The 72,089-nt window shown below is 34.6% G+C and overlaps 4 protein-coding genes across 11 annotated transcripts in view; 3 read left to right on the top strand and 1 right to left on the bottom strand.

Annotated features, from left to right (window-relative positions):
• Positions 1 to 18,395: 18,395 nt before the first annotated feature.
• LOC135610220 (WEB family protein At5g55860-like) lies at positions 18,396 to 24,647 on the top strand. Of its 2 annotated transcripts, XM_065104448.1 has the most exons (4): positions 18,396 to 18,649; positions 19,974 to 20,044; positions 21,782 to 21,976; positions 22,681 to 24,647. In XM_065104448.1, the coding sequence occupies exons 3-4, from the start codon at positions 21,806 to 21,808 to the stop codon at positions 24,457 to 24,459; spliced, it is 1,950 nt and encodes a 649-aa protein (XP_064960520.1). In that variant the 5' UTR covers positions 18,396 to 18,649; positions 19,974 to 20,044; positions 21,782 to 21,805; the 3' UTR covers positions 24,460 to 24,647. The 2 variants fall into 2 exon arrangements, with proteins under 2 accessions (XP_064960520.1, XP_064960519.1); XM_065104447.1 differs by lacking the exon at positions 19,974 to 20,044.
• Positions 24,648 to 42,031: 17,384 nt separating this feature from the next.
• On the top strand, positions 42,032 to 55,863 carry LOC135610219 (urea-proton symporter DUR3-like). Its single transcript, XM_065104446.1, has 9 exons — positions 42,032 to 42,456; positions 45,354 to 45,461; positions 45,534 to 45,629; positions 45,722 to 45,804; positions 45,897 to 46,117; positions 49,054 to 49,316; positions 50,881 to 51,119; positions 54,081 to 54,730; positions 55,297 to 55,863. Exons 1-9 carry the CDS (start codon positions 42,286 to 42,288, stop codon positions 55,560 to 55,562), a joined length of 2,097 nt encoding a protein of 698 aa, XP_064960518.1. The 5' UTR covers positions 42,032 to 42,285; the 3' UTR covers positions 55,563 to 55,863.
• Positions 55,864 to 56,022: 159 nt separating this feature from the next.
• LOC103982003 (acyl-CoA-binding protein) lies at positions 56,023 to 59,393 on the bottom strand. Its single transcript, XM_009398790.3, has 4 exons — positions 59,242 to 59,393; positions 58,555 to 58,672; positions 56,304 to 56,366; positions 56,023 to 56,225 (listed from the first exon to the last, which is right to left on the bottom strand). Exons 1-4 carry the CDS (start codon positions 59,251 to 59,253, stop codon positions 56,146 to 56,148), a joined length of 273 nt encoding a protein of 90 aa, XP_009397065.2. The 5' UTR covers positions 59,254 to 59,393; the 3' UTR covers positions 56,023 to 56,145.
• A 10,208-nt stretch (positions 59,394 to 69,601) lies between these two features.
• LOC135584368 (probable methyltransferase PMT20) overlaps positions 69,602 to 72,089 on the top strand; it is a 9,943-nt gene continuing 7,455 nt past the window's right edge. The window contains exons 1-3 of one of the 7 annotated variants that reach the window (XM_065104444.1): positions 69,602 to 69,721; positions 69,868 to 69,981; positions 71,870 to 72,089. The exon at positions 71,870 to 72,089 is cut by the window's right edge and continues 71 nt beyond it. In XM_065104444.1, the coding sequence (XP_064960516.1) occupies positions 71,891 to 72,089 (199 nt within the window). In that variant the 5' untranslated portion in view covers positions 69,602 to 69,721; positions 69,868 to 69,981; positions 71,870 to 71,890. The other 6 variants (XM_065104441.1, XM_065104443.1, XM_065104442.1 and 3 more) reach the window with 6 other exon arrangements.

The following is a 72,089-nucleotide window of genomic DNA, read 5'->3' as shown; positions in this document are numbered from 1 at the left end:
CTTTTTATAATTGTTGATGATTATAGTAGATATACTTGGACATATTTCTTGGCACATAAAAATAAGTTTTAAATATTTTATCATATTTTATAAACTAGTTTAAAATAAAAAATTTTATTATTTCATAGTGATCATAGTGGTAAATTTAAAAATTATGATTTTTATAAATTTTGTGATTTGAATGGGTATGACCATAATTTCTTCACTCTAAGAAATTTGTAACAAAATGAAGTTATTGAGAGAAAGAATATGAGCTTAGAAGAGATGGTAAGGACCATGGTTAATAAACATAGTCTACTCAAATACTTTTAGGTCGAAGTATGACATAAATATGGTAAGAAATTAATATGATATGCTACGTCATGAACATGGTTCTTATAAGACCTCATCTATCTAAAACTCCTTTTGAATTATGAAATAATAAAGGACCTAACATCTCGTATTTGAAAGTTTTTTATTGTAAAGATTTTATTTAAATGACAAGAAAGCCTTAGAAAATTTTAATATAAAATCTGATAAAGATATTTTTTTGGATATTCTTTTATCTTTAATATTTATCGAGTTTTCAATAAAAGATCCTTACTCATTGAAGAAGCTATTCACATTATTTTTGATAAATCTCTCCAAACTAAAAATAATAATTTTGATGATGATTTTGAATGTAACAAATTAAGTTTGAATGAATACTCTACTCTCCATAGCAACTCGGATACATCTACTTCAAAAAAATATTATCTAAGAAATAGAAATATATAAATGCACATCCTAAGGAACTAATTATTGAAGATATATCAAAAGGTATTTAAATCCGTTCGTCATTAAAAAATATTTATAGAAATGCTACCTTTTTATTGAGTTTAAATACATTGTTGATACTCTTAAAGATGACTCATGAGCCTCGGCAATACATGAAGAGCTAAATCAATTTGAAAAAAACAAAGTTTTGATGTTTATTCTAGACCTAGTGATCATTTTATAGTTGGCACTAAATGAGTCTTTAGGAATAAGAAAAATGAACAAAATATTATAGTTTAAAACAAGACTAGATTAGTGATCACAGGTTTGAACCAAGAAGAATATATAAACTATGAAGAAATCTTCTCTCTTATAGCTAAACTTAAAGCTATAATGATACTTCTTTTTTTTGATAAGTTATAATGATTCTTCTTTCTTATTCATATTTTAAAAATTTTAAATTATTTCAAATAGATGTCAAAAATACTTTTCTTAATAGTTTTACTTTCGTAGAAGTTTATGTTGTGCAACCTCTCGGATTTGAAAATGATCTTTTTCTAAACCATGTTTATAAATTATCTAAGGCTTTTTATAGGTTGAAGCAAGCCCTAGGGTTTGGTATAAGAGACTTAGCTCCTTTCATATTTAAAATAATTTTTCAAAAGATAAGATCAACACCACATTATTTATTACATATTTTAATAATAATTTTTTATATATAAATTTATGTTGATGATATTATTTTTTGTTTACTAATGAATCTTTATGTGAATCATTTGCTAAAAGTATGAGCCAAATTTTTAAAATGAGTTTAATGGGTGAATTGATATTTTTTCTATGATTATAAATTAACTAAATAATGAGATTTTCATTAGTCAAATCAAGTACGTTCTTGATCTATTAAAATAATTTTACACTGACAATGCTAAGGCTATCAAAACACCAACAAATATCTCTACTAAACTAGACTTGGACAATGAAGGAGAATGCTTTGATTAAAAAATATATAGAGGCATGATAAATAGTTTACTATACCTTATTGCAACTAGGCCTAATATAATATTTAGTATTGGGCTTTGTATAAGATTTTAGTCTAATCCTAAATAATCTTACTATAAAATAGTAAAAAAATTTATATTTTAAAAAAATACCTAATCTAGGATTATAATATCCTAAATCTAAAAAATTTGACTTGATTGCCTATGTTAAGGTTGACTTTACAAGATTTAAAATCAATAGAAAAAATACATCTGAAACTTGTTTATTCTTAGGTGATACATTTGTTTGTTGGCCATCCAAGAAAAAAAACTCTATCACACTATCTACGGTTGAAGCCAAATATGTTGTGAAAGGTGAATATTATTTGAATGAAAAATACTTTAGAAGATTATGAAGTTTACTTCAAAAATATTTCTATAAAGTGTGATAATACTAATATAATTTTCTTATCAAAAAATCCTATTCAACATTCTTGAATTAAGCACATTGACATTAGACATCATTTCATTAGAGATTATATAAGCAATCATGATATTTTTTAGATTTTATTGATACAAAATATCAATTAATATATATTTTTACTAAATCACTAAATGAGAAATAATTTTATTTTATTACAAAGGAATTAAGCATGTCAAACTTGAATGGGTAAATTTTGATATCATGTTGTGAAAGCTAAACAAAAAAAAAGATGCTCATGGTAGCACCATTAGACTAGTAGTACTATTGCTAGTGCTTTTTGTCTAGTAGTGATAGCACCGCCCAAGCGAGTGGTACTATCGCTAGCAACCCAACCCATCCTCTTTTAAAATTAGGGCTTGCAGTAGAACTGCCCTAAACCCTTTTCCAAACCCCTCTAGTTTCCTGAGTCGACCGCTCTCTCCTCTAACCTTCTTCTTCCTCCTTCTTCCCCCATAATCCTTTCTCCTCCTCTAAAACACCCTCTAGACCTCCTAATCTCTCTTGAATATTTCTTCTTCGTTTTCACTTACCTAAAGCCTAGGAGTCTCATCCCTCCTCCCTCTACAAGCTAAAGATCAAGTTAAGAACTCAATCGATCTTGTTAGTGATCAAGAAAGAGGCTTAACTTAGTAAAAGGTTAGACTACAAGGATAACTTATAAATCTTCCTTTTATTCTCAATTTATAGTTTGTTCTTATTCTTATTTTTGTAATACATGTTGTAGTCTTCATAGCACCTAAAAGATTCTCAAGCAAAAAGGGAAAAAGAAAATTAGATAAAACCTATGACACTACTCTATTTGATATCTATGAACATATCATAAGATTTTCAAGATTTAAATCTAAAATTATCCATAAAGAAAAATATGTGGACTTAGAAGATTTGGGTGAACTAGAAATAATCCAATGGTTTACTAATTTAAATGTCTTTCCTATTCTTTAATTTAGTGAACTAATTTACCTTAGACTAGTTAAAATATTTTACAAGTAGATAAAAATAATAGAACATCCACTTATCTTCTAAGGCAATATATACCTATCATAGACAGCATAATTTATGACATCTTAGCTATTACTAAAAACAAGACAAGGTTGCTTATTTCTAAGACAATGAGACAGAGTCCTTAGAGTCACCTATCCCGAGAGTTATGAGCATCTTTTACTATTTAATACAAAATTATTGTATCATATCTTAATTTGTTTTTTATTCCTAAACAACATCATCTTGATAAAGTTAATACTCTGAAAATATGTACCATGTATTAGATTATGACAATACTTGATTGCAGCTTTGGTTACCTTATATGTCAAAACATGATTGATATATCTGAGAAAGATATGATGTTTCCATTTGAAGGCCTGATTATTAAATTTTTACATGCACATGACACTCATTTCACCATACGAAGAAATTATGAAACTAGATAGATTTAATATCATTAATAGAAATCTATTAAGAAGATTAAGGTATAATATAATTATTGAAATATGGATTAGATTACCTAGAAGAATTGATCCTCCTTTGTCCGAGCATGTATCAAACATACAGATATATAGGGGCAATCATTCTTCTCCTACTAATCCCTTTAGAATGAGACCTCTAGCGGATCTATCACCTTTTTCATCTTTTGAGTTTATAGCAGCTCAATTGGACTGTCTTGAGCATCGTCAAGATTAGATTTTGCCTGAGATATAGTATATTCATCAATGTCTTGATACTTTTGATGTACACTTTCTTATGTTCTTTAGACATATTAGATTGTCACCACCCGGGTAGATTGTAAATTTTTTTTATTAGTGATAAAGAGGAAGAAATAGTAACAATATCTATCTTTACCTTTTGATTAAGTAATACTATGCATATTTTTATCCTTTGATGTTAAATAGGAAAAATTATGTCATGGTATGTTTAACTTATGATGATGAGTTATGATATTGTTTAACTAAAATGCACACTAAATTTATGATCAAAATTATTTCAACTTAAACTCAAGACTAATATTGAAAGATTATTATTCTGAATTTGAGTTCATTATATTTTAAGATAGTATATAGACGGGAGAGTCTTGTTATGACTCCATCATCAATTGGTTGTCATCATTAAAAGGAGGAGATCATTGAATTCTGAATTTTGATGATGAAATCAATTAATGAGTTTATTGTTAGGATCGAGGTCAGTACTAAGATAGGGGGGTGAATTAGTACAGTGGTAAAAACTACGTCGGTTTGAAAAACTTCATACGATAAAAATCGTTTCCGATGAAAAATCGATTTCGGAAACTTAACTTGAAAGCATACTTAATAAATTGAAGGCAGTAAGCACTTAAGGAGGTTTGCAGTAAGGTAATAGCAAGAATAAAATGCAAACTAGAGAACACAGCAGTTTATAGTGGTTCGGTCGTTGTGACCTACATCCACTCCTCCGATTCCTCTTTCGTCGAGGCCACCGGCATCCACTAACAATCTTTCTTTGATAGGATAAGATCAAACTCCTTCTTATACTCCTCTTCTCCTTTTACCGGGTTTAGGAGATAACCCTTATAAGCACTCACACTCCTCTTACAGAATTCTAACACTTAGAACTTGAGGAGGATTCTCATAAGAGATTTCTATAGTGTTTCTTTACTTTTAAACTCTCTGTGCTTGTGTGCTTTAACCAAAGATGAGAGGGGTATTTATAGGCTTCAAGTTGATTCAAACTTGGAGCCTAAAGCTTTTCCATCTCGGGTTCCCCGGGCACGGGCGGTACCACCGCCTACGTTGGGCGGTACCACCGCCTAGTGTCAGTCTGACCCTGACACTACCCTGGGCAGTACCGCCACCTAGATCTGGCGGTACCATCGCCTGGGGGCAGTGTTGGGCGGTACCACCTCCTAACATAGTCTCGAAGACTGTGCCACGATGGTAAGACTTCTTGGGGCACTGTTTGGGCCTCTTATTGGGCCCAACACAGTTCTTACATGGGCCTAGCTGGCCTCTAATTGGGTTGGCGCAAATCCAAACCCAATCATGTGCTAACTACGAAATCTAAGACATAATCTGAGCTAAACAAGTCTGTAAGTCTATTCTTCCGGCGAGCTTCCGGCGATGTTCCGGCGGACTCCCGGCAAGCTCATGGACTTCACGACAATCTTCTTGGTGAGTTCCGACGAGCTTCTCTGGCAAGCTTCGAGACTTCTCGGCTGGTTCCGCTAGAACTTCCGATGAACGTCCGGACTTCCGACGAACTCTCGAACTCCCAACGAAGTAACGTCCTTGACTTCGGGACTTTATTTTGCTTCATACCTTGCTATCGTAGTTAATCCTGTACATGTAAAACACACTTCGATCTAAACAATTAATATTAAGCATTAATCAAGTTGTCCGGCATGTCATTGGTCCCTCGACGCATCATCCGATTCTTCGGTGCATCGTCCTCTCTTGCGGCCTATTGCCCAATCGACCAGTTGACTCCGCAACTCCTATATCCTTGGCGTAATATCCGCTTTTCTTGGCCTGATGCCCGAATCCATGGCTCGAAGCCTTCTGTCGATATGTCGACCATTCCTCCGGTCCGACGTTCAATCTTCTGATATGTTTTCCTTTGGCACAACATGATTTTTTCTACTTTAATTGTCTCATCCTGATCGAAGCATCCTGCATCACTCAAAATATAGATTAAAATATAAACACATATCGATTGGTTTCATCATCAAAATCTGAGATTCAACAATCTCCTCATTTTTTATGATGATAACCAATCGATGACGGAGTTAACCAAACTCCCCCTATCAATATGCCATATTGATAGAGACTCTTGGATTCAAAAATCCAAGCAACATGTTATCATAAACTTATGCATAACATCAATATACTTCTCCCCCTTTGTCATCAATAAAAAGGAGAAGTCCAACTATTCATGTGTTTGGAATACAAGTTTAATACATTGCATCATAAACATAATCTACATTTTTATAATCATGCAAGCTAGCAAAAATTTAGCAAATACTATATCATATTAGAACATGCAAGCTATCAAGTTTTAGATATGCAAGTTTTACAATATACAAGCTAGAAAATTTAAAGATGTGCAAGTTGACATATTTGTTTTTCTTTGCGATGTGCAAGATAGCATATTTTTGTATCTTCTTGAGATTTCAAGCTAGCAATTCTTGGTGATGTTTAAGATGGCAATTTCTTCTCTTTTGAGAAGTGCGATTATTTTTGCTTCCTTTGCAAAGACGTAAGCTAACAAAATGTTACATTATTTTATAACATGGAAACTAACAATTTGAGATGTTCAAGAAGCAAGTTCTTTCTTCTCTTTTGAGAAGTGCAATTTTACTTTCTTCTTTAATTGAGCGAGCTAGCATTTTTATCTCCCCCTTTGTCATTGTCAAAAATAAGGGAATACCCTTTATATCAATTTTCAGATTATGACAAAGGTAAATTATTAATCATTTTTTAATATGTTTATGCATCATTCTAGTTTTAAATTAAAACATGCACAATTCCAAAACTTTACGTTTGTATCCTTACTTCATGCATTATACAAATCAATCATCATCATAGGCATATCATACATGATATTCAAGCATTCATGATATATCATTTTGGCAACATGATCATAGCTTTTCAAATGATGGTATCTAAATGTTAAAATTCATTACATCGTATCATACATGATCATTAACTTCACATTTGTATTTCATGCATAATTTCATTTCATCACATTCAAAATATCAAGAGAATTTTGATGATGAGATAAACATTTCATGAATACAAAGAATTTTACATAATAAAATTCAAGTCATAAATTAAGTAGCATATCATGGCTAATTTGAATATATCATTTTTAGTGAATACCAAGAAGAATCATAGTATGAAAAAATCTTGATTAATAGAAAATTTTCATGTATCGAATATCGAGAAATCAAGATGATGATTCATAAAAAAAAATCACAAGTTATAATCAAGAGAAAAATCATCATTCATTTTTAATTCATTCAATTTATCAAATCAACATTTCTCGGGTATGCATGATAGGCTTCAAATTTCCAACATATAACATGCATAATTTTAAAAATTGATAGGAGAAGGGAAGAATTCAAAGGTATAAAGATTTCAACAATCTCATAAACAAATGAAAGATCAAGTCATGAATCCAAAATAATCAAAATGATCATCAAAGGTAATCTCATGTTGTTCCAAGAAATCAATATTATGATTTTGATAAAACTCATTTTAAATTCAAATCATCAAAATCTTAACATTACTTTTAAGAGATTCAAAATGGCATAGATAATTTTATTGATCTTTTAGTGAAAAATCGATAAGGTAGGAAAAATAAATTTTTCAAGGAGAAACCTTTTTCTCTTTTTAGTTGTTTCAATTCATGTGATTTATTTTATAGAAGCATGCCTTTTTCATTTATGCCAAATAAAAACATGCATCAACTTTTAAAACCGAAAAAGATCTTTCATTACGGCAAAGATTCATAAATCACAAAAATCTTCATACATAATTTCGAAAAATAAATTTATTAGGCATGATATCACCAAACATGATTTCATAAGGCATTTTTAATCAAAATCATTTTGTTTATCATAAACATGTAATTTTCATGATTGTTTTTAAAATTACTAGAATGATAAGCATGATTCCTAATTTTTGTATTTTCATTATTAAACATTATTAAACATGTAATTTTTAAGAAAAACAACTAAACTAAATTAAAAATAAATAATGAAAAATATTATGTAATTTTAAAATAAACTAAAGGCATTTTGATTACCTCAACGTCGAAAGCCGTTAAGGCATAGTTTGCCATCTTGCCTTTGTTAATTTTCTCCTCGTCTTCGGAGGAGCTTGATTCATCCCAATTTGTGTTCTTCTTCTTGCGTTCAAAGCAAGTAGTTCTGTTCTTTTTGTTCTTAAAATTTTGTTTCATTAACTTTTTAAATTTCATAGTGAGGAGTTCATATTCACTATCACTTAAGCTTATGCTCAAGTGGTCTTTAATTGTTCTAAGTTCAAAATCCTTCCTGTTCTTTGTAAAGTGGTTCTCAAGTTTTTTACGTGCATTGTACGTCATTTCATAGGTCAGCAAAGGACCCTATTAGTTCTTCAATTGAAAATTGGTTCAAGTTTTTTGATTCTTGAATAGCCATTATTTTTTAATCTCAACTCTTATTAAGAGAACGTAAAATCTTATTTACAAGTTCAAAATCTGAAAAACATTTGCCAAGAGCATTTAAACCATTGATGACATCCGTAAAATGGGCATACATGTCAAAAATGGTTTCACTTGGCTTCATTCGAAAAAGCTCAAAATCATGCATTAAAAAATTAATTTTTAAATCTTTAACTTTGCTAGTTCCTTTATGTGCGATTTCAAGAGTGCGCCAAATATCGAAAGCTGTTTCGCAAGTAGAAACATGATTAAACTCATTTCTATCTATGGTACAAAACAAGGCATTCATAGCCTTTGCATTTAGAGAAAACATCTTCTTCTCCAAATCATTCCAATTGTTCATTAGAAGAGAAGACATTTCAAATCCGTTTTCGACTTTGTGCCATAAATTGAGATTCAATGAAAGCAAGAAAACTCTCATTCGAGTTTTCCAATAAATGTAGTCCGTCCCATTGAAAAAGGAAGGACGAATGAGAGAGTGACCCTCTTGAAAGCCGAAAAGAGTCATTTTTATTTGGGTATTAAACCAAATTAGAAAACCGTGGCTCTGATACCAATTGTTATGATCGGGGTCGGCACTAAGGGGGGGGGGGAGGGGGGGGATAGGGGGGGGGGGTAAGTTAGTGCAACGGTAAAAACTATGTCGGTTTAAAAAACTTCGTATGATAAAAATCGTTTCCGACGAAAAATTGATTTCGGAAACTTAACTTGAAGGCGTACATAATAAATTGAAGGCAGTAAGCACTTAAGGAGGTTTGCAGTAAGGTAATAGCAAGAATAAAATGCAAACCAGAGAACATGACAGTTTATAGTGGTTTGGTCATCATGACCTACATCCACTCCTCCGATTCCTCTTCCGTCGAGGCCACTGGTATCCACTAACGATCTTCCTTTGATAGGTGAAGATCAAACTCCTTCTTACACCCCTCTTCTCCTTTTACCGGGTTTAGGAGATAACCCTTACAAGCACTCACACTCCTCTTATAGAATTCGAACACTTAGAACTTGAGGAGGATTCTCATAAGAGATTTCTACAGCGTTTCTTTACTTTTAAACTCTCTGTGCTTATGTGCTTTAACTAGGGATAAGAGGGGTATTTATAGGGTTCAAGTTGATTTAAAATTAGAGCCTAAAACTTTCTCATCCCGAGTTCCCTGGGCACGGGCAGTACCACCGCCTGCGTTGGGCGGTACCACCACTTGTGTTTGGCGGTACCACCGCCTAGTGTCAATCTAACATTGACACTACCCTCGGTAGTACCACCGCCCAGGTCTGGTGGTACCATCGCCTAGGGGGCAGTGCTGGGTGGTACCATCGCCCAGACTAGTGGTACCACTGCCTGGCACCCTGCCAGGAGTGGTACAACCATCTAGACTAGCGGTACCACCGCCTTACATAGTCTTGATGATTGTGCAACGACAGTGAGACTTCTTGGGGCACTGTTTGGGCCTCTTATTGGGCCCAACACATTCCTTACATGGGCCTAGCTGGTCCCTAATTGGGTTGGCCCAAATTCAAACACAATTACGTGCTAACTACGAAATCTAAGACATAATCTGAGCTAAACAAGTCCATAAGTCTATTCTTCCGGTGAGCTTCCGGCGATCTTCCGGCGATGTTCTAGCGGACTCGCAACAAGCTCCTGGACTTCACAACGATCTTCTTGGCGAGTTCCGACGAGCTTCTCTGGCAAGCTTCGAGACTTCTCGGCTGGTTCCACCAAAACTTCCGACGAACGTCCGAACTTCCAATGAAGTCGCATCCTTGACTCCAGGACTTCATTTTGCTTCATGCCTTGCTATCGTAGTTAATCCTGCATATGTAAAACACACTTCAATCTAGACAATTAATACTAAGCATTAATCAAGTTGTCCGGTATATCATTGGTCCCTCGACGCTTCATCCAATTCTTCGGCGCATCGTCCTCTCTTGCGGCCTATTGCCCAATCGGCCAGTTGACTCCACAACTCCGATGTCCTTGGCGCAATATCCGCTCTTCTTGGCCCGATGCTCGAATCTACGACCCGAAGCCTTCTGTCGATATGTCGACCGTTCCTCTAGCCCGATGTCCAATCTTGTGACATGTTTTCCTCTAGCACAACATGATTTTTCCTGCTTTAATTGTCTTATCCTGATCGAAGCATCCTACGTCACTCAAAACGTAAATTAAAACATAAACACATATCGATTGATTTCATCATCAAAATCCGAGATTCAACATTTATTAGACTAATATGCTTTTAAGATAAGTGATATAGGAAATACTTCGATCATAGACTTGGATCACCGAAAGGCCAACTATCGAGTAGGAAAGTCAAACATTATATCAAAAAATTATCACGTCGAAAACTAGACATCAAGCCAAATGATTGATTAATGTGTCGAAGATCGGACTTCATGCTATAAGTTCGAATATCGTGTTGGAAGGATCGAATATTACATTGAAAGATTCAACATTTATTAGACTAATATGCTTTTAAGATAAGTGATATAGGAAATACTTCGATCATTGACTTGGATCACCAAAAGGCCAACTATCGAGTAGGAAAGTCAAATATTGCATCAAAAAATTATCACATCAAAAAATGGACATCAAGCCAAATGATTGATTAATGTGTCGAAGATTAGACTTCGTGCTAAAGTTTTAATATCGTGTTGAAAGGATCGGATATTATACTGAAAGATTAGATGTTATAGGAAAATAGACATACCGATGGAATAGACGATATGATAAAAGAAAGAGCGATATATTAGAGGTTAATACAAAATATCGAAAGATCAGACGTCACAAAGCAAGATTTAGGATGAATAAATATTTTTCCATGCATTTTTAATACATACATATACAGCTTAGGAAACATCGAATTTAGTATAGATTAATATCGTTCATATCAGTCTGACATAGGAGGAAGAAAATAAAAGGTTGGATTATGTCATAGATTATATTAAATCTTATGAACGTGACTCAATAATATGAAGAATTTAATGTAAATAATATTCATAGAAGAAATTAATGATTAATAGAAGTGGGATGAAGACGTCAAGATGGGTGCCATTTAGATTAAAAAATCATGACAGTTGCTAAATTAAGGATGTTTAGTGAATATGATTAGTATTACACAATAAACAAGCAACATATGCAATGAAATATGCATGTCTTATTGAAATGAAAAATGTTATGATTAAGAAATAAAATTAATAATAATTTTTTTTATTCATGAATAATTAAATATTTAGAGAGTATAATAAAGTTGAGTCTTTTATGATAATACATTGTAGTCAAAAGATGTGACGGTCTAGTGGTGCAAAAAAGGCTATTTAAAAAAATGATTAAAGCTAAAAATAAATAATTATATATTTTTAATTTATTTATATGGGATTTGATGGGAAAAAAAAGCAAGGGGAGCCCGCGATGGTCGCCCAGTTCTTTCCGTCAAGCGACCAAGGAGACGCCCGACACAGTGGCGGGCCACACGGTAGTGCCTGGCCGTCACCTCCACTGCTGCCTAGTACTCACTGGGCCGACGTCAAGTTTTGCCACTCGTTTGAGTGGGTGGTGCTTGGGAAGCCAGCGGAGGTGCCGTAACCGGTGAAGAAGAACTTGATGCTCTTGGTGAGGCCATGTTTGCACTGGTAGAGATGGTTGAGCGAAGATCGGACTAGCGAATGGGGAAGCGGGTTCGGCGGGGAAGCTGGTTCACTTCGTTAGTGCATTTTTGTTGGAGGCACTAAGACTGTTGGCTTTGATACCATGTTGAAAGAGGATAGAAGATACAGATTGGAAGAAGTCATTTCCATTAGTATGTTCCCTTTCCTATTTATACAGTTTAGGAGGGAGGATTTTCCTCAACAGATTTTGAATGTGAATTAGTTGTAATGGTCTTAAATAAGATAAGATCAACACCATATTATTTATTAAATATTTTAATAATAATTTTCTTATTATATAAATTTATGTTGATGATATTATTTTTTGTTCTACTAATGAATCTTTATGTGAATCATTTGCTAAGAATATGAGCCAAAATTTTAAAATGAGTTTAATGGGTGAATTGATATTTTTTCTATGATTATAAATTAACTAAATAATGAGATTTTTATTAGTCAAATCAAGTATGCTTTTGATCTATTAAAATAATTTTACATGGACAATGCTAAGGCTATCAAAACATCAACAAACATCTCTACTAAACTAGACTTTGGACAACGAAGGAGAATGCTTTGATCAAAAAATATATAGAGGCATGATAATTAGTTTACTATACCTTACTGCAACTAGGCCTGATATAATATTTAGTATTGGGCTTTGTATAAGATTTTAGTCTAATCCTAAATAATCTTACTATAAAATAGTAAAAAAATTATATTTTTAAAAGGAATACCTAATCTAAGATTATAATATCCTAAATCTAAAAATTTTGACTTGATTGCCTATGCTAAGGTTGACTTTACAAGATTTAAAATTAATAGAAAAAATACCTCTGAAACTTATTTGTTCTTAGGTGTTACATTTGTTTGTTGGCCATCCAAAAAGAAAAACTCTATCACATTATCTATGGTTGAAGCTAAATATGTTGTGAAAGGTGAAAATTGTATGTAGATAATTTGAATGAAAAATACTTTAGAAGATTATGGATTTTACTTCAAAAATATTTCTATAAAGTGTGATAATACTAGTATAATTTTTTTATCAAAAAATCCTATTCAACATTCTTGAACTAAGCACATTAATATTAGACATCATTTCATTAGGGATTATATAAGCAATCATGATAATTTTTTTAGATTTTATTGATATAAAATATCAATTAATAGATATTTTTACTAAATTACTAAATGAGGAATAATTTTATTTTATTATAAAGGAATTAAGCATGTTAAACTTGAATGGGTAAATTTTGATATCATTTTGTGAAAGCTAAACAAAAAAAGGTGCTCATGTTAGCACCATTAGACTAGCAGTACTATTGCTAGTGCTTTTTGTTAGCACCACCCAAGCTGGTGGTACTATCGCTAGCAACCCAACCCATCCTCTTTTAAAATTAGGGCTTGCAATAGAACTGCCCTAAACCCTTTTCCAAACCCCTCTCGTTTCCTTAGTCGACCTCTCTCTCCTCTAACCTTCTTCTTCCTCCTTCCCTCGTAATCCTTTCTCCTCCTCTAAAACACCCTCTAGACCTCCTTCTAATCTCTCTTGAATATTTCTTCTTCGTTTTCACTTATCTAAAGCCTAGGAGTCTCATACCTTCTCCCTCTACAAGCCAAAGATCAAGTTAAGAACTCAATCAATCTTGTTAGTGATTGAGAAAGAGGCTTAACTTAGTAAAAGGTTAGACTACAAGGATAACCTATAAATCTTTCTTTTATTCTCAATTTGTAGTTTGTTCTTATTCTTATTTTTGTAATATATATTGTAGTCTTCATAGCACCTAAAAGATCATCAAGCAACAAGGGAAAGAGAAAATTAGATAAAACCTATGACACTACTCTATTTGATTCCTATGAACATATTGTAAGATTTTCAAGATTTAAATCTAAAATTATCCGGAAAGGAAAATATGTGGACTTAGAAGATTTTGGTGAACTAGAAATAATCCAATGGTTTACTAATTTAAATATCTTTCCTATTCTTTAATTTAGTAAACTAATTTATCCTAGACTAGATAAAATGTTTTACAAGTAGATGAAAATGATAGGACATCCACTTATCTTCTAAGGCATTATATACCTATCATAGATAGCATAATTTATAATATCTTAGGTATTACTAAAAATAAGACAAGGTTGCTTTTTTCTAAGACAATGAGACATCAAATCCTTGGAGTCGAGTTACCTATCACGAGAGTTATGAGCATCTTTTACTATTTAATACAAAATTACTGTATCATATCTTAATTTAATTTTTATTCCTTAACAACATCATCTTGGTAAAGTTAATACTCTGAAAATATGCACCATGTATTGGATTATGACAATACATGATTGTAGCTTTGGTTACCTTATATGTCAAAACATGATTGATATATTTGAGAAGGATATGATGTTTCTATTTGGAGGCCTGATTATTAAACTTTTACATGCACATGACACTCATTTCACCATACGAAGAAATCATAAAACTAGATAGATTTAATATCATTAATAGAAATTTATTGAGAAGATTAAGGTATAATATAATTATTGAAATATGGATTAGATTACCTAGAAGAACTGATCCTCCTTCGCCCGAGCATGTACCAAACACACATATATATATGGGCAATCATTCTTCTCCTACTAATCCCTTTAGAATGAGAGACCTCTAGCGGATCTATCACCTTTTTCATCTTTTGAGTTTATAGCAGCTCAATTGGACCATCTTGAGCTTCATCAAGATTAGATTTTAACTGAGATATAGTATATTTATCAACATCTTGATACTTTTGATACACTTTCTTATTTTATTTAGACATATTAGATTATCACCACCCAGGTAGATTGTATATTTTTTTTTATTAATGATAAAGAGAAAGAAATACTAACAATATCTATCTTTACCTTTTGATTAAGTAATACTATGCATATTTTTACCCTTTCATGTTAAATAGGAAAAATTATCTCATGGTATGTTTAACTTATGATGATGACTTATGATATTATTTAACTAAAATGCATACTAAATTTATGATCAAAATTATTTCAACTTAAACTCAAGACTAATATTGAAATATTATTATTTTGAATTTGAGTTCATTATATTTTAAGATAGCATATAGACGGGAGAGTCTGACTCCATTATCAATTGGTTGTCATTATTAAAAGGAGGAGATAGTTGAATTTTGAATTTTGAAGATGAAATCAATTAATAAGTTTATTAGACTAATATGCTTTTAAGATAAGTGATATAGGAAATGTTTCGATTATAGACTTGGATCATCGAAAGGCCAACTATCGAGTAAGAGAGTCAAACATTATATCAAAAAATTATCACGTCAAAAACTAGACATCAAGCTAAATGATTGATTAATGTGTTGAAGATCGAATTTCATGCTATAGGTTCGAATATCGTATTAGAAAGATCGGATATTACGTTGAAAGGTTAGATATCATAGGAAAATCAACATACGGATGGAATAGACAATATGATAAAAGAAAGAGGGATATATTAGAGGTTAATATAAAATATCGAAAGATCAGACGTCGTAAAGCAAGATTTAGGATGAATAAATATTTTTTCATGCATTTTTAATACATACATATAGAATCATAGAATTTAGTATAGATTAATATCGTTCATATCAGTCCGACATAGGAGGAAAAAAATAAAGGGTTGGATTATGTCATAGATTATGTTAAATCTTATGAACGTGACTCAATAATATGAAAAAGTTAATGTAAATAATACTGATAGAAAAAATTACTGATTAATAGAAGGGGGATGAAGACGTCAAGATGCGTGTCATTTAGATTAAAATATCATAAGACAATTGCTAAAGTAAGGATGTTTAGTGAATATGATCAGTATTACACAATAAACAAGCAAAATATGCAATGAAATATGCATATCTTATTGAAATGAAAAATGTTATGATTAAGAAATAAAATTAATAATAATTCTTTTTTATTCATGAATAATTAAATATTTAGAGAGTATAATAAGGTTGAGTCTTTTATGATAATACACTGTAGTCAAAAGATGTGACAGTCTAGTGGTGCAAAAAGAGGCTATTTAAAAAAAATGATTAAAGCTAAAAATAAATAATTATATATTTTTAATTTATTTATATGGGATTTGATGGGAAAATAAAGCTAAGTCCTAACTAACTCCAAAGTGCTGATGTATATTTTTAGTGATATTGATCTCGTGAACAAATTGATGCTGACTAACGCACGTGACTACATAAATACTACTTGGAAAGCTTCGTGCGTGCGTCAAATCCACGTACTTCGTGTCACTAAATCTGGGGAACATGAATGCAGTGATCGACCCTTATCGTTTTGGTTGGATGACCTAATGCCGTGCCCGTTCGCCTACATTCACGTGACATTTTAATCTTCATGTACTATCCAAGTGAGACATGCCCTCTGCCCTTCTTTATCGAGATGTGAAAAATGGAAGAACTTGAATTTTACTTTCTAATTAGTCTGATGCACTTTTCTATGCACGTTAAATATGATAATTTTGTTTGAAGGATTCAAATGAATAGTATGATCAACGCTTCATGAGGTCACATGAAGATCCAACATCAGACAACATCTCATGAGGTTGGTCATGCGGGTCTCATTATTTTCACTTTTACCCATACCAAACAGAAACAAAATAATAAATAATAACAATAACAGTAACAGAAATTTAAAGAGCTTGGAAGTCATTTAAGATCCAGACTTTGTTCAATAAGCGAAATTTCACATACATCAAACTCAATCCAAAAATAATATCAAATGTTTCGGCTCGTCTCATTTCGAGAACCATGTTTTGGCAGTCAATTCATGATCGACTCATGTCCCAAGCTCGATCATCCTCACAGTTCCCGGCTACAATTGGCCGGACTAATGTAGCTCGAGCTCCGCTTGCCCTAGAATTCAAATAGGAAGAAGGCAGAGTCACGTGGAGGCTAGCGCGAGGACAAGCAGAGGAATTCAAATGAGGAGATGCGTCGTTCTGGGGTCTCCAACCCGAAACCAATTTCGGACGGGTCCACTGTCGTCTAAGATTCTGACCGTCAACTTAAATCTGATTCGGATGATTAAATGGATGCATAGTGTTAGATTTAAGTCAGGTGGTTCACATGAAATTACACAATTAGATGTTAAATAGATTAAATTATTGATCCGACCATTGCTGAGCCGAACAGGACTCAATCGCCCCATCTCATTCCCGGGTGTTACTTAGATCCTATTAATATCATATTCTTTATATTTAAAAATTTCATATTAAAATCTATATAATTCTGAAAATAAAATAAATAATTTTATTTATTATAATATCATCAGTTGTGTTAATAAAAAATATAACATGTGACGTAATGTGTTGGATCACACAAAGATGATTTTAATATATATATATTTTTAACGATCTTATCGATAAAAAATAATCTCAATAACCTTAACCTATGTGTTAGAAATAAAATAAATATTAAAATTACCTTTTTTTTTCATCACTTTCAAAACGATCCAACACATTAATGTAATTGACAATGCCATGATAAATAAGATTATTTATTTCATCTTCAAAATTATAAATATTTTAATATAAATCATTTTAGTATAGAGATCATAATATTAATAGAATCCAAGTATATAAGATAATATATAATTAACCCGACCTGTGAGCCTAATTATATATTAGTTCATATACTTAGATCTTATTAGATTTTCTAAAAAAATCTATATCTAAAAAATAAAATATTAGATTTTCTATGATTTTAAAAAATAAAATAAATAATTTTATTTATGATTAACTGTATTAACGGAAAACACACATGTGACATTGGATCACGTGAAAGTTTTGAGAAAAAAAAATAATTTTAATATCTGACAGATTAGAAATAAAAAATTTTAAAATTATATTTTTTATTAATATAGTTGATAACATCAGGATAAATAATATTATTTATTTTATAAATTTTATAAATTTTAATATTAATTTTTAAATATAAAAATCATGATACTAATAGAGCCTTAATTAGTCCCTCCAAATTAAGTAAGTATATAGTGATACTCCTATCACGATATTTAAGCAAAAAAAAAAAAAAAAACGACGAAGCCGCCGCGAGACGCAAAAGAAGTCCAACTTTCAACATTTTACCACTTGAAATTTGTCCCAACACGCGCACTTTTTAAATGTTTTTTATTATTATCTCCGGGTTTGCCTGCTCGGAGAGGACTCCAGCAAGAATAGAATCATTCCCATTGGTCGCTGATGACAGGACGCGTAGTTTTGCCCAACCAACTAATAAGCCTTTACTCGATGGTGTCTTGGCTGGGACACCGCATCGGTGACTATTTTTTGGGATTAAACTCTGACGCGCATTCCGACGAGTCCGCTTTACCCCTGGTCTCGCTTTTCCTCCTCCCCCCCTTTTAAGTCTCTCTCCCTCTCTCTCATCGATCCGTCCCTCCTGCTCCCTCCGACGACGCGCACGGCCTTCGAAGCGGCCGGCTTCTTCTCTTCCGTCGCCGGAGCCGCGTCCTTTCTCTGTCCTCTGCGTCTCCACATCTTCGATCTCTCGCCGACGCTCCCGTCCGTCTATCTCGTGTCCTTGAACCCTCGTCGGAAATTTGCAGCCGATTTCCATTCGAGGTCTGTTCTCTAATCATCATCTCCTCCTTTTTCTTCAAGCCTTGTTTTGTTCCTTGACTGGAACCTTAATCCGAGACTCTTCTCTGTGATCCTGGTGCTTTTATTGCTCCTCTTGCCTCTTTCTAGTGCTAAGCGGCTTTTTTGTCTGGAAATTGATTGGCGTCTTCAATTCGATGGAAAAAAATTGTTGATGTCATTTATACGTAAAAGAGGCTGTAATCGAGTCGCACTTTATCAAATTGGTTGCTCTTTTCTATGAAATGAATCTTTATGGTGGCACTTATTGAAAAGTTAGGGATCGAATAATCTGATCGTTTTTGTGAAGGCACGAGATCTCAAAGTTCTCTTGCGTCGCATATTAAAATTGTTTCCAATAAAATTCTGTTGATCCTGTTTGACCGTCGCTTTGCGATGGTTAATAACTGCATGAACTAAGAGGGGGAGCTTTCCTATTTTCTTAACCGGCAAGAGAGCAACAATTTACATGTTAAGATATTATTATGTACTAATCGAGGATGGAGACAGTTGACTGTACCATTGGTTGTTATATTGGTAAAATCCTTTTTCAAATTGGATTTATGTGTTGTCCAGAATAGTTTTTGTTCTTATCCGTTTTGCTATGAAGAACTATGACAAAAATCTTTTAAGATCTATTTAATATTCTTGACTATTTGTTGCATTGATTTTTAGTTTTGTGTTATCTCTACCCAATTTAGAAGCCTTTCCCCTCTCCTATGGCTGCTGGCATTATTGAGAAGTCAAATTACTATTTTCTTAGGAAAGAACATAAAAATCTGTAGAATTTGGGTTTTATGCCATTCATGAGCTGGTGTCAAGATCTTTATAAAGGGCAGATAGAAAAATTGTAATGCCTGATTACTTGAAAGAACTAAACTGAACGGGAATGTTCTCAATATCTTTCTTTAAGACGAGGTGATCAAGGGTCATGGTATTTTACATGGCCATAAAGATACGGGTGCTACTTCACTAAAAACTTCTGCAAAAACATCCTTCTCTGCTTTTCAACATTACCAAATGGATATTATCATTGGAACTTTGTTTATCTTCATGTAGTTTTGTGATCACTTATAACACTCTTTTAAATTAGATAGACACTGTGATAAGATAGTTCCAGACGTTGAAATATAGTTAATAGCTTATTTGTTGACATCCAGTGAGCTTATTGCTTTCATTGACATCCATGTTTGTTTGTAAGTGGTGATAGCTCTATAATTAGCCTTCCAAAATGATGGAAATATGCACGGAAATGCTGTTTATGGAATTTTGACAAATCCTGATGTCCATTTTTGTACTATACTGCCAGTTCAGTGGAAACAATTTCCTAAGACTGTGAATAATGAAGTTTGTGTCTCAGAGTGCTTTCTACATTTCAGGGTATAGTTTATCTTCCATCTCAATATTAATTTTTGAACTTCAGTTGGGCTGTAGCTGTATATGTTTGTATCTTGTGCTAACTAAAATTCATGTGCATTTTAGTAGTATTGTAAATAATGTTGTTTTTCTGGATTGTTAAACACATAGGTTTTCTTTAAATATCCAGATCATTGTTGTAAACAATTAACAGATCTTAGAAAAATGCTTTGTTGTTGTGGAGATTCATTGAAGATCAATTGTTATTGGTTCATATTATCTTGAACTTACCAATTCATTCTTGTATGTGATTTTATTTTTGTAGGTTCTTAAGCTTTTTCATACTATTGAGCAAAGATTTTAATTTCGAATGATACCGCCCGTATCGGACGATACGTACCGGTCCGCCAATAGACCGGTACGCGGACCGCCTGCTATCGGGCGGTACTGTCAATTGAGGCTGTTTCCGCCCCATTACCGCTTGAAATCTTTCGGTAACGATCGATTTCGACCGTTGCTGCCTGCTATCGAGCGGTATTAGCGGAGGGAGAAGAAGAGGGAGAAGAAAAGGGAGAACTTAGAGATCCAGTGCCGCTCTCCCTCAACGATCCTGATCTGTTGCTGCCCTCCCTCGTCGGACGCTGCAGATGAGATGTCACTTTCTCCTCGTCTGAGGCGATGAGGCCTCAGCATCGTCAGCGACTTCTTCTCATCCGTGCGGGGAGAAGAAGCCTCGGTGACGTCACCGAGGCTTCGTGAGGAGAAGAAACGAGACGACGTCGCCCTTTTTCTTTATTTTGTAACCTTTTTACCATATATATATATATATATATATATATATATATATATATATATATATATATATATATATATTGATCGGTACGCCAGAGCATACCACTCAGTATGCTCATACCATATCGAGCTGAGCTCGAAATGCCGGTAAAATTACAAACCTTGCTATTGAGTAACTAAAAAACGTTTGAAGTACTTTGAAAATCCTAGAAGATAAAGATAATTGACTGAAAGTTGAACCAAAGTGGTGAAGCTTGCTTTTCAGTTTTCAGTCCACTGGAACTCAGTCTCTTTTCTTTATTTGGCTTTAGTACTCTTGAATGAGAAAGTTCGAGATTTGTTTAAATGAGTATGAACATGAATCAAATGATGATTTGTGTAGTTAGATCTTGGGAATAGGATGTCTAGGGTTGAATGTTCCAACAGACTGAATTGTAGTCATCTAGAGTCTGACAAATATCCAGATAGAGAAATATTTAATCAGTTAATTGCTGAAATATCTGATATACATTATCGAGTTTATTCCAAGAGTTGGTCAAAGTTTAAGGTTTGGTGGCTTTTTTTTTTATGTTTTGCTCCTTTTAAAATGAATTTTTTCTCTATTAACATCATTGTTTAAATACTTATACTTTACTGATTTAATCCTTTCCATTCAGGTCAGTTGGTTAATGTGTTGGTATCTTTTTCAACTCTTGTACCATAAATGAAGTAATTATTATTGGCCCCACATATCCTATCATTTAAAAAATTATGTCAATTTTGTACTGAGGTGAACTTTGTATTAGTTGCATTAATGTGAATCATTGAATATGCTCAAGCTATTTGACAAGATTTTTTCTGTTCAAATCTAGCCATTTGAATTATTTAGTATTTATGTAATTTCTTATTTCAGTTGGATACTGAAGTTGACAAAATTTTGAGTCCTTTATGAGTTCATAAAAGCAAACTGTTTCTAATTTTCTTTTGTAGGCTGACATAGTTCAGAGAAGCATCATGGGCACAAACACACAACAAAATTCTGTGGATTCACCCAAAACACCCAAAGCAGAGATAGACACAAGAGCGCCTTTTGAATCTGTTAAAGCTGCTGTCAGCCTTTTTGGTGAGGTAGCATTTACATCTGACAGAGCTACTGTGAGAAAGCCAAAGCCTCCACCCATTGAGGTATATGTTCCACTCTCTGTCTATGAATTCTGATTAAAAATAATTTTATCTAGAAGAACTTCATTGTCTGTTCATTTTATTTTGAATTTAAGATGTAGGATTTGGAGACTTTGTCGTCTCTTCATTTTCATTACTGTCTGAGTGATCTAAAGATGTGCTATTTAGAGAGAGACTCCAAATTATAGATACAAGGAATGATGTTGGCTTGCTACTTCTTCATTTAAAGCAAACAATTACCCATGGAAATAATAATGTAGTTGTTCTATATTTCTTTTTGGGATCCTGTCCAAACATATGCAAGAAATCTACATCATCTATAGGGGGTTATATCATAACTGTTGATTTCTTTTCATGTAATGGACCTGCAAAAACTTCTATTCAATAGCTTTTGGCTTTTATCTCAGGACACTTAATATGTGGTTCAATATTTCTTAAAAAAATAATACATTTTCAGTGTCATGAATTTAAAAGTACCTGATTTATGGATTAAGAAAGTGCGGCAATTGGATTCCCTCATTGAGTCATAATTTAATGTGTTATGAAGTGCTCTATTGGTCATTTCATTTTTTGTATGTTCAACATAAATAAGTTGTTTTTTCTTTTTATATTGGTTTCATATGGGTCAGTGCTAGTCTGTTTTCTGCACTTTGATCAATCAATTATATCACAAAGCATATGCTCCAAACTTCTCTCTCTTTTAACAGAGGGCTTTAGCTAAGGAGACACAGCTTCACTTGGCTAAAAAGGAGCTTAACAAGTACAAGGAACAGCTTACTAATGCTGAAACAACTAGGATCCAAGCACTTGGTGAGTTAGAGTGGGCTAAAAGAACTGTTGAGGAACTGACCAACAAACTGAATTCTATAAATGAGTTGAAGGAATTGGCTCTAAAAGCTACTGAAGCTGCAGAGACTCAAACAAAGAAACTTGAAGATGTGAGCTCTGTTGAAAATACTCGTCAGGGTGGTGTCTGGGAACAGGAATTTGACAATGCAAGGGAGCAGTATGCAGTTGCCATCACGGAGCTTGATGCTGCAAAACAGGAACTTAGAAGGATCAAGAAGGATTTTGAGATATCAATGGAGTCAAAGCTCACTGCCATCGAGCAGGAAGCTGAAGCAAAGCAGCTACATGATGGCAACACTGAGAAGGTCGCACAGCTGTCGGAGGAGATTTCAGCTGCTCAGGAATCACTTATGCATGTGAAGCTTGCCACTGATCAAGCCCGTCAAGAAGAATCAAAGATTCGCATCGAGAAAGATGCTGCCAAACAGTCTTACAAACAAGCTCTAGAAGATACTGAAAAGAAATTGGCTTCTTTGAAGAAAGAGTTTGATCCTGAAGTTCATAAGAACCTTGAGGCCAAGCTGGCAGAGACAACTGCTAAGATTGGAGCCGTGCAGAAGGAAATAGAAGATGCCCAGACTTCAGATGTGGAGTTTGTTACAACAGTGACTGCTGAGCTTGATGGTGCTAAAGAGATGCTGCAGAAACTTGCTGAAGAAGAGAGTTCGCTCAGGAGTTTGGTTGAGTCCCTGAAGCTTGAGTTAGAAGCTGTAAAGAAAGAGCACACAGAGCTCAAAGAGAAGGATGCAGAAACTGAATCTGTTGTCAGTAACCTTCACGTCAAACTTCAGAAATGCAAAGCTGAGCTTGAGGCAGCCATAGTTGCAGAATCCAAGGCAACTTCAGCATCTGATGATCTAGTGTCAGCCCTTCATCAGCTATCATCTGAATCTCAGAACGCATTGCAGGAAGCAGAAGAAATGAAGAAAAGTGCTGAAGAGCTAAGAGGTGAAGCAGAGGCAGCCCGAACCACCTTAGATGAAGCAGAGAAAAAGTTGCAGGTTGCTTTGAAGGATGCAGAGGAAGCAAAAGCAGCAGAGGCAAGAGCCCTTGAACTTACCAAGGAACTTTTTGAGAAAGCAAATGTTGCTCGTGCATCGACTTCTGAGTCTGGGGCCAACATAACAATCTCAAAAGAAGAATACGAGTCACTGACCCGAAAGGTTGTGGAGTCTGAGAAGCTGACAGAGATGAAGGTTGCTGCTGCCATAGCTCAGGTAGAGGCTGTGAGGGCCAGTGAGAATGAGGCAATCAAGAAACTTGAGGCAGCTCGGAAGGAGATGGAGGATATGGAGACAGCAACGGAGGAGGCACTGAAGAGGGCTGAAATGGCCGAGGCTGCTAAGAAAGCTGTTGAAGGAGAGATGAGGAGGTGGCGGGAGAAGGAACAGAAGAGGGCTGCTGAGACTGCCTCAAGGATACTGGCCGAGACACAAATGTCAACAGAAGCATTGCCGCCAAGACCCATGGTTCAGAGTGTGAAAACCGCAGAGAAGAATGAAGAGAATCGGAAGGTTGTTAGATCAACGGTTTCAAAAAAGGCACTTCTGCCAAACCTCAGTGGCATATTCCATAGGAAGAAGAGCCAGGTTGATGGTGGCTCCCCATCTTATCTCCCAGGCGAGAAGCCTGTCTGATCTGATACTATCTTTACTAGCTTCTCTTGTTGTATGATCTGACGGTGTGTTTTAGGCCTGAGAGCATGTGCAGGGGTTTTGCTTATGTATAGTTCTGAAGGTTTGGCTCTTTGGTTGTTTCTGAACTCTAGTTTCATGTTCCAGTTTCAATGTTGCTACACGCATATCACTTTTCTGGGTGTTGTCTAGCTACTATCGTCCTAAATACTGATTCATTTGATATTACTGAATGGTCAGTAAAGTTGCAGAAAGCCTCAAAAGGAAAAAAAACCTACATGCAACTGAAGCTTACAGGTCAGTGAACTCTCTATAGTTGTATTGAAGTGATACATCAGACAAAGGATGGTTGTCTCCAAAGGAGCCTAAAGGTCCGTGCCCTCTAACCCCCTTAGACAAAAGCTCAAAGATGCTCGAGTAGAGAAAACCATGGTATAATGGTTTTGATTGGTAGACTTTCGAAAAGATGTCCTATCTGTTGAGGTGGCATCAGATTTAAATTTAATATTATTTTTCTTATACTAATACTTATTAAGTTATGTTTTAAATTATCTATAAAAAATATATCATCAATCAAGAGATTCAATTTGTTATTAATATTTTTAATATTAATGATTTTTTATTCATTATTATTTTTTAACGTAATATATTTTTCATCTCAATTAATGAGTTTTAAGAAATTTATAAGATCTTCAATTATGTGTTTTAAGTATCCACTATTAAGATATCATCTTTTGCTTTTAGTTTTTGTTTAGAGATATACGAAAGAGTGATTTGTTTTAAGTACTCGTTTAATTCTGGGTCTTTTATGCTTACATCTATCTATTTTGTCTTTTGGTTTTAAATCATTCATGGTTCATTTAGGAATCTTAACTAATTTATGATTATATTTCTTAGAAGAGCATGTGTAAGCATAATGATTAAAATTTTTCCAAAAGTTATATTTAAGTGTGGTCATTTTATAAATTTAGTTAGTTTTTTATGTGTACTACTATTTGTGAAACTAATATTTTTTTTAATATATAATCTTGTTTAACAAGAATCATATCAAATGATTTATTTTCAAATTTAAAATTTTCTAATATTTATCGTAGAAACATTTTTTTCCTTTTTAAGAGTATCTATTATATTATTACTATTAATTGATTCTCCTGAGTAATGTTCTAATATCTCATTAATGATAATTAGGTTTTTATATTTTTAAAGTATTTGATTTTTGAAATAACTCTTTTTTAAGTTCAATATTAGATGATTTTAAATTTTTACATTTAGAGCAAAGAGTACAAGATGTTAATATATATTTGTTATGCATAATTTTTAATTTATTAAATTCATTAGTAAGTAATGCATGATCCCTTTTCAGTGAATTATATTTCTTATCCTTTTTTTTTGAGTTCATCATATAAATCATGAAATGCTTTAAGTAATTCTTCTTACGATAAGAAAGTTTTGGGAGACTCAAATACCTCATTATCGAAAGCCATTAAGACATAATTTGTCACTTCTTCTTCATTTATTTGCTCTTCCACTTTTAACCCAGTTAATTCATCTCACGTTGCTTTGAATACTTTCGTTTTTGTTGACTTCTTTTTTAATTGTAAATACTCATTTTTAAAGTGTCATAGCTTTTTGTACTCAGCATATTATTATATCTTTCTTAGACTCACTTTTATTCTTACTTGTTGAATATTAGATTTTGATGATGAAACTAATTGATAAGTGTTTATGATTTGATTTGTGTTTCGAGTGACGTATGATGCTTCGATCAAGGAGAGACAATTAAAGTAGGAAGAATCATGTTGGGCCGGAGAAAAACATGTCAGAAGATCGGACGTCACACCGGAAGATCGATCGACGTATCGACAGAAGCCTTCGGGCCATGGTTTCGGGCATCGGGCCAAGAAGAGCGGATATTGCACTAAGAATATCGGAGTTGCGAAGGTCAACTGACCAATTGGGCAATAGGCCACAAGAGAAGACGATGCGCCGAAGAATCAGATGAAGCATCGATAGACCAATGACATACCAAACAACATGATTTATGCTTAGTAATAATTGTCTGGATCGAAGTATGTTTTATGTGTGCAGGATTAACAACGATAGCAAGGCATAAAGCAAAATGAAGTCTTGGAGTCAAGAACGCAATTTCGTTGGGAGTTCGAGAGTTCGTCGGAAGTTCGAACGTTCATCGAAGTTTTGCCGGAACTGATCGAGAAGTCCAAGAGCTTGCCAAAGAAGCTCGTCGAAACTCTCCAAGAAGATCGACGTGAAGTCTAAGAGCTTATCAGGAGTCCGCTAGAACATTGCCGAGAGATCGTCGGAAGATCGCTGGAAAAAACCTAGACTTATCGGACTTATTTAGCTTAGCGTATGCCTTAGAATTCGTAGTTAGCACATAATTGAGATTGGAATTGGGCCAACCCAATTAGGGGTCAGTTGGGCCCATGTAAAGATTGTGTTGGGGCAAGTAAAAAGGCCCAAACAGTGACCCAAGGTGGCACTGTTGACGGAAGATTTCCCTCAACAGATTAGAGGATTTCCCTCAACAGAATAAAGAGATATCCACATGTAGTTGAGGAAATCTTATCTGCTATCATGCCCCCGCAAGATGGTGCTCCTATCAAAGATGCCAATCTTGGACCGATGTAATGCAAAAAGTGGCGAGCGAGAGGCTTTGTGAGTGACTCGACTAACTGATCAACCGAATGGACATAAGAAACTCATAGTTGACAGCGGATAACTTGATCTCGCACAAAATGGAAGTCGATAGCAATATGTTTCATACAGGAGTGGAACACCGGATTAGCGCACAAATAGGTAGCTCCAACATTGTCATAATATATTGTAGGAGTAGAGTTAATGTTTAGTTCTTTGAGCAGATTTGTGACTCAATTGAGTTCTACAGTGGCAATGGCGATGGCACTATATTCAGCTTCAGTTGTAGACTGTGTAACTGTCTTTTACTTCTTAGAACTCCAATTGATTGGATTAGTGCCAAGGAAGATAATATACCACGATGTGGATGTTCGATCATCAAAGTTGCCTACCCAATCAGCATCGATAAAGGCATGAAGCTGAAGTGGAGAGTATTTACGAAGAAAGACACCATGATTGAGAGTCCCTTTAAGATATCGTTGGACTCGTTTGATTGCAAACCAATGCATAGTAGACGACCTCTACATAAACTGTGATAATTTGTTAACTACAAATGAGATGTCGGGACGGGTGAGAGCTAAGTACTATAGGGAACCAACGACTTGTCGGTATTGAGTGGTTTTCGTAGTAGGACTTCCATCAGATAATTTGAGAGAGCCACTGGCAGATAGAGGAGTTATAACCACATTTGCATCCTACATGTTTGTTTTGGATAATAAATCTTGAATGTTCTTTCTTTATGATAGAAAGAGGTCGGAAGATGTGAATGTGGCCTCTACACACAGAAAGTAGTTCAGGGGTCCTAGATCTTTGAGTGAGAATCGATTTGCCAACTGTTTGATGAATGTTTGGATTTCTACGGGGTTGTTGCCTATGATAATGATATCATCCACATAGACCAAAATATATATTGTATCGCTATAGTATTGTCTAAAAAATAATGAGGAATCAAATTTAGAGTTGAGATAGTCAACTGAAGTAAAAAAAGAGCCAAATTCAGTGTACTAAGCTCTTGGAGCTTGACGAAGTCCATAAATAGTTTTTCGAAGTTTGCAGACATGCCTTGGATACTAAGGATGAGTGAAACTGGGAGGTTGTTGCATAAAAATATCTTCAATTAGATTCCCTTGTGAAAAGACATTATTAACATCCAATTAGCGTAATTGTCAGCCCTTAGTGGTGGCGAGACTCAGGATAAGTCTGATTGTAGTGGGCTTAACAAGGAGACTAAATGTCTCAGTGAAATTAACTCCAGGTTATTGATGAAACCCTTTGGTGATGAGGTATGCCTTATATCAGGCAATAAAGCCATCGGGGTTCCACTTAACTCAAAAAACCCACTTACACCCGATGATGTTTTGTACATGATGAAAGGGTACTAGATCTCATGTTGAGTTATGGAGGAGGGCATTATATTCCTCACACATGGCGGTACATCAATGTAGAGATTTTTGAGCTTAAGTGAAGGTGGTGGGTTCAACGGTGATGGATGAGGAATTTACGATAGCATGAAGATCAAGGACATGACGATGTTTGAAAATACCACTCTTAGAGTGTGTGGTCATAGGATGGTTGGAGACTACGAGACCGTGAGGCTATGTTGTTGGAAGAAGTGGTTGAGAGTCATTGACACAGGCTGGGTTAGGTGGCGGTACGTTAGGGTCACTTGACCAAGAAGGAGGTAAAGATAACAATTGTGATCCTGAACCAAGTACTCCAATAGTCGGAGAAGAGAGAAGTGGAGTAGGAATGGGCAAATGCTAAACCAGAGGAGTGGAATAGTGTGGATCATGAGAGGAAGAACTGGACGATGTCATGGGAGGCTTGTCCGATTGGATCGGAGGTATACCCCAATGAGAAATGGTTAATGAAGTGGTCTGCATAGTAGGAGAGGTATGGTTGTGAAAAGAAAAGACAGACTCAACAAAAATAACGTGATGCGATATAAAAATTTTGTGAGTATGGAGATTATAGCAGCAAAAAGCATTATGTTCAAGAGAGTAACCTATAAAAACGCAAGGATTAGATCATGATGTTAACTTATGAGAGGCATAGGGACGCAACCATGGATAACATAGATAACCAAATACTTTGAGTTTACGAAGGTTTGAGGGTTTGTGAAATAGTGAGTCAAAGGGGGATTGGTATTATAGGACTAGCATAGGCATTCTATTAATAAGGTAGACGGCAGTATGAAAGGTTGCCATCCAAAAGTTTGAAGGCATGGAAGCCTGATGGAGAAGTGTGAGCCCAGTTTCTACTATATACTGATGTTTGCATTCGACGGAGCCAACAAGTTGAGGAGTATGCGGGGGAGACTTGAGGTGTTGGATATCACAAGCTGAGAGATAAGACGCCAGGGCTTGATATTCACCACCACCATTAGAGTAAACCATTTTGATGGTAGACTAAAAGTAGTTTTCGACTAACTTTCAAAAAGTGAGAAAGACGATCGAAACGTCAAATTTATGATGAAGAGGATATAATCATGTGTATTTAGTGAAGTGATCTATAAAAATGACATAAAATATGAATTTACCAAAATATAGGATTGGGGCAGGGCCCCAAACATCTGTATAAATAATTTCAAATGGTTTAGAGGTGGAAATGGAAGATGAGCCAAATGGTTATCGATGACTTTTATTACTAAGATATACATCACAATGCATTATAGAACTATGCGATTTAGAAATAGGAAGAGAGAAACTAGAAAGTAATTTGTGCTGAATAAGGGACGAGCGATGACTAAGTCGACGATGCCACATATCAACTAGAGCCGCAATAGAAGAATGAATAGTGGGCTGGGTTATTTGTGGAGCTGATGGCCATTCGTAAATGTTTCCTCTATTTGTGGAGCTGACGATGATGATGTCTTCATTGCCACAATAGGGATTGTGGAGAGACAGATTCTGAAGATCAAAGGTGATATGATGGGAGGCACCAGAGTCCACAATTCAATTGGGTTGGCTAGTCGTCGGAGTAGTGAGGAGATTTACCTGAGGCCAGTGTGACAGAGCAGGAAGACAAGGTCGAGACCGATAAACTTTAGTGGAGTGTCCGATTTTATTACACAACTAGCAGACGATCCATCATTAGTGGCTTGAAGGTGCAGGATACCAAGGTGGACGAGTATTGGAGTTGCCACTTTACGAGAAGTTAGGAGGATAAGGGGGATGTTGCATGGGACCCATAGGATCAAGAATACTTTTGGTGATGTTTGGAGGGTACTAAGTGTTCTTCCTCTTAGACTTATCACTGACTTGAGCTGTGAAAGACGGTCTGGGCAGTTTGTCCGCACGCTTCAAATATATCTCATAGTCAATCAACTTGTCATAGAGTTCTTCAAAGGAGATTGGTGAGTCGCGTGCTCGAATTGCAACCGCCAACTCCTTATAGTCGTCTCCAAGACCATTTAGGGTATGGATGATGATCTCCCCGTCACATAGGGAATGACCTATCAATGCTAAGTCATCGATGATAACTTTGATATTTTGTAGATAATCAGTGATAGTACTTCCCTCTTGTTTGGTCACTATCAGCTTGAATAGAAGACTGAGCTTGCGAGTACGCGAATGATTCACCATGCATCGACAGCAGTCACATATGTAGAAATCAATAGAGTGATGAGACGATCTTGACGCAACCATAGTTTGTGAGCTAGATTAGGTACAGCATGGCTGGCGGACAATTGAAGGAGCCATCAACGTAACCTAGCAAGTCGTATCCAAATAAGAGATTAGAAAATTAAGCCCGTTAGGATGCATAGTTGCCACCCTTTGATAACTTGAAAGGTATTAGTATGGCTGCATTGATGGAGATAAGCCCTGTAGGAGAAGAACTGTGAGTCCCTGCAGAAATAGGAATTGAAATATAAAAAAAAAATAACGAAGACATCCTAGCCTCCTTTTTTTTTTTTTACTGTAGTGTTTCACGGTAGATGGAGGAAGTGGGGGAGGAAATGAGTGAGAAGAGTAGCTGCTCTACAATTGCAGATTGCTACGGCTGCTGTTGCAGAAGCTCCTGCTACAGCGAGTGAGAAGAGTAGTTGCTGCTACAGCTACAGATTGCTGCGGCTGCTGCTGTAAGAACTATAATCATTCCTGCTATCGCAAGAAAGCAGTGATGGCTGTGCGGCAAGGATGGCAACAATGGCACTTCTCGCTTGAGCGAGATACGGGAACGAGGAGGAGAGATTGTTGGTCGGGGAGTAGTTGCGAGGATGGCGGCCACCATGGCAACGTAAGCAAGGTTCTTGCAAGGGCGAGAGGTGGCCGAGCAGTCAACAAGTTCAAACCAGCTATGGTGCTCCGAGAGGCAGCGAGTGACGGAGTTAGAGAGGTGGGAGAAGAAGCCCATAGGCACCGGAGGAGAGGTAAGCAATGACACTACCCTTTCCAACCGAACAAGAAAGAGGAGGAGGTGGCGGGAGAGGAATCACCGGTCTTCTGCAGTGGAGGAAGTCAACACCAGTCCTTCCGACTTCCACACTGACACCCAGAAGAGCAACAGAAGGCTTCGGTAGAGCTGCCTACATTCACAAGGGAGAATGCTTTGATACCATGTTAGAAAAGAGATAGAAAAGAAATCACTGAAGAAGCTTGATTGTATTCACATTTCCCTCTCCTATTTATATAAGTTAGGAAGGAGGATTTCTCTTAACAGATTAGAGGATTTCCCTCAACAAAGTAGAGAGATATCCATATGTAGTTGAGGAAATCTTATCTGCTATCACCGTCATGGCACAATCTCTGAGACTATGTCAGGCGGTGGTATCGCCAGACTGGGTGGTGGTACCACCTAGTGCAGTGTTAGTGTCAGACTTATAGGGAATCAAAAGTAACAGCAATACAAGAATCAAAAGATTTGAACCATTTTCCAATTGAAAAACTTATAGGGTCTTTGATAACCTATGAAATGACGTGCAATGCACGTGAAGAACTCAAGAACAACCTTCCAAAGAACATGAAGGATTTGACACTTCGAACAATAGAATACCACTTGAGTAATGACTCAAGTGATGATGATGATAGCCCTGAACTTCTCAAGCTTAAAAAATTCTTAAAACACGAATTAAAGAAGAAAATTAAACTTAAAAAGAATGCAACTACTTGCTATGAACGCAATAAGAAGGAAGCAATTTGGGATGAATCGAGCACATCGAATGACGAGGAGAAAATTAACAAAGGCGAGGTGGCAAACTACGCCTTAACGGCTTTCGACGATGAGGTAATCAAAATCTCCTTAGTTTATTTCAAAATTACATGATGCTTTTCATGAGTTACTTTTAATTTTGTTTACAAAAATTATTTTTCTTAAAAATTACATGTTTAATAATATAATAAAAATATAAAAATTATGATCATGCTAGTAATTTTGAAAATAATAATAAAAATTACATGCTTTGTGATAAAGGAATAAAATATTAGATTTAAATCCAATAATAATCCTATGTATGTTTTTCAAGAAGACATAATGTGTATCTTGATGATTTTCAATTTTGATTGAAACCATGCTTGATGTCTTAATGAAAATGTAATGATGATTTGAGATCATGCTTAATTAGTTTATCTTTTGAAATTATGCATGATGATTTTTATGATTTATGGATTATCAATTTTTACCGTAATGAAAGTGACATTTTTTATTTTAAAAATTATACATATTTTTGTTTAGTATAAATGACAAAGGCAGGCTCATATGAAATAAATCACATGAATTGAAACAACTATAAAGAGGAAAATATTTTTCTCGAAATTTTTTTTCTCTCTATCTTATCAAGTTTTGAATAAGAGATTGATAAATCTATTTTCTTTTGAATCTCTTGAAGTACGAAAGTGATTTTGATGATTTGATGATTTAAATTTGAATAAATTTTTATCTAAATCATGATCTTAATTACTTAATATTTATAAATTAAGATTTATTATGAATAAATATTTTTTTATTAATCGTTCTCCTACGATTCTACTTGGTATTTTCTTAAGAGGAGATTTTCTAAATGAATCATGATTTTTCTTGTGTGTTCTTGGATTTATTACTTGCTTTTTTTTTTAATCAAGATCTCTTCTTTGTACTCTTATTTTTTTTGGGTATTTTATTTAATAGAAGATTTACTATATGAATCATGTCTTTTGGTATTCACATGATCTTATCCTTCAGGATATGATTTTGATGTATAATTCCTTATATTCATGAAGTGTTTATCTCATCACCCAATTAATTTTTCTTAATATTCTTTATGTGATGATATGAAATTATGCATAAAATACTCATGATATTATGTTGATGCATATAAATGAGAATTTATTATTTATATATTGCATGATATAATTGAATTATTATTGTTAAAAAAAGAGGAGATTATTAGCTTGCACATTGCAAAAGAGAACAAAAAAAAAAATATGCTAGCTTGAATGATAAAACATGAGATTATGTTTATAATGCAAATTTATTGTTCTCATATGTAAAGATTGATAAAAAGGGAAAATAATTACAATATTGTATTCTTCCCTTCTATTTGACAATGACATAGGAGGAGAAAATTTTGCTAGCTTGCTAGTTAGCTTGCATACTTCAAGAAGCAAAAAGCTTGCTCATCTCAAAAGATACAAAAATCTTGCCAACTTTCATGTGTGTAAAATTTGACAAATTATAAGGAGAAAAACTTGCTAGCTTGCTTGCACATCTAAAGAGAAGCAAAAATTACAAATGTACATATTGCAAAGAGAGGCAAAACTTATTAGTTTGCTCATCTCAAAAGCAAGAAACCTATCTTGCATTTGCTTTCGAAATATTACTAGCTTACACTTTCTAAAATGATGAAAATACTTTTTGCTAGCTTGTATATTGTAGAACTTGCTATCTTACTACCTTGCATATCTAAAACATGATAGCTTGCATATTCTAATATGATGTAGCACTTGCCAAATTTTTGCTAGCTTGCATAAAACTGAAGATTATATTTATTATGCAATGATTTGAACTAATATCTCAAACACTTGATAGTTGCACTTCTCTTTTTTGTTGATGACAAAGAGGGAGAAGTATGATGTTATATATAAGTTTATGATAACATGTTACTTGGATTTTTGAATCCAAGAGTTCTATCAATATGACATATTGATTGGGGGAGTTTGTTTAAACTTCGTCATCAATTGATTGTCATCATCAAAAAGGGGGAGATTGTTGAATCTCGGATTTTGATGATAAAACCAATTGATAAGTGTTTATGATTTGATCTATTTTTTGAGTGACGCAGGATGCTTTGATCAGGGAGAGACAATTAAAGCAGGAAGAATCATATTGGGTCGGAGAAAAACATGTCAGAAGATTGGACGTCACGCCGGAAGATCAGTCGACGGATCGACAGAAGGCTTCGGGCCATGGTTTCAGGTATCAGGCCAAGAAGAGAGGATATTGCGCTAAGGATATCAGAGTTGCGGAGGTCAACTGGCCAATTGGGCACTAGACCGCAAGAGAGGAAAATGCGTCGAAGAATCAGATGAAGCGTCAATGGACCAATGATATGTCAAACAATATGATTCATGCTTAGTAATAATTGTCTAGATCGAAGTGTGTTTTATGTGTGTAGGATTAACTATGATAGTAAGGCATAAAGCAAAATAAGTCTCGGAGTCAAGAACGCGATTTCGTTGGGAGTTCGAGAGTTTATCAAAAATCCAAACGTTCGTCAGAAGTTCTATCGGAATTGATCGAGAAGTCCAGGAGCTTGCCAAAGAAGCTTATCGAAACTCACCAAGAAGATCAACATGAAGTCCAAGAGCTTGTCGGGAGTCTATTGGAATATTGTCGAGACATCGTCGGAAGTTCGTCGGAAGATCGCTGGAAGCTCGTCGGAAGAAACCTTGACTCATCGGACTTATTTAGCTTAGTGTATACCTTAGAATTCGTAGTTAGCATATAATTGGGATTGGAATTGGGCCAACCCAATTAGGGGCCAATTGGGCCCATGTAAGGACTATGTTGGGCCAAGTGAAAAGGCTCAAGCAGTGACCCAAGAGGTGCCACCGTCGTGGCACAGTCTCCGAGACTTTGTCAAGCGGTGGTATCATCGATCTGGGCAGTGGTACCACCCAGACACAGTCTCCAAGAGGATGTCAAGCGGTGGTACCGCCAGACTGGGCGGTGGTACCGCCTAGTGCAATGTCAGTGTTAGACTGACATTGGCGGTGGTACCGCCTAACACAGGCTGTGGTACCGCCCGTACCCAGGAAACCCGAGATGAGATATTTTTAGGCTCCAAGTTTGAATCAACTTGAAGCCTATAAATACCTCTCTCATCCTTGGTTAACACACATAAGCACTGAGAGTTTAAAAGTGAGAAAATGCTATAGAAATCACTTGAGAAATCCCCTCCTCTAACTTAAACTTAGAATTCTAATTTAGAGAGGAGTGTGTGCTTGTAAAGGTTGTCTTCTAAACCTGTGAAAAGGAGAAGAGAGGTGTAAAAGGGTAGTTGATCTTTGTTCATTGAAAGAAGATCGATAATGGATGCCGGTGGCCTCGACGGAAGAGGAATCGGCGGAGTGGATGTAGGTCACAACGATCGAACCACTATAACTCGATTTGCATTTACTTCTTGTAATTTACTTTAAACTGCAAACTGCCTTCTCATTACTTGCTATGCTCTTCTATATACTTTCAATTTTAAGCATCTTTCCAAAATTGGTTTTATCATATGAAACAAAATTTTCGGAACCAACATAATTTTTACCGCTGCACTAATTCACCCCCCCCCCCCCCCCCCTTCTTAGTGCCGACTCATTCCTAACATTACTTTCTATCTTGTAAGATTTATCCTATTTTTCCTTATGAAATTTTTGAATCTTTTTATAAGAATTGTCATGTCTTCATTATCATCACTTGAGCTTTCACTCGAGTAATCTTCTTTAGATTTGAAAATAATATCCTTTTTTTTCTTCGAAAGGATTTCATCTTCTTCGTTGCGTGTTTTGTATGTCATTTCATAGGTCTTTAGAGATCCTATGGGTTGGCTATTTAAATGTTTAGCTTCTTAGATTGTCATTATCTTTGGATCCAAGCTTTTAGGAAGAGACCTTAAAATTATACTCAATAATTCAATATTTGTATAGGTTTTACCAAAAGCTTTTAATCTATTAATAACATCCGTAAAATAAAATATATGTACATGTCACTAATAGATTTACTTAGTTTCATTTTAAATAACTCATAACTATAAACAAGAAGATTAATTTTACATTCATTTACTCTATAGGTTCCTTCATGTGTGACTTCAAGGATATGCCATATGTCATGTGTGGTATCACAAGTAGAAACTCGATTAAATTTATTTTTATCTAGGGCATAAAATAAAACATTCATAGTTGTAACATTTAGAGATTTTTTTTTTCAAATTCATTCTATTCGTCCATCGGTTTAGAAAATTTTTGAAATCCAAACTCGACAGCATTTCATACATCAAGCTCAATAGAAAATAAGAAAATCCTTATTCATATTTTCTAATAGGTGTAGTCTATTCCATACATAGGAGGATGAGTGACGGAGTGACCCTCTTGATTATATAGAAAAGCCATTAGGTCTGTCTTACATGTTAATCCAATTGAGAGAATCTTACTCTATATCGAAAAATCTATTTCAAAACCAACTTTAAAGCTTGATCGTAAAATCTATATCAAAAATATAGTTAACCAAATATTGAGTGTGAGCAAGATTTGTAAGTAAAGTGAATAATAATAGGTAAGCAATCATAAACAAAATTTACAAGTAAGTGAAGGAATGTAAACCAATTTATAGTGGTTCAATCTTCCCTACCTATGTTCACTCTTGATTCCTCTTCTCTCGAGGCTATTAGCTTTTACTACCGATTTTCTTTCCAATATGCAAAGATCGACTACCCTTGTTATAACTTTTCTCTTTTTTACTAGTATAAGAGAGAACCTTTACACTCACTCGTTTACAACACATCTTTCACATCTTACAACTTAGTATCATAACTAAACTTAAGAGAGAGAAAGAGACCCAAACAATGTTTAGAGAGATAGAGAGAGCTATAGTACTTTACAAACTCAGGAATAGATAATCTATCAATGAAGCTTGAGTAAGGTATTTATAGGCCCCAAAAGATTTCAAAAATAGAGCTAAAAAATTTAAATCCTCAAAATTTTGAGATATGGGAAGTATTATTGATGACACTGGGCGGTACTACTATCACAATTTTGGACTCTAACGGTATTACCATAGCAAAATTTAAATTTTAGGTAATGTTTGTCGGTTAACTCAAGTGGTATTATCGCTCGGCCTAGTAGTACCATCACTCATGCCTACTTTAGGCTATCAGTTTGGCTTTATAATAAGCCCAATTCAATTCAATTTCAAGCCTAATGACTTTCTTGATAAGTTGACATTGTTTCAACCAAATATCAACTCAAATTAACCCAAAATGACCATGATCAATATTTTAACAAATCAACCACATATCCAGCATATTTACAAAACTTTCAGCATATTGTATGCTCTTCCAAAATATCGTTTGATCTTTCGGCATTTCATCCGAACCTCCAATACATCATCTTTTCTTTTGGCATATCACCCATTCTACTAGTATGTCGACTTTCCCATGATATCCAATCTTCTGGTATAATATTCAATCCTTTTGGTATGATTCTTGAACCTATAGCACAAAGTTCGATATTTGACACATTGACTAATCCTTTGACTCGACATCCAATGTTTGGCACAACAATCTTTTGATGCAACATCCGATTCTCTTGCTCGATAGTTAGCCCTTCACTGATCCAAGTTCATGATCAATGTACTTCCTACGTCATGTATCTCAAAAACATATTTAATCTAATAAACTCATCAATTAATTTCATCGTTAAATTTTGAGATTCAACAAACACTTGGTGTGTAAAGAAAGAAAATAGAGGAAGAAAAAATAAGGATTTTAAAAGGTAAAAGAATAATCATAAGTCTACAAACTCATCAATGGGTTGGATAGGGCTTTGGTTATATGTCCGAGGGATGGTGTAATATCTTTAGTATTCTTACATTTTATTTGATGAAAGTACTAGGTGAAGATTGGGCTTATACCTACCTTTGGAACCCATTTTATATACGACCATTTAGCTAGTTTCGAAGAGTCTTTTGTGTCTAATAAAAGTTAGTTGCTTTGTATTGCTTGTGATCCTGAGTATCTTACCTTTTTCACGAGTAATGATAGCATATCATTTAGACATTTTCTTTTATAATATTTCCTTCTATGTAGGTCCTTTGTAGACTACATAAGGTTAAGGTATAGATTGACCTTCGTGGACGAATATCACTTAGGTGTCACACACTTAAGGTAATTTCAGCTAAGATCGCACACTTTAGGTAATCCCAACTAAGAACATGATAGCTGGGGACTCCTAATCGGTGAAATATTCTCAATTCGAATTGCTTCGGGCTTGAGTGTTTAGACTTGCAGAACTTGGACTTGAGATGGGTTGATTGTCCCTCATCACATATCTGTAAAAGTTTTTAGAATTATTTTAATCTCTTCATGAGTCTACATTTTTTTTTAAATACTCTCTTTCTGTTTTTTTTTCTTACAATGCAAAGATTTTTTTTATCCCTTCGGCTTGTATGGTTTGGAAATACAACGGTGGAAATACAAAAAAAAGTTGGGCTTTCCTTCATTTCATATGTACAGTTATCTATAGATTATCAAATCTAAGATGCATGATTCTGTGCTAGATTCTTAGATACATCATGACGCAACGCATGTTGACAGCGATCTCAAGGCTAGAAGAGCCAGTGGTGATATGCTGAAAAGGTGCCTAATATTTTCTTTAGACAGGCTTTTATATTTGTCTGTGTAGAGTGCATGCACTTGGGGAGCGTTTAGTTACCCGTAAGTGGAAATCTTGCAAACCTATTTGTAGCAAGGAGTCATTTGCAGACATTTTACTGTCCGCAAGCAAGCCATTTACAACATATGAACATATAATTAAACTTATGATTGAAATGTTTCATCTCATAGTTGCAGGATGAATCGTAAGTCAAAGCTTAATTTAATTATTTTTTTGACTTTCTCTTCGCACTTTGTCCCCTTCAACTCTATCGCGTTCACAGTTGTCTATCCTCCTCTTGGTTCTCTTCCAATAACTGCAAGTATCAACCATACATTTAAGCATTAAGCCAGCTGTTCTTCCAGTTACTACTTGCAGTGTTTAGTCCCGGTGAAGATAGATAAAAAGACAATATTCAGCCTTCTGTTTGATTGCCGACGACCTCCTAATTGTAATCTGTGTGTCATTGCATTTTGATCCCTTTGGTTCTATTTCGAGGTAAGCCACTTTTCTCTATTATCTTGGTTTGCTCCTCTATCTCCATTTCTTTCTGATAGCAAATCATACAAATAACAATGAAAAGAGTTTCTGTCAGTCGTCCTACTATGTTACACTGTTTCTTGAGCAGAAAACCTTGTCCATTATTTTCTTCATGTAATGGTGATCTTAAGAGGTTTGATCACTTTTATTGTGGTTTAAGAGATGTTAATGTTACAACGGAAACAATCTAATCACCTCTTGCTTCCAAATTTGATTTCTTCTCACCATCTCCAGGTTTTGGTTGAAAAGCTTTAGAAATTGATCAATGATGTGTCTGTCCAAGACAAACTCGATCAGGATTAGTATATATCAAATTTAGCACCAATTCAATTCAGAAACTTAGACTTTTAGGTTGTGGGTCAAATTCAGTAATCCATTTCTTTCAAACCTTAGCGATGTGTGATTCTTCTTTTAGTCTTATCTCCTTTCCTATTACACATATAAATATTTCTCTAGAATTTATATTATATTATATTCAAAATTCTCTAGAATTTTGAAGAAAATTTAGCTTAGTTTACCATCGGGCAAAAGATATCTCAGTACATGATTTAATGTGATTCTTAGTAGCGTCGTTCGAATTCGTAAACAAAGTGGAACTACATCGAAGCAGAACAAGCAAGAATAAGCTAGCCAGTGGCTTTTCTTCCTCAAACTTCTGGGCAGCAGAATCTAGAAAAGACTTGGGATTTACCATCCACAGCTTGGATTCTTGGAGATTTGAATGTGTCAAGCTTGATGAAACTTTTAAATTCAGGGACTTGAATAAGTTCAAAAATTGGCATAACTGCAACACAATGTTGATTGATCATTGAACTTTTATGGACTCAGCTGTCATAAGCAGAAACATTCAGACTTTGAAACTCTGGACACATCATGTACCTCATATGTGTCATGTACCTCACTTCATGAGCTGAATGAACAGGAAGTGGGAAGCTCAGATCGTATTTCCCGGAGTAGTAGAAGAAGAAGGTCCAGATTGTTCAAACGATGCAGGGGAAGAACAGCAGGGGAAGTGGACCGTCGCCGCTGGTTCCCGTCTTACTGATCCTGATCTTATGCTTATTGATCGGTGGCCCTGTCGCATTCGGCATTACAGCGATGCTAATTAGAGGAGCAAAAGTGGAACCGACGGCCGGTAACTCTCCCTTTCTACTCATCCTTGTCATCATTCTTCTGCTGGCAATCCGTGTCCTCGGTGCTCTATTCCCATCTCACGGTGCTCTTGTGAATTCAAGCAACCAAGTACGGCAGCTAAGATGAAGAGGGGGGTATGGACTCCAACTCTAGTGCTCTTGCTGCTGCAGTGCATGCGGAGATGGAGCTCTTTGTTTGAATGTTTGATTTATTTTTGTGTGAAACCAATTTACATAAGTAGGTAACTTTGAATTAACAACTAATGTATAACTGTTTACTATTAAATAATAATAATAATAATAGTCAACAGTCGTAATTAAGAATTGGTGAGTTGTAGATAAAATTAATTTTTTTAAATAATAATAATAATAATAGTCGACATATCGGTATCTCATATTTCTAGTCTATGGATAAGTCTTGACCACGATGAAGGGATATACGATATTTTAAGGTTATTCCTAAGATCCAAATCTTTCTTTGAAAGCTTTGTTAAAATAGACTACCCATTTCATCTTCCACGGCCAAATTGATCCTTGTCAAGTCTGCAAATTATCTGCTGATTCACCTCTGGATATTTTGTTCAATCCCTTTTGGCTTCCATCCAGCCAAAAAACAGATCTCACTTTTCAACTCTCCCCTCCCTCCCTTCTTGGTATAAAGTTGTTCTCGTTGCTAATGACTATATAATCTCTCCCCAAATTCTGAGAGAATGTTGGAGGACTCTATGGATAACAGCCAGATAAGGGTTAGCTTCATTCTGCAGGTGGATGGCTCATTTGTGTCATCTTCTTTTCCTGTAGGCTGTAGATTTCTTCTCAAAGCTGCGGATAGTGAGCGGCTGTAGCAAGGCATCAAAACCCTTCGATGGCAGAAACAATTGTCCTTCTGAAGAGACTTAAAAGCTGTCGAGTCTCTCCAACCACCTTGCATTGATAGCAACTCTGATTGCTTGGAGAAAGTCAACAGTATTGCTAAGGGAATCAATCTTATTCCTTGGTTCTAGATATCTTTTTCTTTTTTGATTCACTACATGTTCTAGGAATTTACCATGTTCCTAGAGCAGATAATTTTGTAGGCCATGCCTTTGGCCAATTATGCAAGATCGTAACTTTCCAGTTTTATGTTTTCTGGTGCTGATCTTCTTGCTGCTCAGTTACCTTTTGTTCCCAAAGTAATGGGTTCCGCAGCCAATCGAAAGAGAGAGAGAGAGACCGTATCTGTCCATATTCCCGAAAGTCCAAGCAAGCTTTGACTTCATTTCCTATTATCATCTCCACATATTAAGGTAATTTGTCTGGATCTCTGTCACGATTACACTGATAGCCGCTGGTATAATGAGAGAGAACATGAATTATGAGCGACTGGTGTTTGGCATTTAACCCCCCACAGATTCCAAAAGATGCAATCGTCCCTTTGTTTGTTTCCGAAACGAAGAAGACCATGGGATCATCTGACCTCACTTGGTAGAAGAAAAGCCACATCGACCATGACAGCTTGATACTTTAGAAAAGGGCTTAGACGACAGAACAACGGCTTCGCACAACTGTTGCTTCTCCTCCTATAAACTCTCGCGGCCTCTCTTCCTCAACATCCCACGCATGCTTCTTCCTTGTTAATTCCCAGCTTGCTTTAGAAGGGAAGGGAGGTTGCACAGGAGCGACCTCTCATGGCTTGCTCCCCTCTGGGGTTCGGCGAGAAGTACTACTCGCTGTCGAGCGACGGCCAGTGCGTGAGGCAGAGTAGCTTCTTCGGAGGCAAGCCAGTTCTCAATCAGGGCGTCGGCTACGGCGTCATCCTCGGTTTCGGGGCTTTCTTCGCCGTCTTCACTTCCTTGTTGGTACGCCTTTCTCTTCTTCTTCCCCCGTTGACAAAGAGGTGCCATAAGATAAGGTGTTAGTTTGAATGATTCCTACTTCGTGTGGTGTTTGTTTGTGCCTTAAGGTCCATGGAAGTGGGTCCAAATCGTTGATTTCTATGCGATTACTTGCTTTAGTTTCTCGCATTCTTCCATGAACAATAATTGAGTATAATGATTCCTCCTTCGTGAGGTGCAATGCAGATTGTAGAAGCCATCGGTTTTGATCTGTGGTACAAATCCTCACTCGAATCTACTACCTTCAGTAGATCACACCATGCGAAATCTGCAGTAGGAAGAATATTCACTAAGACCCAAGTATTTCCTTCGCATTAGAAAACAGAGAATAGGATCTGTTTCAAATTGGCTATAGGATTTTTATACGTTCACTGCTCATCTCCATTTGATAGCTTCATTCCATCTCATCTCATATCTTGACATCCAACTTGGAATCGACAATTGGCGGCGCATTTGGCCACATCCATCCTGTACTCCATCGCCGGGAAGTAGGCGTCTGTCAGTGTCTCAAGCACCACATAAAAATGTGATGGGTCCTTTGATGATGGCATACTTGCTGAGACTTTTCTCATAGATTCTTTGTAGCTTGAATTCATGAATCAACAACAGTCCACCAGTGTTATAAACCTCTTAAAGTTGATGGCATGATGCACTCAAAAACTATCGCCTTGGATATTATTTTCAGATTCAGGAGTTCATTAAAACTGGAAATTTTCATATAATATCCAGCAAAGGAGTGTGTGTGACACCTACCATGAATGAACACTTTTTCTTCATGCATCATTAACACATTTTGTGCTGAATAGGGTGCCTAAAGAACTGCTAATCACTGAAACTTGCCCTTTTGGGAGCGTTGACTAAGAGTTTTAACAGTTTTCTTTTCGAGAGTTGACTTTGGACTTGATATTTGCGTCCAGTTTTGGTGATGTATCTTTCAAACTTGTCATTCAATTCTTAAATAGCTATGCTCTGAGATAGTGACTGACAGTAAGGTGTTGGGAGGAACGTTCACATCCTATCTTGGTCAACTTCTGAAGCCTTCAACTTATAATGTTTGCTTGGCTTTGTTTTGACTTTTGAGGGACAAACTAGAACAGTGCTCTCTATTGATGCAACCACCGAAGTGAAGTCTTAGGTGCCTTCCATATATATCACATCGTTGTATTAAGATTGATTTATATGTCATTGTGACATCCGTCAATCACTAATTACATCCAAACGACTTGGGATGTAATTTTTGGGATGAAAAAGACCATACATCTCAAAGTTAGTTGATATTTGGATGAATTCTTAGGATGTAATTTTTTTTTTTTCTTGATGAGTATCTGTTTATTTTTCTTGGGATAAAAGTCATTCCAAAAAGAACAAATCAAAAATACTCTCACACTTTTATTTTAGATTGGCGCAATGAATCGATCAGAATGAACCGAATTACAATATTTTTGATAATATTATATTATTTTGATACAGAATAAAAAAATATCATTACTAAAGAATAAATATTAAAAATATAAACTAATTTATCATTAGGATTCTTAGAGCTAATGTTACAAGAATAAGAAGAAAATTCTAATAATTAGGATTTAATTTTTTTATAAATATCTTATTTATTTCTAGTTTTGATGAGAGAAAAGCAAGATGTGAGTAATATTTTGATGCTCGATGGTGAGAGAAAATATATAATTTTTTTGGAGTATATATTAAGGGATATGCAAAAGAAAAAATTTATGTTTGAATAACTCAAGGGTTGATTCCACTGAAAGAAAATTTATGCTTGAATGAGGATAATTTAAGATCTTGTAATTGATTTCATATAATGATGAATTTGATTTCATGAATGTAAGATAAGGATTTATCCAATCACATTAAATCTTATGTTAATTTTTTATTACATTATTTATTTATTGATCTCCGATGGATTTCTCTTTTAATTTTGGTTCCACTCTTCTCTCTTCCCAACATTACTTGTAAAATATGTAAAAACTTGAGATTTCTATGTTAATTATAGTATTTTTTTAGTAGAATTATAGAATTATTATGTTCTTGCCCCATATACTAAAATATTATTAAGCCTATACCAAGGAGAACTAAATATATTTTTTTATTAGTTTAAGAACAAAGACATAAAAAAAATGATTTGTGTGCTTTTGAATATGTTACAGTGTCTTTGGCATATTGATAAAAATAATATATGAATTATCATAATTGAACTAATTTGCTTTCTGAATCGGTTCATGTAATTGAACAATATAATGTAAAGGATGAGAGATGTCTACGTATTTTTGGAAAATAAAAAATGAGCATAGTCTAAATTAAGAGGTTTTTCCCGAGAATTAATAGTTTGCTGATTGTAACACCCTTGATTAGTTCCACGTCGAAAGTGGGTAAGATTAAGATTGACTTATAAGGATACGATGAGTGTATTACTATTAACTTCAGCTTAAACATTTTGGTCGGTGGTTTAGACCAAATGAAGTTGATAGACTAGTTAACCCATTAAACCCAGATTCATGATATTTGGTATCAGAACCTAGCATTTGAGTATGGTGAAATGGTTCAAATAGGAAAAAACTACTCGTAGACTATCCGGTTGATAGCTGTGTATGATCGATCATAGGCAACGTCAAAAGCAATAATATAGTGACGACCCAATTCGTTGACAAACCAAATTGATGCAACTCATGTTGCTTGGGTGGTCACGTTCCAACCCAACCTAAACTTTAGGTTGTTTTAGTAGATTGATTTGTATGAGAATGCAAGCGTTGGATTTAGGGTTAGACCAGGGAATAACAAATAGTGGTGTGGTGATAATAATTGCAATACCAACGATTGATGAAGCCATTTTATTGTTGTGTGTCAAGGTGTGGCTGGAGAAGCGGTATGTGGGATCCCGTCACACGTCCGAGTGGTTCAACACCGCCGGAAGAAATGTCAAGACCGGCCTCATCGCCAGCGTCATTGTGTCGCAGGTACTCCTAACTTACCGAGTTCAGTCCCCTTCTTTCTTCCTCCCCGCGCCTTACTGGAATTTGACATGGCAGTGGACATGGGCAGCGACCATCCTGCAGAGCTCCAACGTCGCCTGGGAGTACGGAGTCAGCGGCCCTTTCTGGTACGCCAGTGGTGCTACCATTCAGGTCAGTCATCTGCTCCCAAACCCCAGCCCTCACCAGGAGGGTCTCAGTGTTTCAGTGAAGATAAAAGGTTGCTCCTTTTTGTTCATGAATAGGTGCTCCTGTTTGGTGTCATGGCCATAGAGATCAAGAGAAAGGCACCCAGGGCTCACACCGTTTGCGAGATCGTCAGAGCACGGTATGCCGTAGAATCGACAGGTTCTTTTGATTAGGATATATTTTCTTGCGATTTTTTTTTTCGATGCGCGATTTTGCGACATGTTGATGCAGATGGGGAACTGCTGCGCATGTTGTGTTTCTGGTATTTTGCTTCATGACGAACATAATTGTGACTGCGATGCTGCTGCTCGGCGGCTCCGCGGTTGTCAATGCACTCACTGGTGTGAATATCTACGCCGCGAGCTTTCTGATCCCTCTCGGTGTTATTGTCTACACGCTAGCTGGAGGGTTAAAGGCAACCTTCTTGGCCAGCTACATACACTCAGTCATAGGTATGCAATCTGAAGTTTCCTTCTTTTATGAATTGGAACAATAAGTAGATGAGAATGAGTTTGATACGGACTAACAAAAAATTTAATATACAGCCTTCCTTCTTTTGGATGAATATTAGCTCTGCGTTACTCTCTGGTTATTGTCATAAAAACTGTAGCATTGTCTTTTTGGTCGTGAATCTCTCCTGTAATAAAATGTTACAGAGGAAATAGAAGGTCTATGTTGCCATGACCCTTGTAAAACTTTCCTTTCAATGAGATACAGATATCTTCATTGACCAATTTATCTTTTTGCCAATAGGGAGATGGGTGAATCCAAAATGAACATGCAAAAGTAAAAGGCAAGGATTATGATTAGTTACGGCCTGAAATATAGTGACCGTGCCTTAATTTTTCTTTGAGGCCTGAAAGTATAGTTGATTGGGTTAAAAATGTTTGTTCACAGGGATATTAATGTTTTGGTCTGCAAAGGAACGACACAGGGCCCGAGAATCATTTTAAGATTCCTGGAGTTTCAGACTATTTATCTCCCACTTGGATTCAGGTTTGTTCTGACAATGTTTTGTGCTAGGATTTATGATATTATAAGGTAGTTCCAATCGAGGAATTTGAGGGGAAATTATTCAAGATTAATTGGACATGCCAAAATGAGAACCAAAAAGAACATACTCTATTCAGAATAGAATTGTCAGGATTTCCACAAACAGTATAGAATAATTCTTTAGAAGCAATCAAAAAGAAATGTGACCTTGAATTGCTAGTGACGTCAGAAACTTTAATGTTGAAAAGGATCATGTAGCCGACCCCATGTAAGCTGTTACTTTGTTGTGCTTGGTTCATGTGCATAGAACTTAACCAAGAATGAAGTCGTTAGAGAGTAGGATATGTATGAACTAAGAGTATTAGTAGAAAAATCATTGTTAGTCAATGAGGAGAGCTTACCGGTCCACACAGCATATGGAACATAATGAGGAGCTGTAAGGGTTTCTGCAAACTTATTTCTTTACTACCAAAACTTAATGACTAAAAAATTTAGACTATAATAAGCAGTGCCAAAGGAGGAAGGTACCGTAATATGTACTGAATTAGAAGAAGACAAAGTTTTTTGTATTCAAGTCTTCCAAGTCAAATTTAATTTTCAATCAGTTGCCTCAACTACTGAATTTTCACAGAATGAACACATTACGTGAACTTGTCAAAGGTAATGTCCAAAAGGCATTTTGAAGTCAGGTTATCTTTAAGAGTACAATTATCAAGGATCACCAAAGGGTAAGAATAAGGGGCAAGATCACCATGGTATGAGATAGGAAGGAATAAATATCAGTAAATGTAAGATACTTCGAAGATAACAGTGGCTGAATAATGATATGGAGCCATCACCCTTCTTTGTCAACATGCATTTGAATTCAAAAACCAAGCCAACCTTGAGACCCGAGTAAGTAGATATAACTTAGGTTCTGATATTGAATTAATCTAAAATTAATAATTTAGTTTGGTGTATCACTTGGAAAGGAAAGGAAAGCAGAGGAGACAGCAGAAGATGGGGCTGGCACTGGTTTATGTCCTCCAGATAAGCTTTGTTCTAGTCCATAATCAGATTGGCCATATCTCCTTATGGACGCTCGCCGCCTGAACATCCATTTACCTTTTATTATATGTTTTATTTGTAGCAGTCTTTTAGCGTTGGGATTTCTTGTTTGATCCTTCTATCAGCAAATCAATGAAGTTCTTCCTTTGAAGAGCTAGGAGGCACTGTCATAAATAGACCCAAAAAAAGTCTACCATTGATAGATCCATCTTATATTACCAATTTTAAGTGTGTGTTTATTATTTCAATGTTTTATCTTCAATCTTGTTTAGTTTTCATAGTCTGAGACTCTGAATGCTGACAGATTAGAAAAGGATAAACAAGCAAAGAGGCATAGACCAGTATAAAAACTCATTCTTTTATCCATAAAATATCTACTTGATTTTCTTTATGCCATTGCACAGAGAATTGTATTTCAATTTTTTTTTCTCAACTGTAGAATTAGTTCCCTAGAGATTTACACTATAACTTCTAGATTTTATTTTTTCTCATCATCTTTCTTAATGAAAAGCTTAAATTTAGTTTATGTTAGTTTTCATGATTGGTTCTGATTGTCATTTTATCTGTCAAATCATGTCACAGAGGAAGTGTACCTAGAAGTTGGAAGTTTCCTATGTATAATTTGCCAATGATTTGTAGGAATCAAATGGGAGTGTGGTTCCATGCACTAAATTAATATTAAATTGTCTTTCTCTTGATGATATCAAAGGTTGTGACCATGGCCGATTTGTGTCTGGATGCATTAAGTCAAGCATAGCCATATTATATCGTCAGGCCTAAGATTTGGTTGCACCCGTCTACATGAGATGGGTTCTGGATAGGTTTCTGTTCATGTTACTTTACAAATGTATGATCATCAAAAATGAGAAATTTGAACATTAAATATTAGTTCATGCCTATATAGGCCTTTAGGCTGTTTTTTCTCTTTGGCAAATCTAGTATCTGCCTAGCACAAAAGCAGTCCGATCTTATTGCTACCTGACTGACATGTTTATATTGCTTCTCATTTTTATTTTATTCTTCCACAAGCTGATGTGTCTGAGATAATTTGTTCCCTTGTTATTGCACACACACCATCTTGATTTTGTCTCATAACAAGTATGATACTAGGGATGCGCAAAATTTTTTCTGACCTTTTTATCAACTTTGCATCGACAATTATCACAAGTTGATCAGGATCCTATATTCCTAGTCTTGTGGTATATCTAAATTCCAAGAATCTGAAAGTGTTTCTGATTGAGAATATTTCTGATATTTTATTTCTCTTTCTGCAATCTTACGTATCTGAATTTGTGATGTTGCTATCTTATCTTGATTTCCCTAACTTTCAGCTTCCTGCTACATGCAGTGCACGTCGTCTTGGTCATATTTGTTTATTTGGTATATACAGCAAGTAGTCATCTCGGCAGCCCAAAAGTCGTATACAACCACCTTATGAAGGTTGCTAGCAAATCAAGAGTATGTGATTATCCAATTTCACATACAGGTCAATCTTGTGGACCTGTAAGTGGGAACTATAAAGGAACTTACTTAACCATGTTAAGCTCAGGTGGCCTTGTTTTTGGAATTATCAACATTGTTGGAAACTTTGGAACCGTTTTTGTAGACAATGTAAGTTACATTTTCTAACATGTTGTTTGTTTCTGTACACATTCATCATAACCTTCACTTTTGAGTTGCTTTCCTTTTATCAATGCCCTTTAGATCTTTGTTCTCATTCTTATTTAGACTATGTCAGTGCTTAGAACTTTTCTTTTAATCCTCATTCTATAAAAAGTAAAAGAATATTAAAAAACAAATGCTTGGATAGAGATGTAATATGGGCTAAGGCAAGCTGACAGACATGGATTGGGGTGGCATGACACTCCACTGACCAGGCCAAGAAACCAAATCTGGTCTAAATTTGGCATGCAGCCCAAGGCCATGTTGGACTACATAAGGTGGACCCTTGTTTTTCTGAAAATTAAAATAGGTTAAAAAATTTACATAAAAATTCAAAAATATAAATAAAAACAAAAAATATTTATTATCTTTAATATTATGTCTTTATTCGACATCCATCTAATCTTTAAGATAGATGGATACTTCTAATGTATTTTCTCTCATTTTTCTACCATTTTTCATTAATGACTCTGCTTACACTAAAGGCTGCTTCTGAGTGTTTGAAGGGCTAAGAATACCATGAACCACGGTAAAATGAATATAAATGTGCGTTTGTGTCTTTTACCATGCTAAAATATCAAAATTTTCTACTTGTAAGGACTTCATACACTTCTAATATCACTTTCTAAATAAAATTTTAATTAATTATAATTGTTTATCATGTTTTTCCTTTTATCAATTAGATTCCAAATATTTCTTCTTCCCTTATACTAATACCATTAGTAGATGGAAGCAAAGAAATGCTAGAAACCATATAAAGATTCATGACCTATAGATTTCAAGCAAATAATTCAGGATCTACTGTTTTATTTCCTATATCAAAACCTTTTTATCATTAAACTGATATATTAAAATGTTTGGCACTTCTTGTTTCTATGTAGGATTTTAAAATGCAGGTAAAAGAATATAAAGGAGACTTCACTTGATAGAGTTATTTATATATATATATATATATATATATATATATAAGAGAAATATCGACTCAATTGTTTTCTCAAAATATTTGTCCATTGCATCAATTATCTTAGAAAACAATTAGAAATCTAATAAAGTTTTGACATACTGTCAATGAAGTGCAATCGTAAGTGACAAAAAATATAATGTCAAAACATAAAAATAAATTTAGCAATGGAAATATTAACAAAACAACATCCAATCACATCTATCAAGGGTTTTTTTGTACATAACCTACAAGAGATGCAGAAATCACATCTTCGTTATCTATGACATTTCCTAACATGTCATGACCAACTGGTTAATAAGATGTTACTGCACCTTTTCTGTTTATCACTATTAAACAGGTTGCTGGTGAAAAAATAGATATGACTGTCCTGTTGCTATCTGTGACAGTTCAATGGCTTGTTATTATCTACTTTCCAATTTGGAAATTTTTTTCTATTTTTATTTGGTAGATTGTTTAGCTTGATTGACATCATTGACAATTTAGCTACTTGGTTTATTAGTCAAAATATGAAAGATATCTTGAAAGTCCTCATATTTTTCTGTGCTTCAGGGATATTGGATGAGTGCCATAGCTGCAAGACCATCATCTACCCACAAGGGATATTTGTTGGGTGGGCTTGTTTGGTTTGCTGTACCATTCTCTTTGGCAACATCATTGGGATTAGGTGCACTGGCTCTTGATCTTCCATTAACAGCAACTGAAGCTGCGAAAGGCCTTGTTCCTCCTGCTACAGCAACTGCCTTAATGGGAAAATCAGGATCAGTCCTCCTACTCACAATGCTCTTTATGTAAGTTCTAAGCTCCCTTTTAGTTTGATCTTCTACTTTCATAGGTTTGCAAGTGAATGCAGGCACTTAGTTCTCTAGTTCTTTCCTAATGGGCAACAGATATCTTGATTTTTGTGCAAGTCGGTGGCATGTCAACAAATTGCAGTTATATTGACAAATCTGTGTGGATGTTATAGCTTAATGTGTTATGCTTACATGAAAAATATCATCGCAGCCCAAAAAGCAGCGATAGACCAAGTTACTTGTTTAACTATTTTACTTATAATATTATATGGTTTATATTATTTCGTAGGAAAAAACCTTAAAGATAAAATTTGGTTAGCTTCTAAATTTTATTTAATCTAAAGAAATTTAATACATATAATTGAAAAAATTCACATATGTTAGCATAAATCAGATTAGTAGTTAAGACCAAGGATCGTTGTTTTGGGTGCCAAACCCGTTTTGGCAATCTGTCGAACTAGTACATTTTGGTTAGTACTAGTGTATCGACACATAGTACACTGCTATGTATTGGTGTTTTGGAGAGGAAGACAAATAAAGGAGAAGAGAAAGGGGTGATGGAGGAATAGAGGAGCAAGGAGGAGCAAGGACGAAGGAAAAAAGAAAAAGAGAAAGAGGAGAAGGAAGAAGAAGAAAGAAGAAGTGGAGGAGAAGAGGTAGGAGCATAACTGGGAAGAAGAAGGAACACGGGGCAACAATGTTGGTAGCGGCATCAACCAGTATGACCAAGGATTCGCGAAGCAGTAGCATCGAGAAGCGGTGGTGGCGGTACGGCATCGAGAAATGGTGGTGGTTGTAGCGGCGTCGGGAAGCAATGATGGTGGTAGCGACGACGTTGGGAAGCAGTGGCGGCGATAATGACATCACGAAACAGGTGTAGTGGCAGCAACGTGCAAGAAGAGGGCTCACGTTCGTGAGCTTTAATTTTTTTTTTCTTTTTTTAGTGCTGAGTTGGATGGACCCCATCGTTTTTTTTTATTTTTTTTTTATTTTGACCATGATGCTCGAAACAGGGATGGTCTGTGTACCAACCCACACCCAAACCAGTATGTACCTTAAACCACCCGCCACCCCCCACCCCCACCCTGCACCCCCCACTGTTTCCCATTTTGGATAGTACAGTAGTCCTTGGTTAAGACATTAGAATTTTTCGGTGCACAAAAATCCGAGGCTTCACAATAATGCATTTTATTTATAGGTAAACTAAATTGAGAAAAGTTATGGAGGGTAAGGATTAATATCAAAAGAAGGATTTATGTTCAAAAAGCATACACAGTTCTTATGTGACATCGAGCACTAGAAAACAGATGAATGGTATACTTTGGTTGAAAATTCAAGTTACAGATTGCTGTACTTATGTCTGACATGTCTTACATAACATTTGAAACCTTCTATGAGAAAAAGTTGATCTAAAATGTATTTTCTTTGAATATTCAGCACCAAAGAACATCTAAGAACATAAGGTAATTGGGAGAATGAGAAAATGATGGATAATGTGTCTAGGATAAGGGTATCAGCTTCAGCAAAATAAGATCTAAAGGTGGATAATGAAGTGAGATGTTATGTTTATTGAATTTGACATTTCTGTTGGCATTAGGAGGGCTCAAAGTTCTAAGCCTTGTTTAGAAATATGGAATGCAACAGAGATTTTAGTTAATGAAACTATCAGGGACAAGTATTAATGTCGCAAGTACTCATTACAGATACTTCTGTTTATGTTCAACTCTAATCTTAGATCTACCAATCCGAATCAATCTGTACTTATAATTTTGAAACATCAACTTGATATTACATTGTGTTCAACAGAACTAGTAAGTAATTATGCATCTTATATCAAGGTGATAGTTGAGTTATTTTGAATCAGTTGTCAATACCTAATCTAATTTCAGGAGAAGTTGTTATTTCAAGTGATATAGGGCTGAGTAGGAACATCCCCTATTTGAGATGATCAAATTCCTATTTCTTTTGGTAGGAATAAAAAGGTGATATAAAAGTTATTGGATAAAAATGTCTGTACCGTGTCTTAGAGCCTCCTATTGACAAAAGTAAGTGAGCAAACTCACAGACTGACTGTTATGACAGAACTTCATTTTGGATCTGAGTGAGATAGATTGTGCAAACCCACAAACTCAGTGATTCTTTTAGAATCTTTTGCAATTTATTAACTGATCTGGATGTCCTTTGCAAATTGTAGTTAATTTGTATTGAATATCACTTGATTCAGACAGATTTTTTTAGAAAATTGGAGCATAATGTATTCTACATGGTAAATGATCTTATCCACTCTTATAAACCTCTAATTGTGTGGAATAATATGAATGGATCAGTTATAAGACCATGTACATAGTGTTAGTTTGTAATAAGTTTTATTGTTCAAATTATCCTCTATTCTTTATCAGTTTCACAGACATGATTGGTATTATCACTAACCGTAATGATCATACTCAAATTGTTACCCTATGTTTTTTTTTGGAAAAGAAAGAAAGCTAAATTGATTTAAGTATCAAGAACAACAAGGTGAGCTGGGCAGTCAGCCGCAGGATACAAGAAATGGGAACCTTGGGATCTCCTGAAGTTTGCCAAGGGATGTAGCAGAAATGGGAACTCCTGAATGGCTAACAAAATTACTAACAAAATGGGAACCTTGGGACCTCCTGAATGGCTAACAAAATTACTAGCCCTAGGGATGTAGCAGATGTCTACAACCTTGAGCTTGGCAAGAAGAGGAAAAATATCTTGAAATAGGTTCCGCAAATACCAGGGAATTGGTGAAATTGCCCTAACAATTGTTACCCTATGTGTTAAAGGTAATTAAAATTAACAAAAAATAGCTTTTAAGTGAGTGATTGACCTGACTTAGATATTTATGTCATAAGCAACCCTGAGTTTGCATTGTATAAGATATTACGAGCATATTGGAGTTTCTAATAAATGGACATTGCCAATTATTTGTTGCAGGGCTGTGACTTCTGCTGGCTCAGCGGAACTAGTGGCGGTTTCTTCTTTGTGCACATATGATATTTACCGGACATACATAAATCCTGATGCAACTGGGAAGCAGATACTCAAAGTCTCCAGAGGGGTTGTCCTTGGTTTTGGATGTTTCATGGGTGTTTTAGCTGTAATCTTGAACAAGGTTGGAGTTTCTCTTGGATGGATGTATCTTGCAATGGGAGTAATTATAGGCTCAGCAGTGATGCCTATAGCTTTGATGCTTCTATGGAGAAAGGCAAACGCACTTGGTGCTATTCTTGGAACAGTCATTGGTTGCATCCTAGGAATAATTACGTGGTTAGCAGTGACAAGCATAGAATATGGCCGTGTTAATCTTGAGACTACTGGTCGGAACGCTCCCATGCTCGCTGGCAACCTAGTAGCTATATTGACTGGAGGATTTATTCATGTTGTGTGTAGCATCTTGTGGCCCCAGAAATATGACTGGGGAACTACCAAAGAAATAACATTGGTTGAGCAGGTACAGAGTGATTTGCCAGATGAAGAGTTTAAGGAGGAAAAGCTTTTGAGAGCTAAGGGTTGGATTGTGAAGTGGGGCATAGTTTTCACAGCTATCATCGTGATCATTTGGCCGATGCTTTCACTTCCAGCAGGTAAGAATATCTGTATCTCCATCTTTACTTCTTGGTAAGCTAAAATTACAGAGAGTCGAGGATAATATTTTTTGACTTTGCTAAGTTGTAACTTCTAAGGTAAATTTTAGTTACCAGCATATTGATTCAGACCTATAGCAATACCTTTAAAAATTGAGACACTTCCTTTCCTTCAACATTGTATACAAGTTTAGAATAGACTCAACATTACTTTTAATCTGGTAGCACATGTTACAGAATTTTCTTTTTGGTTTCATCAACTCAAACTGGCATATGAAATTATGGGTCTGACTCGTCATGTTGGCCGAGTTCTGCGGTAGTACCTTATTAGCATTATACATGTACTTTTCTCACTGTCTAGTAATGCAAAATCAATTTCCGATCTCTCTTAGATTTCTTTCTTGCAAGCGCTGCAGTCCTTTGACAATCTTACCAAGTGACAGTGCCAATGACACAAAAAAGGCAGTCTATATCTAAAGACATCATGGTTGGAAAAAATTATCCTCAATGTTGAAGAACTTATATGATTTCACTATATCTGTTAATTTCATTTTATTTTCATGCAGGAAAATTCAGTTTGGGCTACTTCACGTTTTGGGCAGTGGTTGCCATTGCATGGGGTACCATTGCCTCTGTAGTAATCATTATCTTACCTTTAACAGAAAGCTGGGGAACAATTGTACGTGTCTTGAATGGCATGTTAACCAATGACGCCATGATGCAGAAGGTAGACGAAATGAATTCCCGACTGCGCGCCATCATGGTGACGATGCCAGAAGCTGAGAGATACTACTTGCTGGAAAAAGAGAAGACCAAGAAACTTGACGGTTAGGAATCAGTTTGTGTGGTTCCGCTGCAGTAAAAGTTCACCAAACGATCCAACCTTTGTGGATCGTTTATGGTCGAATTAGTTGAAGCTCTGTGGCTGTGTGTTTGTTCCGCATGTCTTTGTGCTGTTTGAAGTGGTGTTGAAGATTTGGTATGTTCGCGTGCATGTCCCTAGTAGTGTTAAAGATTTGTGTTGATCTACAATGTTCTGACTAATAGAAATGAATATTTTCATGTAACAAACATTTTGGATACGTCTGACTCTTATAAATGCTGTGAATGATCAGTTGGAATCTTGGACTTCATAGGTCGAGTTAGAATTTGAGAATGACCAAGTCTTTTCTTCAGGTGTAGCCGAAGTTAATTGTGAGGATTCGTTGTGGTAAGCACTCTCGATTAAGTTCTTCTTTTGCAATTAACTTACTGAGCTATCATGCACAATTTTTGAACAGATACATCCACGATTAAAACATAACTTATTTGATAGATGAAGATGTGAATACACGGGGAAAGAAAGAAATACTGATGTAGTTCAGAAGATAATTGATCAATGCATCACTAGAAGATGGCACTCGGACAGGAGGAGTCTACGCAGCTGCAGCAGCCTCTTCTAGCAACTGCTTGACCTTAGTGATGTAGTCGCTCATGGCGTCCTCCTTTGATTTGCCTGCAAGTGATAAACCTAAGTAAGAAAGAAGCTAGGCATTTGAACAGGGAGTGAAAGATTCACAGTAGCTTCTGAAACCTTCAACAGCCTTCCAAGCGTCCCACTTTGCTCTGTCCCTCTGATTGAACACACCCGGGCGACCTGCAAAACATAGGGCTCAAGTATGGACCGATTTTTGAAACCAACGCGCACCTGGGTGAACTCTATCAAGTAAAGAACATCTATTGGAACAAAAGGTTGTAGTAAGTCATGTATTGACAGCAAAAGTAATAGCATTCAAAACTCAGAATGCATGCACTAATGAGGCTCAGTGCCCTGTATACCCAAGAAACAAGATGTCTAAACTGCATAAATTTCATTAACCGTTCATTATATGTCCTAATGAAGGGGAAAAACATAATTTTATTATGCAAGTCCTTTTCCTTTACATTGAGTAAAAGAGTGAAAATTTTTAACTTGAAAAAACACAGCCTAAAACGAAATGAAAATTTTTAACATGTAAAACAGTGAAACATGAAAATATTTGACTTGAAGAAAACACAGCCTAAAATAACAATTTCCAGATAGAGATCAAATCTGCATATTGATAGGATATTAGCCTCTCATCAAGGATCTTCTCTTCCAGGGAAGAAGATATTCTCAAAGGGAGGAATAAATAGTGAAGGTATTTTCATATGGAGATGAAGTTTTTGTACATGACTTGATTGTGCTATACAAGGATAGCATGTCAGATCAAATATTTTTTCAGACATGATGAGAAAGAAAATGAGACAGTCAAGAAGAGAATGACACAAATACAAAGAAATCAGGAAGTTGGTATTCATAGGATTGCACAGCATCACTTGATACCTACAAAACTACAGTTGAAAATATTACAAACACAAATTATAATGGTAGATTTATCTGTAACAATGAAAAGATTGGACAATTTGTCAGGTGGCCTGGTTTATAAGATTTGTCGCTTCAGAAAAATCACTTAATGCCTAGCAACATTAAAATAGCAAAATGTAGGAAGGTAAACATAAAGTAACAAGTATGTGGAAGAGTTATCTTATGTAATAGTACAAAACTGACAAGTAAATTTTTTAACAATTTTAGCTTCACTCATGGTACTAATAAGGAGGCCTACAAGCACAGACATGTTATGGACATGTGCACAGATAGGAAACGGTGGTCAGAAGGGGTGAAAGAATTCCTGTTAGTAATATATACTCAAAAGAGCTACATCAGATAGTGAAATAATCACTCATACTAATAAGGAGATCGACAAATTGTACGAGCATGTGGCTGATCCCAAATAAATTCTATTAGAAGAGGTCACCAATCGTGGTAGTCAAAAAAGGTAAAATAAATAATGTTAATGATATATACTCAGATATAAAACCTAGATGCGGTAGTTAGAAGAGATGAGAAATAAATTCCTGGTAGATGAGAAGTAGAAGAAGACCTTAAAAAACTCTTTAACAGAAACCATAAAAAAATTCAAATACTCTTAACTTGACTAAATATATGGCTCTTTACGAATCTCAACGGCAACAAAAGATTTATGTAGCCAATCTCAAATAATTGAGACTCCATTGCTAAATCTATATATGACTGAGCAGCCTGATTAATTGACAGATAGGATCTTTGATAAAAAAAATATTAGAAAAGATAAAGCACAAGAAAACTGCAAAAGTGGCAATGAATATAGGCAAAATGCTGTTCAGCATTGTCTCCTTGAGGTTAAACAGTGGGTAATACCATGCAAGTATTTGGAGTGTCTTGGGTCACCAGGGCTTAGGCAGGTTCAGGCCCAAATATAGGTATCATAGGGATCGGATAATTTCGATGCATGTTATACCCAAGAGATTGAAGGAAAAAAAGCATCATGCAATTTCATATTTTGCCACTGCCAAGCATGACCAGGTAAACACAGTTCAGAGGATTTGAAACATAGCCCAAAGCAGGAAATGGTAAAGGAAGCAGCTTGATGGGATAAATGTAAAGTATGACATGAAAACATGAACAAACATAAAGGATGCCGTCTCAATGTTTAGTCTATATCATCCATTTTGGTTTAGGATAAAGGTATGCCTTATGAATGATTATAGCAATCCTGCACCGGTGCCTAATTTTGGAAATAACAGAAGAGAATTTTTCTCAAATAATGATATTGCAATCAAGACTGACGTGGTATGGCCGCTATATTTTCTAGGGTTAAGAGCAGATGAAAGGTTGCACCTGCAATATCTGTCAGAATTCAGATCATCATCTACCAACTTCATATTTGACATTGCAAACACATAAAGCTGATGCTAAAATAACATAGAAGGAAATCTGTACATACTAGTATTAACTGGTCCAACAGTTGCTTGCTTGTAGAGACCGTAGAGAATCAGCTTATTCTCATTGGTCGTATTTTCAGGCAAGGTCTTTGCTTTCTCGGCATATTCTTCAAACTCCTCCTGCAACATGATGATAATTGCAGAAAGTGTTCATGATTACTATGACCACTTAAACATTAATGATAATAATTGAATGTTTATTCGATACACGCAAAAATATTGAGAACCAAAAAAAGAGAAAACAGAAAAACACAAATAATATTTTCAGAGGAAGCATATGCCAAGAAATCAATAGGTAGTAGTGACATGACAACCGTGCAAAGAGATCAGAAACAAACAACATTGTTAAGACCGATTTCTTGCCCCATCCGAGAAGGATAAAAAAAACAACATCTCTTCCATCCAACACAATCCGTACTCCCACACACACACAGAGCAATTTATTGAACAGATCGTGGGAGGATAGAATCAGAAGATCTACTAAAGAATCAGCAGAAAATAGACCCACCAAATATTCAAGCGACCCAAAAACCAAATCTGATCTACGCCAGCAACAAAAGTCCGATCAGAACATACACTACCATAGCTGAAAGCAGACTGATCTCAACAAGATGCGAACTATCAAAGCAGATTGGGTAGGAATCTACACATGGATCCGAAAAAACAAAACGCTAGGATATTTCCCGCACCTTCAAACCCATCGATCGGCCGCGCCACTTCCTCTTCTCTGCTTAGGCTTCAGTCGTTTTATGTTCGTTTGGGAGCGAGTCCGCACATTTTATAGTCGCACAAAACAGCCGTGCTTTGGTTTCTCCGAAGCTGTGAGCTTTGATACACGCAACAGCATCTATAATCAGAGGGAGTTGGGGCGGTTGGCTGTTAATGTCAGTGATGGGCGCGTCAAGTCACCGTCTAATCTGCCAATTAGCACTGGCGGTTGGAGTGAGCCGTGTACATTTAAGTTGCATGATGGAGATAACATGACGTGGTTCAACGCAATCTCATGCGTTCGATCTTTATCGTGTGGTTTATGAGTTGTTCTTCAGCCTCGTTGACAGACACATCAAAGGACACGCCAACGCATATGCCCGTACACTGACATTTACGAAGAGTTATGGAATGAGTTGGGATTTCACAAACACAAATGACCGACATCTTGTTCTCTTTCCTGAATGAGCGACATAAGTTATATTGATTCGACTTTGATACCGTACCTAAATATTAAGTCGATTTTGATATCATGATATTAATTGACTTATAATTTCATTTGATCTAATCATTAATCAAAATATTTAAGTTAAAATTATCATAATATACTCATCAAATCTTTATAAATTAATCTTAATCTTTATTCATTTTCGATGTAAAACTAATTATAAATATTACAATCGTAAATAGTGATGTTATAACCATAATCTTGAATATAATGATTCGATAATTATCAAAAGTTTTAAGCTAATCGTGCCCAATAGTTTGACTGTGATACAAGTTCGAAAAAATCTCACTGTTATCTTCCATAATTCAAGGTCATTTAAGTAATACCAATAATAATAATAATAACATTATATTATTCAATCATAAACAAAGATTTGAGTATGATATTTATTTATTTTTCATAAAACAGAAAAGTGAATAAGATGAATGTACTTCAAAATATCTGTTTGGATATATAATGCATCTCAAGTTATACATCTTTATCTATCTATTCCAACATCCAAATTTTAGTCAGCAGTAAATCTGTTGTTTTATTGGTGCAAAGAAAGAGAGGAGTAATTTTAACGATATTTCGAATCTACCTTTACTAAATAACTACAACGAAAATTCAATATATTATGTGTTTATCATAAATTATTTATACTATTATAGTTCAATATATGACCACTTATTCATATTAATCTTTTACTTTTTCTTTTATGTCACGTATCATATAATAAGTTTCTCTTTTCCTTTGCAATACTTATATTATCAAGAAAATAAAATATTATTAAATATTAAAATTGACTGTTGTTTCCTATTATGTAAAAAATGTTATTTTTAAAAATTATAGTATTCGGTATAAAAAATTTCATTTTATTAAAACCTTAATGGAATATAATCCTATTGAAAGAAAAACTATAGTCACTTGGATTAGCATTTGAAAGTTTGAATATGAATTACTCTCAAATTATTTATCTCACACTTTGTCTATCAAGAAACCAAATAAAAACTATAAAGAGGATGCCAGTGATATTTAAATCATGAAAAAAAAATTATATTCCTAACATATAAGTTTGAGTATATATTATGTTCGATCAAGGTGTCTAAAAATCTAAAGGAGATGGACATCAATGAATATATATAATCTGAGCAACTACTATAAATACAAAATTAAATAATGACTACGATATAAAGCTGATCAAAATAAAAAGGATGATCAAAATCGTTATACCAACAAAGGACGTAGTTGAAGCTAATGCTAGTTTAAAGAATGTGATGTGGAAGATGACTATAAGGTCATCGTCATGCTATTAAATCGTATTATAATTACAATGCTTATGGTCATTCTCCTATCCAAGAACATATAAATTATATTGACTAAAAAGAAAATATTCCATGGGCTTACGACACAATAAATTTTGTTTTTTGATAGTACATAGCACTTCAATATTGAATCATTTATTATAAAAATAAAATTTGGAGATGATTTTATAATTAATATTAAAGACAAGGTTAAAATACCTAGTTTTACATATATATCGTTAATGTTATTTTATATGTCTAAATTTAAAAGTAATATATTGAGCATGGAACAGTCGGTGAAAAAATATTATGAAATTAATCTGGGAAATAATCTTTGTAAAATTAAGGAGGATAAAAATCAAGTCATTGCTAGTATTGAGATGATATAAATTAGAACGTTTCCTTTGTATATTTGTAGTGATAATTATTCTTGTTTTAGTTTAATTATTAATATTAATATTATTAATATTAAATAAGTACAGATAAAAAACATTTTAATCTAGAAGAAAAAAAAAGGTAGTAAAAGTAAAATTAAATTAAAATCCTTGACAAAATTAAACATTCAAGCCAAGATGCAACCAAAATTATAGGAATAGATGGGTAGTAAGCAGCATTGCTATGTAACATAGAAAATAGGGGAAAAATCAATAGACATAGTAGTGTAAAATATAATACTAAAATATTAGCATAAATAGATGCTAAAATCGAAGCCATAAGAAAAGCAATAAATATATTTAGCATAAATAAATACTTTTTGTCTATGCATATTTTAAAAATTTTAAATTATTTCAAATAGATGTTAAAAGTATTTTTCTTAATAATTTTATTTTTAAAAAGGTTTATGTTGAGCAACCATTTGGATTTAAAAATGATCTTTTCTCAAACTATGTTTATAAATTATCTAGTACTCTCTATGGGTTGAATTAAGCTTCCTTAAGCTTGGTATGAAAAACTTAGCTTTTTTTTAAAAAAATAATTTTTTAAAAAATAAGATCGACACCATATTATTTATTAAATATTAATAATTTTTTTATTAATTTAAATTTATGTTAATAATATCATTTTTAGTTTTATTAATGAATCTTGAATAATTTGCTAAGAGTATGAGTCAAGAATTTGAAATGAGTTTAATGGGTGAACTGATATTTTTCTAGGATTATAAATTAAATAATTAATTGATAAGATTTTTATTAGTCAAACCAAATATGCTATTAATATATTAAAATAATGAACATCTCTACTAAATTAGACTTGAACAATAAAAGAGAATTCTTTGATCAAAAAATATATAGAGGCATGATAGGTATTTTACTGTACTTGTCACTATAAAGTAGCTTACTACAATTAGACCTAATATAATATTTAGTAGTAGGCTTTGTAATAAATTTTAGTCTAATCATAAATAATCTCACTATAAAGTAGTAAAAGAAATTTTTAGATACTTAAAAGGAATACCTGATTTAGAATTATGGTATCCTAAATCCAAAAATTTTAATTTGATTGCTTATGTTGATGCTAACTTTATATAATATAAAATAGATAGAAAAAGTATCTCTAAAATTTATCAGTTCCTAGGTCATCCAAGAAACAAAACTCTATCATACTATCTACCTTTCAAGCTGAATATGTTATGGTAGATGTATGTTATATGCAAATAATTTGTATGAGAACACTTTAGAAGATTATGAACTCTGCCTAAAAAATATTCTTATAAAATATGATAATATTAGTGTAATTTATTTGATAAATAATTCTATTCAACACTCTAAGATTAAGCACATTGATATTATATATTATTTTGTTAGGGATTATATTAGCAATCATTATATATTTTTTTAATTTTATTGATATAAAATATCAATTAGTAGATATTTTTGCTAAACCATTGAGTGAAGAATAATTTGATTTTGTTAGAAGTGAATTAGGTATGTTGAATTTTTCAAATGCATGATTAAAATCCTTTGCTATTTGTTTTCGATTCTTTCTTTTTATTAATAACTAAATGAGAGATTTATCCAAATGAATTATGATCATTCACTTGACTTCTCAGTGTCCATAACTTGAGATATTTTGTGACTAGTTTATATTTATGACTTATATAAACTATTCTTTTTGTTGATGACAAAGGATAGCAGAATTAACTCATATTTTTAATGACCAAAGAGAAGAAGTAACTTTTTTTTTTTTTAGTTTAATGGCCAAAGGGGAGTAGTAATGATTCATGCCTAGACTATATATGGAACAAGGAAACCAAGAGACTTATGATACTTTTATAACTTTTTGTTAGTAATAAATCATGTCAAACTTTTGTTAAATATTCTTTGAAATTCGAAACTAGTGTAATTATTTGGGCTTGCAATGATAATATTAATAAGATTGAATTTGATTTAACCTAAATTCAAGACTATTATTGAAAGTGTATTATTTTGAATTCAAGTTTATCATATTTTTAAAATGATATATAGATAGAAGAAGTCTTGTTAAGACCCATCATCAATTGACCTCTTGCTATCCATAGCTTTAACTTATCCTTGATGACATAATATTGAGATTTTTTATGTACCATGATATCAAAGTAATCTTTATTTTTATTCAGTGAATAATATAAACGGGGAGAAGTAATACCATAATATCACTCTCTTCTTTTTGCTGATGACAAAGGAGGAGAAACAGTAACTCATATTTTTTATTTATGGTAAAGAAAAAAATAGTGACTCATGCATAAATAGGAAGAATCATAATGTCTTATATTTTTTTTATTATTATATAACTAACAAAAAGTTAACTTATAGTTATACTTCGAATGACATTATACATTTACAATGGTTGAAATTTGAAACTTAAAATAATTATGATTATAACTTGAAATTTAAAACTTGATTTAACATTGAGTTTTGGGTTTGAATGATTGAATCATAATATCGACAAGATCAATTTTATTTTAACTTGAATTCAATATAAGTATTTAAAATGATATATGATCATTTGAGTTCAAATTTATATAATATTTTAAAATGATATGTAGATATAGAAGTATTGTTAAAACATCATCATCAATTGGTTGTCATTATAAAAAAGAGGAGGATTGTTGAATCCTAAATTTTGATAATGAAATCAATTGATGAGTTTATTAGACTAATTTATTTTTGAAATAAGTGACGTATGAAATATTTCGATTATAGACTTGGATCATGGAAAGGCCAACTATCGAGTAAGAGAATCAAATGTTGCATCAATAGATCATTATGTCAAAATTAGACATCGAGCCAAAAGATTGGTTAATATATTAGAGATTTAACTTTATGCTATAGGTTTAGGCATTATGTTGGAAGGATTAGATATTATGCCGAAAAATTAGATGTCATGGAAAAATCAACATACTAATTCAATAGACGTGATGCCAAGAGAAAGAGTGGTGTGCTAAAGGTTTAGATAAAGTACTGAAAGATCGAACAACTTATTTGAAGAGCGCACAACATACTGAAAGCCTCGTATGTCAGATATATGGTTGATTTGTTAAAGTTTTGATCGAGATTATTTTGGATCAATTTGAGTTGGCATTGGGCCGAAATAATGCCAATTTATCAAGAAAGTTATTAGGCTTGAAGATGGGCCGAATTAGATATATTAGAAGGTTAAACTTGTAGTCAAAAGAAGGCCTAGGTGGTGGTACCACTAGGCCTAAGCGGTAGTACCACTTGAGTCAACCGACAAGTACTATTTTTGTATGTCAGGCTTTCCGATGATGGTACCGCCCATGGTAATAAAAGTACCACCTAGGGTGATAATAGTATCATCAAAAATTTAAATTTTATGGTGGTAGTACCGTAGAGTTTAAAATTACGATATCAAAAGTTACGATGGTAGTACTGCCCATATCCTAAAATTTTCGAAGAGTTAAATTTTTTAGCTCCATTCTTAAAATATTTTAGGGCCTATAAATGTCCTACTTAGGCTTGGTTGATGGAACATTGAATTTGTAAAATATTATAGCTCTCAGTACTATTTGAGTCTCTTCCTTCCTCTTAAGTTTAGTTATGATATTAAATTATAGGATGTGAGAGATTTCTTATAAAAGTGCAAGTATAGAGGTTTTCTCCTAGGCTTATAAAGAGGAGAAAAGTTGTACCATGAGTAGTTGATCTTTGCCTATTAGAAAGAAGATCGATAGTAAAATTTGATGACTTTGAGGAAAGAGGATCTGTGAGTGGACGTAAGTCGGAAAGACCAAACCATTATAAATTGATTTATATTCCTTTTATTACTAGTGACTTTTATTTGTGATTGCTTATTTATTATTTTTCACTTTACTCACAACCCTTACTTGCACTTAATATTTGGTTAATCATATTTCTGATATAGATTTTTTGATCAAATTTTAAAGTCAGTTAAAATTTGCTATAGTATTAAGTCAAAATCCCCTACCCCTCTCCCCTCTTAGTGTCATTAATATCCTAACATAATTTGGTTTGATAAAGATAATATTTTTAGTCTAAACTTATCTTTCAATCTCACTTACGTATTTTAATAGTTTTAGTATAACACTTCTCTCTTGATTTATATTTTATTTAATTTTTTATTACTCTATCCATGCCTAAGTGGCTTAATGACCATATCTTTTTCGCTAAAATGAACATTGACTCTTGTACATGCTCAACTAATATTTCATAAAATATTGAGAATAATATTTTTGAAAAGTATGTACTTTAATTTTAAAAGCCAAAAATATAAGTTTATCATTTATCATATTTATGAAGAATATACATCACAAATCATATCACTAAGGATAGTATATTCATATTATTGATACTTCTATTGATATGTTAGTTGTAATCTTCCAATTGTGGTCGCTTTCTTTCTCACTACTGGAGCCTCATCTTGAGGTTTGGATAGCAAGTAGCAAGCTATAGGGGCTTCTTGTAATAGTTGGATGAAATTTGATATAAAGCTTCAACTATTGAAACTCGAGGAAGAAGGCTATGGTTAGAAGGATTGGATACACTTCGTATAATTCCTATTTTCTCTATTTTCCTCTCTTCTATTCTCTCTTCTAAGGCTGGAATAACAAGGGTCAGTGAGACTCTTGTTGGTTACTTCTTTGATTTCCGTTAGATAGGGGTACACCCCGTTGTTTTATAGGGTGAGGAGTGCTCAAAGTCCTTAGGGTTTAAGAACTTTATAGTTAGTACTTTCTTTATAGTGCTGTTACAAACCTCTTGCTTGGTGGTTGCCTCTATTTGAGTGAGAGTTATCATAATCTAAATTTATTAAGACTTGGATTGAGGCGAGTGGACTACTATGATATGAGCTTTGCGTATCCAAATAATACTTTAAAACTTCAAGAGGTCATTCAATAGAAGTTAGCCAATTTTGCTATGTGCTATTAAGATCATCCCTGATGAACAACTTAGATTGCTTTGGGGATGCTTTAGATGAGTCTCTCCTCCCTATTTTATAGTTGAGGTATGGGTGGAGTCCTAGCTTGGTTAGGGCTTAAAGAGTCCTAATGCATTTATAACTTGAAGACTCCTAATACCTTTAAGGCTTGGGGTTGACTTGAATATGGTCTTTGAGTATAAGATTTTAGCTTGATTTTAATTTGGTTTGATTATAATTGAATTGGAGTCTAACTTGAACTCTAATTAGGTTGAATTGGAGTTTGGCTCAAAGGATGGCTTAGCATATATCAAGTGGAACCACCTTACTTATCACATCATCAATGAATTCCTTTATGATGGCAAATTGTAACTTGCATTGCTAGTCGATTTTCATCTCCACATCATTATGAAGCTATCCAAGAGGATATGGTTAAAAATACAGTATTGTCTTTAGGCTAAGCTCTTGACCAAGCTCACCGAGATGCAATTTTTTTAGCACTTGATGTCAAAGATCATGCCAACAAATTTTTGCTTCACGTAGATCTTATAATGAAAAGCTCTTCTTGAACTTTTGAACTAGGAGTTAGATTTAGGTCTATAGCCTTTGATCTAACCATTAGCAATAGACTTTGATCTAAATATAATACTAATGAAAGTTTGATGGAGTCATCACCCATAGTTGTGATCGTGATTCGCTAACTTTCTTCAACCAATTTGGGAAGAGTTCTAAATGAACCTTCCAACATTTTTCTCGAAAGTGGCTTATAATTTTATAATTTTCACGTAATAGATTACTTCGTTTGATAATGAAAAAATTTTACTATTCCTAAAATTCTTCTAAGCCTTCAAGTGGCTTCCTTTGGCCTTTTCTATAGATTTTTTGTTGTGAGTGTGATTCTTTCTATAGATGATCACTATGTTGCTAACAATCGAGATATTATATATTCTAAAAAGGCCCAACTTTGTATAAATATGTTCACATAGGCCAATAATATATTTCATTACTGTTGAGTGATCATTTAGAGAGGTTCTAAGTCTAATAACTAAGCATTGATCAAGCCATCATAGGAGGGTATATTGATGTAAATCTCAACTTGCAATGGTAAAGTTTATGCTAAGATATTCTGGTTGGCAATATCGTCTTCGCGATTGGTTGTCTTGAATAGAGATGACTCTCTCTTCTTTGCTATACATTCTTCACTTGATCATCTTTTACTGTAGGGTTGGTTTGGGCTTGTATCTAGCCCATCATAATCTTCGTCTACTAAGCTAATACTATCATTTGGGCAATAAGGTCTACCAAGGCTATTAAAGTGTTGGCCATGTTCCTTTTGATGGTTCTTCCTTTAGGTGAGTGCGACTTAGTCTCCAACTCCTGCAACTCTTTCTTATAGGCTTTATATTCTTGTCTAGTGACAACCATCCATAGGTGAGGGATCACTATTGTGATACCACTTGATCTGTATGAGGTTTAGGTTCGATAAATCGTTGACTTAACACTACCTTCTGAGTATAAGTTTTGATAGAGGATTTACACTTTTACTATAATAAACATAATTTAGAAAAAATTAATCTACTCTTATCGTAAATTTAAAGTGGCTAAAATAGAAATTAAAGTAAAGAGTTCTTGAGCAATGATCACTCAAAAGTTCTCTTGTGACAAGTATGGATAGATCGTGATAGAATACTTACTATTAGTTCCCTCTTTATTTTCTCATTTTACCAATTCGACAACACCTTTGATATGGTTGTGGAAGAGCTATTATTTGTTGAGATTATTGTCATGTCTTTGGATGTGAGGACAAAGATGAAGCCACTGTTTGATGTTGGTTCTCTTTTGAAGAATTCTATCTTAAGTTGAAAGAAAATGACTTCTTACTTACTGATCTCAATTATTGTGAGAGAAGGGCTATCGAGGTTTCTTCCTCTTCTCCTCTTGTTTTTCTATTGCTACTGTTAACTTAGAAGCTACCCTAGATTGACTAGAAAGTTGGAGGTAGAGTCAAAATCCTAAATAGGTTAGGATTTGAAGAGTCTTAATGTAATTATGACTTAGATAGTCTTAATGTATCTAGGATTTGGAGCTGACTTGAATCTAGCCTTTGAGCTTAAGATTTCAGGTTAATTTCTGTTTAACCTGATTAGTAATTTAGAACACCAATTAGGCTGAATTAAAGTTTGACTGGAATATAGAGCAATATAGTTGATTTGAGAAGATTGATAAGATTTAGGAGCAATATAGAAATTGAGAAGATCGGAGAGAAATAGAAAATTTGATAAAGAGATATTTATAGATTTTTATCATTTTTAAAAAAATACCCTTAACCCATAGTTATTTAGTTGTGTGAAGGGATAAAGATTATCTTTTCATAAATTTAAATTTAGATTTTGTATAATTTTAAATTTTTAAAATATTATTTATTATTAACTATTAAAAAAAGGGTAAAATGGTCTTTTGATCATCATTGCAACAGCCAACTAGCTGTTGGCTTGTTGCAATGGTCATTTGACCGTTTTTTTTTTTAATACAATTTAGCGTCGAAATCTATTCGAAACCGTAAAATAATTAGTCGATTCTACCTCTATAATCGAAACTGTGAAATAATTGGCTGATCCCGGTTATAGTCTTGGCCAATTTAAACCAAATTAGGATCAGATATAGTGTATTTATACGATGATCGGGTTGCAACTGTTGTTCCACTCGTATACTCGTGATCAAACCAGTCATATATGTTCGTGATGACATTTTGAGATTAGCAAATTGTAGTTGGCGTGTGTACCCATACTTTGAGCTGACCTATATCATTCATGACATATTAGCAACAATATGAGTGTTGTCATCTTCATCGTCAGCACCACATTTTGGCCCCGTCTCTTATTTGGGTGATCATGTATAGAACCCGAGCAAAACGTTTGCCCAAACATGTGCAACGTGTGTCCATTCTTGAAGATTCGTGCAATTTTACATATAGTCATCATTTCCTTTGATGCCAAAAGTAACCACGGGGTTTTCATGGTTTGGTCTAAGCTACTAACCGAACCAAATCGGTGAACCGTCGAATCTGGTTTGGTTTATTCGGCTGGAAGGCACGTGCAAACACTTTCACCTTTTTTGTTTATTATTAGCTACACTACGCCCAAGTCCTGCAAACCCTCTCCAAGCTCATAAGAGGAGTGGACTCCACCTTTATTCGTCAAATGGCGTCGTCTTTACCTGGGCCAGCTGTGATCGTCCCCTACCGTCCGATTCGCCGGTGCATTTTCCCCTCTCGTCACTTCCAGTCGAGGACAGGTAAAAGCCGGCCTTTTGTTCCCCAAAACGTGGCCGAAGAGGCGGAGGATGCTGCTACCTTTCGAACTCTTGCTGGGTTGTTAGTTTGTTTTGGATCGTAGGAAGTTTAAGAGATAGATCTGTGACAACTAAAATCATCACCACAGGGAGGGCCGCAGTCCCATCTATTTCAAGTTCTCATCCTCCTCTTCGTCGATCCTAACGCATAGACGCTAAGCTGGGCAGCGAAACTTGAAAAGGAAGGCACACTCCTCCTTGAGGTACGCAACATTAACTGCGTTATTAGCTGCTGATTAAAATGTGATCAGCCTGCGGGGGGGGGCTGGATTGGGTTTTGCTGTTGCCGTCTCTTTCCTTTTAATCTTTAGTTGTTCTCTTTGTTTTGAAGCGGTTCGTTGAACTTTATTTTTCTGTTCTCTATTTTGTTTGGTTCCGTGTTACTTAACGTTTCTTCGTTGTACTGGTGCACTTAACAGAAACCTCTCTTGTTGGATTCGCAGAATCAAATCACTAAATTAAGAATTATTGGCAGATCGTCGCTGCGCCAAGATTTGCCCTTATTTGAATCCTGTGAAATCTTTTGTATCGAGTTTCTTTTCCTACGCGTCTACGATCCAAGTGATTCTGTTCTGACTTTGTGGCTTCCTGGATCATTACCTCGACTTTGGGGATTTAACCAAGGGTCATGTATCTTCTGCTGTTTAATTCTTAAATTTCAAGAATTTGCATGGCGAAAATGTGTGATGGGTTCAATTTTATTTGATGATTCCCGTATCCGTACGAGGAGAGCCTGAAAATATCAACTGCTTAATGTGGATATTTTCAGTTGCCTCTGTTCTTACTGGTCTCCTAAATTTTTGACCTAGTGATAAGAAATATCTCCAGAACTTAATTGTTTTGATTCACCGGAATGGTGTTTTACCGTTGAACTTTAAGATGGTGAGGTTTGGTGAAGTGTGAAGTTAATCGTGGAAAGTATCAGATCTTAATGAGTTAGGCCTTACATGCTTATGTAGAATCAAACGAAGTTCATGTTGGTTGTTCTGGTATTGTTTTAGTTGTCCTTGTTGAAGTTTGAACTTCTGATGATGGTGACGCAAGTGTTTCTGTTTATTATCACAAGTTCTGGTGCCTCGTAAAATAATTTGTGCAGTTAAGTTTAATCTCTTAAAATTTCTAAACCTGGAATATTTTTGCCTCTAAGAATCATATCTTGTAGCAAACCGATCTTTAGCGAACTTTGAGATTTCTTGAAGATTTCTTTTGGGAAGTATTATAGTTCCCTTCTCAAGACTTCTGATCAGCAAAATGTTTGTTCAAAGTAATGGGTTTGCTAGGTATTGATGAGATATCAATAAGAAAAATCCAAATGATCAGATGATGGAAGATATTGTAGGGAAGAAGATGATTATGGGACTTCATTTATACTCCCAAACTACTAAAGCAAGCACTGATACTACTTTAAGAATAGCCATAGATATGCTGCACAAGACATTGTAGAATCCCAACTCATCAAGCATAGTCTAGTTTAGTTGATTTTGGAAACTGCCTAAGTTTAACTTTAGGGAGTAGGAAAATGTGAAGAAAGGTTGTTAATTAGACCAAGAGAAAACTAAAATGTTCATATAAAGAAATGTTCCGATGAATTGTGGATGATTGTTGATTTCACCATGCAAATATATTTATGCGTAGATGCACATTACATGTCAGAAATATTATGATTACAAATGGTTCTTGATTGTAGAGAAGAGCTCAATTACATGAGATCAGATAATTCAAGTTTACAACTTTATACATGATTTGCTGAAAAATGTTGAGCAATGAAAAAATACAATTGTGGCAACCCTTTTAGAAAATAAAGTTTATTTGTAAACTTTAAAATATTGTATTCATTTCATGTATCCAGTTTTGAACAGTTTTTAAGTTTTCTTCTCGCTTAGGTAGTGTTTTTTGAATTTTTTTTTGCATTCTAGTAATTATTAGAAATTACTGAGTATATTTCTATTTCCAAATTTGATTATGTCATACATTGATATGGTTATTTTCTATTTTAATAATTTGTTTTATGTTGCACAATTGGTTTATAAAATCATCCTTTCTTAGTACATCACTCTAAATTGCTTTGCTATTTTGCTTGTTTTTCAGCAGGTATTTCATCTAAAAAGTAAAATGAAGAACAGAGATTTCAGGCCAGGAGCTTATCTTGACATAAATCCTAGGATTGTCCCCTTTACTTTAGGATGCATAATCCTATGTGGATTTTCCTTCTATCTTGGGGGCATTTTTTGTTCTGAGAAGAATCGATACTTTAAGCAGGATGAAGCTCCAATTGTCCAATCTCAACAGGAAACTACAGTAGATCCCCTTA

Source organism: Musa acuminata, chromosome BXJ2-4 (genome assembly GCF_036884655.1).
Source record: "Musa acuminata AAA Group cultivar baxijiao chromosome BXJ2-4, Cavendish_Baxijiao_AAA, whole genome shotgun sequence".
Lineage (NCBI taxonomy): Eukaryota > Viridiplantae > Streptophyta > Magnoliopsida > Zingiberales > Musaceae > Musa > Musa acuminata.
The sequence above is the reverse complement of the archived record's forward strand: the minus strand, read 5'-3'. Positions and strand labels throughout refer to the sequence as shown.

Bases quoted from the DNA above. Each gene is read 5' to 3' on its own strand.
- LOC135610220 (XM_065104447.1), top strand. From the start codon at position 21,806: ATGGGCACAAACACACAACAAAATTCTGTGGATTCACCCAAAACACCC. The intron at 21,977-22,680 runs GTATATGTTCCA...CTCTTTTAACAG, and splicing joins CAAAGCCTCCACCCATTGAG to AGGGCTTTAGCTAAGGAGAC.
- LOC135610219 (XM_065104446.1), top strand. From the start codon at position 42,286: ATGGCTTGCTCCCCTCTGGGGTTCGGCGAGAAGTACTACTCGCTGTCG. The intron at 45,462-45,533 runs GTACTCCTAACT...TTGACATGGCAG, and splicing joins CCAGCGTCATTGTGTCGCAG to TGGACATGGGCAGCGACCAT. The intron at 46,118-49,053 runs GTATGCAATCTG...TGCTACATGCAG, and splicing joins CTACATACACTCAGTCATAG to TGCACGTCGTCTTGGTCATA.
- LOC103982003 (XM_009398790.3), bottom strand. The intron at 56,367-58,554 runs GTATGTACAGAT...TATGTTTTGCAG, and splicing joins TGTTGGACCAGTTAATACTA to GTCGCCCGGGTGTGTTCAAT. The intron at 56,226-56,303 runs GTTTCAGAAGCT...TATCACTTGCAG, and splicing joins CGCTTGGAAGGCTGTTGAAG to GCAAATCAAAGGAGGACGCC.